Genomic DNA, 72,089 nt, shown 5'->3' with positions numbered 1-72,089 from the left:
CATTGAGGATATGCTATAGGTCTAATGAATCCGACATCCAATAATTTTTTTAGTTCTGCCTTGACTAGAAGAGCGATATGCGGATGCATTTTCCTTAACTTTTGTTTGACTGGTTTATCTCTTGGATTAACATTCAAGTGATGCATAATAAGCTCTGGATCTAACCCTGGCATGTCTGCATATGACCAGGCAAAATTGATTTGTCATCGTTTGAAGAATTCCACATATTGTTTCATTTCTTTCTCAAATAAAGAAGTTGCTGGATGAAGAATCTTTGGTTGCTCTTTTGTGCCAATGTTAACTGCCTCTGTTGGTTCAATCAGAATGGATGACCTTTCTTGATAGTGTTCAGGTAAAGTGTCAAATCTCCCATCTTTTGGTGCCTCAAGGAGGTTTTCACCATTGGATGCGTCCTTTGTTTTTACTTTTTCTTGATCTAATGTTGCCAATAAATGGTTTTCAGCATTAGACCTGATGCTAATTTTTTTATTTTCATTTTTGCGACTAGGAGATTTGGCACCCACTTGACTGGAAGATGCATTGCTGAAATTCTTGGTGAGAGTTGTTACGGGTTTGATTGCATTAAGATATACAGATATGGCATGGTCATTTGGAAAGGTATCAATGGTGGTATGTCCTTCATTTTCCCAATCAATAAGCTCAGGATGTAGTAGAGGTAAGGGATCATTAGGTTGAGATGTTTCAAGGGTATTAAGGGTCATGATATATGTGTCAAAGTTTTCAGTATGTAGGTTCATGTCTAGAATAGTACTCTCATCAGAATGACCTTGTATAAGAAAATCCCGATCATCCTTGATTAAGTCCAAGTTAGTCAAATGTGGTTCTAATTCAAGTGAACTATTTCCTGATGTTTGCCCTGCATACGTGTGAACTATATCAACTTCTACATCTCCTTCAAAGCAACTTTCTTCAGCAGAGTCTTTAGAATGATAGGAATCCCATTCCCACTCATTAGAATCTGTCTCATTGACAGCTTGTAATCTATAGATTTTATCATACAACATTTCTTCTGTTATTCTTAATATATCTTGTCTTCTTTCATGTTCAGCTTCTTCAGGACTGAGATTGAGTTCTATCAACCTTGTTATGAGCTCTCCTAGATTTGTACTAGGATCATGCTTGTTTTGATCAAGATTTAATGCTGCTTGAGAGGTACTTTTGGTTTGTTTTTCTTGTTGATCTGAAGCTTGCTGCTTTTCCCATTTCATTGTTTGTGCATGTTGCTCCCTTTCAATAACAAGTTGTTCTTGTTTATTCTCATATTCCTCTTGTTGTTGACTAAAAAGTGTATCTTTTGGTAAATTAGCTTGTCCATACCCTATGCCTGATTTGTCTATAGCTTGCTGAGTATAAGGTTGGATAGGTTCTGAGATACCTTCTTTTCTCTTCCCTATAGGACCGGTTCCTGTGTATCCCATCTTTTTGAGGATGCTAAATCCTTTTCCATATTTTTCTGTAGGTATACGAACATTGTTGATCTTTTGTTGGACCTCTTCATCCTTGTATAGCCACTGTAGTACATCTTTGTCTTCTATTTCCTCTAATAAGGTCCCAACACTAATAAATGCTCCATTAAATACTGGAAGATGTTTTACAACTAGTCGTTGTGTAGAGTTTGATGGTTTTCCCAAGGATTTAGCAGAGAGTGGTATTTGTGATATCGAATATTCTCCATTTCCTCGATCTTTTAGCTGCATTTGTTTTTCCCTACTTGATAGAATAGAAGAAAATGATTGTTCCTTGGATTGTGTGTTTGAAGATGATGCCTCCCTATTATGAGGAACGGTGACTTCTTGAGCTATTTTGAGATTGTTGCAATATTGAAAAGGATTTGAATCTGCAGAGATAGTGATTTCCTCTCCATTGTATGGAAATTTTACACATTGATGGTATGTTGATGGGATAGCTTGCAAGTCATGGATCCATGGTCTCCCTAGGAGTATATTATATGATAGATCCAAGTCTAGAACTTGGCATGCTGTGTCTTTCTACAAAGGTCCCACTCTGATGGGTAACATCACAATTCCTTTGGAGGAATGCTCTTCTTCATCATAGGCTTTTATAGTGATCCTTTTCCAAGCATCAACTGCATCTTCTGAATATCCTAAAGCATGAACAAGACTTAATGAACAAATATTTAGACCATCTCCTTCATCTATTAGGACACATTTAACGCACGTTTTATGAAAGATGACTTTGATATGCAAGGGAGCATTGTGGGGATGTTGCAAGGACATGTCATCTTGTTCAGTGAATGATAAGCAGTGAGGGGTTGTGAGGTGTCCCACCATGGTTTGGAATTGATCAATATCAAGATCTTTGGATACGGTGGTATCTACTAATGCTCATTCAAAAATTTCCTTGTGTGCGGGTGAAAGTTTCAAAATCTCCAAGATGGATATCTGTGCAGGTGTTTTTTGTAATTGTTCCACTAAATTGTATTGTTTTGTTGTGGATGATGCGTTTGTTGTAGGACTTGGCAAAATAACTTTGGCTTTGCTTCTTGTTATAGCTTGAGCATGTTCTTGATCTTGTTTTTCTTTAACTACAATCACATTTACCACATTATCATATGTATGAGCATAATTTACCTTTGATTTACCCTTACCATTGTTTATTGTTGATGATTCACCTTTCTCATAGTTGGGAAGCGGAGTTTTAAAAGTTGTATGAGATTCATTTGTTGTATGTCCATCCACCATTATTACTCCTTTGTCAATCAAATCTTGTATAACATGTCTTAACTTTTGACAATTATCTGTGAGATGTCCTTTGTTTCGATGAAAATCGCAATATTGATGATCATTCCACTAGTGTGGTTTTATTTGAGGTTCATAGTTCCTTTCTTCTGGCAAAGAAATCAATTTGTTAGTGATAAGTGTTTTTAATGCTGACCCTAGGGGTTCACCAATGTCTGTAAATTGTCTTTGAAAGAATGTTTTGATAGTTGCTCTTTGGTGATTATTATTTTGTTGTGTTGCTGCCGAGTGAGTAGATAAATTGAAAAACGGTTGTTTTGGTTTTACATTATTATTATCTACTATTCCATCATTGACGACATTTCGATTTCTATTCCAAAACTTTGGTTTATCATTGTGATTGTTGTTATTGTTGTTAGGTGGATGGACTCCTTCTTTGTATATTTTCAACTCACCTTTCTTTATCATAGCTTCCTCCATTCTGATTCCATTATCAACCATTTTTCCAAAGTTTTGATTTCCTTGCATTTTTAAGTAATAACTCATTTGATCATTTAAGTTGTCAATGAATATGTCCATTTTTTCATACTCTAGCAATGTGCGAGGATACCGTGATGCTAGGCATCTCCATTGTTGTAAGAATGTCATGAAGGGTTCTCCACTTTTTTTTTTAGTGTTACAGAGGTCTAGCATGGTCACTTCATGTTGTATATTGTAGTAATATTGTGAAATAAATTTATCTACCAACTCTAAAAATAATATTATTCCAGGTGCAAGTTTGGAAAACCAGTCCATAGCTAGTCCAGTTAAGCTTTTTGGAAATAGTCTCATTAAGTAGGTATCCTCATGTGCAAACTCCATACTCATGCTACAAAATTCTCTTATATGATCTTGAGGGTTAGAGATTCCATCATATTTTTCATATCTTAGAGTTTCAAAACCTATTGGAAATGGTATCATGTTTAGATTTCTGTCGAATGGATAAGGACAGATTTCTTGAAGTGAATATCGTCTAACATTTCCTCTTTGCATCTCTTGGATTTGTGTTTGCACTGATTGTAGTTGTTGTGTGAGAGTCATGATAGGATTATCGACATGATTTGTTCTTGCATGACCATGATTGTGTGTTCTAGTAGGATCTGGATCTGGTCTTGTTTCATCCCTAGTCCTTCTTGTATTCTCATCGAATTGAATGTTATTCAAAATTTCTACTTCATCTCTTTTGGGGATGTAAGTATCTTCATTGTTTTTGGTGTCAATAGGGATTGACATGTTATTCATTTTGATACCAAAGATGTCCTCATGTTGTTCGTTATTAGGGGGAGGGTCACTTTTCTTTTGTGTCAGTTTATCCACATCAAAATCTTGGGGAAGTGTAGCACCAGATTTGGCTAACATTAGAAAATATTTTTCTTTTTCTTCCTCCAACAATTTTTGCATAAATTTGTCGAATTGAGGTTCCTTTTCGATGTCTTTGATGTTTTGTTTTGTTATTTCTACTTCCCCTTGTATTTCATCTTCATGTTCCATGATTCTAGTTGTTTCTAATGTTTCAATTTCGGTCTCTACAATTTTTCATCTTTGAGATCTAGTTAGGATGGGCATACATGTGACGATTTAAGCACAAAATAATAGACACTGGGTGTTGATGTTTACTGCAATTTGACAAGACAAAAATGACAACTCTGAAATAGGTATGTAAGACTCAGTTCTGGACTGACAAATGCAGAGTTTCGTATGACATACTTCACAACATAGGACGACAAGAGATACAAGACAGAACGACAGACTAGTGACTTCATGTGAACAACAGTTTTTCATACGATCCTAGCCACCTTTGAGAAGTCATCTATGGTCAAATATTTTGTTATCTGAATGAATTGTATTATTTCTTGAAAGATCTTTGTCATACCTGCAGTCGCCTCAATTGTCTTAGCATCATCTTTCATGAGCTGGATGTCAATGCACTTGAGATCCTTCTGCATTGTATCAATCAAGCTTGTCAATCCTTTGAGCAATTTGGTGGACTCTTTGTGACCTTGTCTAATGATCAAGTTACGCCACTCCACATTCTTCTTTGATACATACAATACATTATCATCCAGATTTTCTATTCGTTTTTCGGCTAAGAACTTCATCACTCCATATTTTTGTATATCATTCATTTGCACAAGGACCGCCACCCATTTGATCCTTTCTTTCTCCCAAGCCACCATCTCCAGCTCTAATTCCTTGCTCATAGTCTCGACATCTTTATAAACCTTCACAAATTGACGATGTAGTATAATCCCTGGTGCATTGTAAGATCCAACCATTTATTGAACATCTCTATAACTATTTTGTTCCTTTGAACTTGGTCCAACATCTTCTGATTGGCCGGAGATTTAGGATCAAATGATACTGGTATCTGTGACAAAGGTTGGGGGTTTGGATTATGGATGGTGTAGATCAGTAAATTGAAAATCATCAAACCAATAGCAATTAGGACAACCACAAAACCTAAAGCTACTATGAAAGAAATCCCAATCCAATCAATGAAGACACAAAGACAAGATATTCAAATCAAATGAAATCGGAACAAACTGACGCAGATATCTCCTTCATGTGGTTCCATTGTTCTTCTTTCACCTTCAAATTTGATGTGGATCTCACCTACAAGTGCAAAATGCAAGTGGAAAGCAAGTTGTTGAGAGATGAAATTCGTAGCATAAGGTTACTCGAAAATGTGATTGATTCTCCCTCATTGAAGAAAATCATCCAATTTATAGACAAATTGGAGAGAGGACAAGATTAGCATGAAGAGATTTGAAAGGAAATTCAAATCAAGAATGACAAAATTATGACAAATGTATGACAAGATTGAAATGCCATTCCCATGACAAAAGGGAAGAGAGAAAATAGCCTCCATGATTGCATCAAATGGAAGCATAAACATAGGAGAAAATGAGGGAATGAAATTAGGGGAAATATTAGAAAAATTAAAGAAAATAGGAGAAATAGAAATTAGGTGAATTAATTAATAGGTTTTCATCCATTAATTAATTCATGAAAGAGACCTAGGACTAAATAAATAGATTTTATTAACCCACAAAGAAGAAGAAAAGGATTAAATGAACAAATCATAAAACCCTAGAAATAAGAGGACAAGGAATAAGGTCAAGACAACAAGAAATTAATGTAGGTTTGATCATGATTCTGATTGGCAAAGGACCAATGTTGATAAATGATTGAGATTGGCTGACAAAAATCAATGACAAATTGACCAAGATTGACAAGGAGATCAAATTGATAGGCGCCAATTGACGAGGAACAATGACTAATTGATCCAAATTGACATGATTGAAGAGGACAAGGATCGATGATGAATCGATCACAAAATGACAAGATTGACAAGGACAAGGATCGATGACGAATCGATCGCAAAATGACGAGATTGACAAGGACAAGGATCGATGATGAATCGATCGCAAAATGATGAGATTGACAAGTTGATAATCACAAATGATTACTAACAAGCTAAAGATGATTGAAAGATTGACAAGAGGACAAAACCCTAATTCTATCATCGATTAGGATTGACGATGTCCAAAATGATGATAAATGAGCACGCACCATGATGCGACAGGATAAGATCGACCAAAATCATGACTGAAGATTGCTATCAACAAGACCTAATTCAAAAGTGATAAAAATGAGGAATGCAGAAGAAGGACTTGATGCTTGCAAATGATAAACACCAAGTGCGCAACATAGAAGAAATGTTAATGCGATGTAAGAACCCTAAAATAAGGCAATGCGCAAATGTTAAAGTATGACTCCACAAGCGTTGACCATTTTTAGATGTCTACATTTTTCCCCTCTTTGAGACAATGCGATTCTAAGCATTGTTTCAAAGAACAATAATGAAAATTCCCCAGACAATAACAATAACATATGCATGCCCCCTCGAGGAATTGGCTGGAAAAATCCAGAAAAGAGGCCAAATGGTCGATAAGAATGAGAGAAGATGATAGGTTCGAATGGATCAAAAATCAAAGGTTGGATGCACAAAGGACAAGCAGTGGAAGGCGCAAAAGACCACGACCATCATAAGATGGAGAGCATGTACGTCCATCTAGGTACTGACAAAGATCTATATAGGAGACAAGGAGAAGGAAAAGAGTTCATTTGCACTGGCCAAAGTGGAGGAGTTGTTGCTTAGGAAAAAGGACCCTTGTAGAGAGATGGCGAACATTCCAATGGCAGATTACCTTGGGGAACATGTACACACCTATAGACGACCGAACAACGCGAGAGCAGCGGTATGTAGCTCAAAAACCCATATGTTCAATTTCATGAATTTTGCTTGATTGTGGGACATTGCGCGGCCCACAGGGGAGGGGAAAATGCAGATTTGCGCTTGTGTGGGCGCACTCTGCGCCTGTGTAATGATGTTTTACACCTGTGTAAGGTACACAGGTGCAACTTGATGCTGCACAAGTGCAAGATAGTGTGCACAAGCGCAATTGTGCACTTATGACTCTAGTTTGACTAAAAGCAGTGTGGAGATGATCCTAAAAAGAGGAATAAGGGTAGGATAGGTCAAAAATAGATAAGAAAAACCTGATTGGTGCATGAAACAAGGAAATGCAGCCCTTAGGAGAAAACCCTAAAACTGACAAATTGTGCCTCAATTGTGATGTAGAGTCGACAATATCCATTGATCACATGGGAGAACTGACGAAAGAAATGTTAGTAAGTAGAAATTAGACAGAGGACAGTTAGAGATGAAGGAAAACTTGCTTTCACAAATGCACATAAGTAGGTGAGAACCTTTATTTAATGTAGCAAAGCAGATGCAGAGCATCATGGCATTGAAGGCCAGAGCTGGAATGCAACCCCTTTTGCAAAAGACAGACACATCACACACAAGGAATGAGTGAAGCATCCTAGGGTGCATACATCAAGGGTCGAGGTATGTGCGACATTCACAAAGCGAACGTACTTATCACAGACACCCAATGATATAGTTGCCCCAGTTTGTGACAAACATTCCACAAACAGCAAACACAACAAAAAAAGGAAAGGGACCATGAACCATCCCGATCATGCTATATCACTCAGTGACATCATCAAGCAACATAGGAACATGATCGAAGCCAAAGATAAATCAGTAAAAAGATAAGACGCACAAATTCAACCAAGTCAAACAAACAGTCTGATCGTCATTGTCAAAAGTGGAAAACAAGAATGATCATGTTGTCTGGTTTCAGGGAATGCGGTACCCCATCGAAGATAGGACACAGTCTGGTTTCGAGTATACCACACCCTGTATAAGACCCATGATAATGTTGACAAGGACCAATGGTAATGTTGATGCTATTTTGATTGATGTGACAACTGTGATCAGGTTGAATGCTTTCTTGGTCAAACAGTTCATCTATTAATGCGTGATTTCAATAAAGCACAATGTTTGATTGATTGTCATTGGATGTATGCTCAGCGATCTATCTATGCACAAAGGGGACCATTTATTGACAAAATGCAAAATGCCAAAGAAATTGTTTTTGGATTTTGATTTTTTTCACTTTGTAGGAATTTCGAGTATTTTACAATTTTTTTGTTCGTTTTTCAGGACTTTATTTGACTTTTTAGGGATTTTTTTAGGACATTATTTGATTTTTAGGGATTTTTTCAGGACATTATATGATTTTTAGGGATTTTGACATTTTAGCTGAAAATGAACACATGATTTTTTTTGATGTTTTTGAATGTTTTTAGGATATTTTCAATTTTTTTGATTATTTGAAGACATTTTTCAGTTTTTATGATTTTGCCCCCAGTGTCTAGCAAGGCAAGGAATATGACAGGTGAATAAATAGGATTTATGAAATGTTCGTGGATAGAGGGAAGACAAAGGCCTTTTATCATGGAGACAATATGGATGCAATTTTCAAGGGCTATTGCATAATGGGACAAGAGACTGGATATGACAATGTAAAGCAGGAACATGGCATGAGGGACATGTCAAGAGGTTTTTGAAACCATGTTTAAATTTTGCGTCCTTATGTCAAACCAAGATCAAGGAATGAAAAAGAGTGTATGGATAGTGATAAGATATGGATAGAATAAGCAAGACCAAGAATGGATAAGGGACATGGACTGAAGGTCGGGATAGGCTAAGGGATAGTGGCAGAAAGTTGCAATAAGACAGGGAATATGGATGAAAGGTTGTAATAATCAAATGGATAAATACCAAAAGCTATGATAGACTAAAAGATGAAAACAAGATGCATGATGCTCATAACGATCCTCAACCTTGTCAAGATCAAAGGTGGAAAGGGAAACTGGACATGAGGGACAACAGGATATGAAGGGTAATGACAGGGGTTTGATAGGATAATGGAACAATGAAGGACAAAAGGATATGATAGGATAAAACCTATCCCCAAGTGTGGTGTGCAAGAAGTTCATAAATTATGCATGATGCCTGTTTGCCAGGTTTTCATCACGGTACTTGCCCAAGGTGCCTGTTTGCCAAGTTTTCACTAGTGGACGAATTATTTTTGCTTAACTTTTTTTTTTCTTTTTCTTTTTTTCTCACTTTTTTTTTTTTGGATTTTAACATTTTCAATAGAAGTTGGACACATGATAGGGGATGGAAGAAGGACTCAAGCATATTATTGTTTGGATAGTAACCTTGAAATAAATGGACCATGACCTTTAAAAGCATGCTCAAAGACGTTGGTAGGATAAGGAGATGGAATATGAGATGGAACTAAGGAAAGGATTTATGCAAAGGATTGGACCAAAGGGATCAAAGGATGGAAAATATGCATTGGATAATGGATAGGGTATTGGAAGAATTGGGCTTGAGTGGATGGAAATGAAGGCAAGATCAACATTGGCACACACCTTGATGGGTGGTGGATTAATGGAGGAAGAGTGGGTTTTGGATATGGAGATTTTGATGAAGGAATAGCTAGAGATTTGTGGACATAAGGACCCAAAATGGAAGAAGGAGGTGATGGAGGAATAGCAACTTTGGATGCCAATTTGGATGTTTCTTTAGGCTTTTGTGCTTCAAGGAGCCGCTTAGGGATCCACATGGTTTTTGATTTTTCATGTTTTTGTGGTTCCTTGGAGTGCATTGCCAACACAAGGGATTTAGGAACCCATATAGATTTTAACTTTTGTTTTTGAGCAATGGGCCTTTGTGACCTTTTGGATTTTTCCTTTTCTTTTTGGATCATATTTTTCTTTGCTTTGACATGTTGATTAGATTGGACATGTTGATCCTTGAATACATGTGGATTTCTAGACTTATGACTTTTATACTTGACATCCAAATTGCTTGGAGGGGGAAAGGAATGCATGGATGGATATGAATGAAATGGAGATCTTTTGGATGGATGAAATTTACTCAAGGATTTGTGCCTTTTCTAACCTTGCATAGAGGATGAAGGAATAGAAGGACCTAAGATGGATGGAAAGTATGATGGGGAAGGGATATGTTTGGATTTTGAAGGGATGTTGGATTTAGTAGGGGTACCCACGTCTTGAGGAATTTCACTGAGGCCATGACCCTTAATATTTTCTTTAACATGAAGGGATTCTTTCTTATGGAGATCTACTCCTTTGCCTTTATGAATATCTTGACTTGTAGGATACTTTTCTTTGGGAAGAAGACACGAGTCCATTATCAGGTGGATATGATATGAGAGAAATAATGAGATCTTGAAGTGGATTGGATTGCACCAAAGTGGAAGAACCCATTATGCATGTTGAGGGTTCATGAACATCTTGCATTGACACGTTAGAATCATGAGGGGGATTAGGATCATGAGGGGGACTAGGATTGTGTAGTGGACATTGTTCAATGACAGGCTCTTTAAGAGATGGAATGGGAGAAATAATGGGATCATCAAAATAAATGCAATCTTGGAGTGTATATGGAGCATTAAGACAAGGAGATGGAGGAACAAAAGGATCTTGTGGAGGATTTAAAGGAATAATTTGATCTTGACAAGGAGGAAGAACATTGGAATCCTCTTTAAAGGTGCTTTGCTCTTGACTTTCAATGGGATCATCGGAAAGGATGGAAGGGATATCTTGATCTTTCTTAGGAAGTGGAATGCCAATGGGATTTGAAAGGACATTTTTTTCATGAAATGGAAGGGGATCATTTGGGATTGGATGGACTGGGATATCTTGATCTTCCTCAGGGAATGGAGTGTCAATAGGATTTTGGATAGGATGGACAAGAATAGGGGAATCATTGTGAGTGTCTGGGAACATGGGGTCCTGGTCAACAATTGGATGGGATGATAAGGTTTCGGGATCTTGATCTTGATCTTTTTTAAGACATGTTTCTTCATGCTCTAAATTATCCTCTTGACATGGGGTTGGACTTTGGATATGCATGGGGAATTCTGACAAGGGATCAATGTTTTGGCTTGAAGGAAATGCACTTTGAACATTTGTGATGGATTCTGGCAAGGAATCAATGCTTGAACATGAGGAAGAGGGACTTTGAATGGGGTCCTCTAAAACAGGTAATGGCAATAAAGTGCATGGTGGCATTGGGTCTTGTATTTCTGAAACATGACAAGGATGTGCATCATGAATTGGATTATCTTGGCAATCAATTATGGATAGCCCTTGGATAATTTCATCCTTGGGTGTATTGTTTGATGAGGACAATATAGAAGGTTCTTGTGAAACTTCTAAAGGTGTAGGGATAGATGCTATTAGAGAGTCGATTTGTTTGTGGGGGGATGAGGCATTGCTAGACATAAGTGTATTATCTTGATCTTCCTCAAAGAACTCACTTGGTAATTTCCATAAGATCCTTGCAATAAGGCCACCTTTCTTTCGCGGTTTTGACATAGTTGTATCTGGAATTTGAACTTGTTTGGAAAGGAGTTGGTTCTAGTCTGATGTCATGTTTTGATTTTGAACTAGATGTTGATCAAATTGGTTTGACATGTTCAAAATTTGGCTTGGTGCATGTTGCAAGTTTTGGTTTTGAATTTGTGATTTTAGTTGTTGATATTGAGTTTGTTGTCGATAATTAACAGTTGGTTGGACATATTGTTGAAATTGGACCATTGGTTGTGTTGGTTGTATATGTTGGACCATTGGTTGTGTCTGTTGGAGATGTTGGAACTGTTGAACAATTGGTTGTGATGGTTGAAAATGTGATTGATAGTAAACACCTTCTTGTTCTTGTTGTGGAGGCACATAATGTTGTTGTCTCTTTTCTTGAAATTGTTTCATCATCTCTATTTGTGAGAGGAGAGCTGGTATGTTTGATTGTTCAATAAGAGATCTTACATCAATTGGATCAAAGTTTGGGTTTGGACCTTGAAATTTTTTAAATGTTTTGGACATTTGGGATCTAATCTTCTCACTATTTTTCACCTTTTGTTCAATGATCTTTATTTCTCGAGCTAGTTTCTCCTCTAGTATTTGTATTTGGAGACTTGTTTCATCATAAAAAGTTTGAGTTTGAATTTCATGTTGCAGGTTCAGTTGTTTCCAGTCAAAAGGTGCATTTTCCCTTGGCATTCGTGGAACACTCCCATATCCCGGTTTCGTGGGTACAAACACTGGCTCATATAATGGAGGTGGTCCAAGTTGAACCATTCCATATTGTGGTAATGATGTGTTTGATGAACCTTCAATTTGTAATGTTTGACTAGGTTGAAGCTGTGAGTTTGATACGTTGTCAACGGGTTGATATGTTGGTTCACCCATCTTCTTAGATTTTGACCTTGTTTCAACAGGCATGTCACTATGCAAGTGCAATATTTTTGGGATTTTTTTGATTTTAAAAGGATGATGTATGATATGCAACTAAATGAAACCTAAATAGATGAAAATGTAATCTATGACAAGAATGCAACCTATATTTTTGTTGTTTTGCAAGGTTTGGACAAACTTTTTGGAATGCAAACCTAAAGACTCATCCTTGGGAAGTTGAAATGAAGCCAAGACCTTAAAGGACAAAGGACCAAATGACAATAGGAAAAATTGACAATGTCTCACCTATATGCTTGGATACTAAGCTAGGTTTGACAAAAATGATATTAATGAAAGGACAAATTTTAGACAAGGTCAAGACTCCCTAACAACAACTTAGGGTATCATCCAAAGTTTTGATTTTTCAAGTTTGACAAACCAAAATTTTGAGACTAAATCCAAGAAGGCAATGATTATGACAATGACTTAGGATATGAAATGAAAATGATATAAGGATATGATATGACAAGATGACAATACACTGATAAGGATATGTGAAGACCAATGACTTGGAATATGCAAAATGCAACCTAGGCAAGACCTAATTTTAGCATGACAAGGATAATGAACGAATGTCACCTAAATGGAAATCTAGCTTGGATATGACAATGAAATGCAAGGGAAATAATTTTGAACCTAAGTGCAAAATGAGGACGCTTGCAATGAAAAGGACTAAAATGAAGGGAGATGACAATATGTCCTAGGACCTAAGTTGGACTATGCAAAACCTAGCCTAAAGTGACATGAATTTTGAAACAAAGATATTCAATGTCTTGACAAGCCATGTTCAAATGTTGGATGAGTACTTGGACAAATTTGGACATTTGTTTGGATTTTGTTTTGAATTGAAGGTTGTTGATTTTGAAAACCCAAGTTGATTATGAGCACTTTTGAAAGTTTGTTTTTGATTTAACTTTTGACAATCATGAAAGACAAAATGTTTGTTTGACTTTGACTGAAGACAATCAAGCACATTCACAACAAATCCTATGGCTGGCAAGGGCAATATCTGTTGAATCCTCTAACCATAAAATACAACACTCAGTCGGATAGCTAGACGCTTGGTAGCACTGGCTCCCCCTTACATTGCACTCACTTCTCGGGCATACCAAGCTTTGAGTTCAAGGGGAATCACTTCCAAAGAACTTGCTATCTCTAACTGAGGAGTGTATGAGAGGTGTCTTTGGCATGCGTGTATCACAATGCTTGAGCCAATAGATAGAAGGATTTTGGCATCTAAAAACAAGAGATTCTAGTAAGGACATCCGTTTGGGTGGGTATTGATTTGGCGAATAAATCATCACAATACCATTCCAGCACCCGTTGTCTACAACTTTCATTGCATCCACAGTTATTTAGAGTGGTTCAAAAGAGCTTGGCTTTAGCCTGTCACCACTTTGGGTCGTTCCCTCTCACCAATGCCTATGCAAAGTGCCAGGCAAATCGAGAGGTAGGCCCAGTTCTAAGGGTTAAAACATGCAATCAAATTAAAAATAGACAAAGCATGCATGGTGTTCATTAACCTTTAAGAAATGAAATGTGCAACTACTTTAAAAATTGCAAGCAAGATGTTTTAATGAGAGCCTTTGACCACGTCCTACATAAGATTCATTAGTAGTTGCATTTTTAGTCTTTGTCACATGTAATGCCAAGATGCTACACAGAGAATTAGTACTAAAGAAAAACCAGAATGCAAGAAACAAAATGAAAACAAACAAATTTGCGAGTAAAAACAACTGATTTCACCTCTGTTTGTGGCCTTGCATAGGCATAGAATGCCTCAACACAGGCGCATAACCAATCAACACAGGCGCATAAAACTTCAACACAGGCAAAAAAAACTCAAACACATGCATAGAAAACTCAAACATAGGTGCATAAAACGTCAACACAGGCGCAGAAGTGTCCAGAAAGCTCTGAGTCACCCTGTTTCTTGAGTTTTTCACCTGCAAACAACTTAAAAGCACTCAAAACATGGTTAAGGGGTTAGTTCACGTCGGGTTCACCAGAAATGTAGATCAAGAAATTGAAATTCATCAAAACAATAGCAATTAGGACAACCACAAAACCTAAAGCTACTATGAAAGCAATCCCAATCCAATCAATGAAGACACAAAGACAAGATATTCAAATCAAATGAAATCGAAACAAACTGACGTAGATATCTCCTTCATGTGGCTCCATTGTTCTTATTTCACCTTCAAATTTGATGTGGATCTCACCTACAAGTGCAAAATGCAAGTGGAAAGCAAGTTGTTGAGAGATGAAATTCATAGCATAAGGTTACTCGAAAATGTGATTGATTCTCCCTCATTGAATAAAATCATCCAATTTATAGACAAATTAGAGAGAGGACAAGATTAGCATGAAGAGATTTGAAAGGAAATTCAAATCAAGAATGGAAAAATTATGACAAATGTATGACAAGATTGAAATGCCATTCCCATGACAAAAGGGAAGAGAGAAAATAGCCTCCATGATTGCAACAAATGGAAGCATAAACATAGGAGAAAATGAGGGAATGAAATTAGGGGAAATATTAGAAAAATTAAAGAAAATAGGAGAAATAGAAATTAGGTGAATTAATTAATAGGTTTTCATCCATTAATTAATTCATGAAAGAGACCTAGGACTAAATAAATAGATTTAATTAACCCACAAAGAAGAAGAAAACGATTAAATGAACAAATCATAAAACCCTAGAAATAAGAGGACAAGGAATTAGGTCAAGACAATAAGAAATTAATGTAGGTTCAATCATGATTCTGATTGGCAAAGGACCAATGTTGATAAATGATTGAGATTGGTTGACAAAAATCAATGACAAATTGACCAAGATTGACAAGGAGATCAAATTGATAGGCGCCAATTGACGAGGAACAATGACTAATCAATCCAAATTGACATGATTGAAGAGGACAAGGATCGATGATGAATCGATCACAAAATGACAAGATTGACAAGGACAAGGATCGATGACAAATCGATCACAAAATGATGAGATTGACAAGGACAAGGATAGATGACGAATCGATCACAAAATGACGAGATTGACAAGTTGATAATCGCAAATGATTACTAACAAGCTAAAGATGATTGAAATATTGACAAGAGGAAAAAACCCTAATTCTATCATCGATTAGGTTTGACGATGTCCAAAATGATGATAAATGAGCACGCACCATGATGCGACAGGATAAGACCGACCAAAATCATGACTAAAGATTGCTATCGACAAGACCTAATTCGAAAGTGATAAAAATGAGGAATGCAGAAGGAGGACTCATTGCTCGCAAATGATAAAGACCAAGTATGCAACATAGAAGAAATATTAATGCGACACAAGAACCCTAAAATAAGGCAATGCGCAAATGTTAAAGTATGACTCCACAAGCGTTGACCATTTTTAGATGTCTATAGATGGTAATGATATACTCAACCATTTGAGTAATGACTTGCTTCAATTCCTTTTTATTTTTTTCATCCTTTTATGTTCTTGGAATTATCCTTTTTATGGATGACTCCAAATGCTTAACATCTACGACACATGAAGCAACTCCCAAGTCTATCTTTTCAACTATAAATTCCTCCTCAGTAGCTTTGTCTACATCTCTCCCTGGAATTGGTTTGGCCATCTCAGTCGTCCAGTGACCTGTTGCTTCATCCACTTCAAACATTGTCCGCGACTTGAGTTTTTTTGGCTTTGATGCCTTTCCCAAACATTTGCTGACCATGTTTTCCATAGGGATTGTAATCGGCACTACACTCTATTTCTTTCCAACAGCAGCTTCGAACCATCATGATGTGTTCCCAGGCTCTTTGGTTGCAGGAGTTGTCTGTATATTGGGTGAAGTGACAATGACCAAGGTGTTGATGGGGTCTTGTTTACTTTCAACTTCTTTACCCATGTCCATTTCCTGCATTGCAGGTTCATCCAAATCTTCTTGATCCATTGTTACATCTAACTCTTCACTAGGGTCTAGGTCTAAAACAATCTATTTTAAAATGGGCTCACTACTCTTCTTCTTACTTTATGACTAAGTTAATCAAGCGGTTGTGGAACCTGATGGTGACCTCTTTGATCTCCTAGGTTGGATCTTCTCAAAATAAGCCTTGAAACACCTGCAACATTAACAATTTCATTAGCGGAAGAAATGGGAGATTGAGTCACAATGTGTGAATCAACTCTTAGTTCATGTGAGGACATGTGAGATCCCTCCTTAAACTTTTAATTTCTTAGCCATCTCTCTATTCGTCTTATAACATTAAAAGTTCTGGCTTGAACACTGCCATCCTCTTTTCTATCCCAATCAATCTCTGGAATTGGCTTTCCTTGAACCTCTGTATTGAACTCAGGGTCTAAGATATCTTCCCCTGTATCTTCTTGTACTCTAGATATATTGATTGGAAGCTTCATGGTAATTATTTGTTGCAAAGTGAACCTCGACCACAGTTTTTTCCTTAACTCAAATTCGTCACTGCAATTCTCCCAGTAATCCTCCAACTGCGGTTCATGACAAAAATGGTTGTCCACATTTAGATTTTCAATAGCATAACCTCTACTATCAAACTTACATCTTGCCACATATGGCTTCAGGTTCATCCTTTTGAATTCCAATTCTAGGTTTAGAGTATCAGATATAGATTTGCAGCTATAGTATCCAAGTTCAACAGGGAATACAACTCCAGACTCGCCCTTTGTTCCCAATCTCTTATCAATGTAAGCTAACTGCCTGCTCACCTCTATAAGTAGATAACTGTCGAAGGCATACCTAGGTAGCTTGAATGGTTGACCATCAAAACCACCTACCCATAGGTAAGTGAACCTGGGAAATTGAATAAAGAAGCTACCATATATGCTTATGAACTCCATTGCTTCAACAAACATTCTCCTATTCACATCCCCTTGGAGCTCAAAAGGAAGTTTTCCCGCGAAGACACCATTCCATCTATCAATTTTCTCAACATGTCTTTGCTGCTATAACAGGGGATAATAATTATACACCCTCATCCCATCTACCCAAGGTTCATTAAGCAACCAGGCCAATCCCTTGTACAAGCTAGTATGTAGAAAAGATAAGAAGACATATAAAAACCTGACATTCCCACAAAATTTCTCAATCCTTCATGAAGTCTTTCCGCAATTACCTGAGACCAATCAAGATACCTGTCACCAGATAACAACACCTGGATGAAAAAGTACATCCAATCTTCCCAGTAGAAAGAATGTGAGTTTCCCTTCACCTTGTTCAGAAGTATCACAATATCCTGCACTTCTGTGATGAAATTCTCTCTAGTCAGGGGCTTTGATAGTCATGACCCTCCTTTTCGAACTTTCAGAAGCCAATTCCGAACAATCACACTCTTGTACTTACTTTTCTTCTCTGAGAAATAGGCATACGAGTTCCCAATGGTGCAATCCTCATATTCGTCCTTGAGAAAAATTCCCATTGCCTCCATTACTGTTTCTCTATTGATACTGACTAGCAGCTCACCATTACTAGTTCTGATGCATCTATTCTCTGTATCATACCTATTCATGTAAGAAATCACCAAATCTAGACATGGTGCGACAAGCAGAAATGCAGTAGCTTCAACAAGACCACTTTTCACTATTTTCTCCATCATTGAACCAATTTGAGGGTTCTTAGCTCTCTCTAAGAAATCTCCTAAATCAACATGAACCAAGGAAGTATCTTCTAGCTCTAGTAATAGGCTCACTAGACACGAGGTCAGACCAAGCTTCGACAATATTGGTCTCATACTTGCCTATCTATACTTCTAACCAAGAAATTCTTAAAATAAGGTAGAATTTTACTCCAGCAATATAGAGATTTTCTTCCTATACTGATAAATCTTCATAACTAAAAGAAACACAGCTTAGGAGGAGTCATTTGAACTTACCCATTACCACCATGAAAACTAGAAACTTTCTCAGGAAATCAGAGCTGGTTTTACCTTTGACGCCTCCAATTTGCTCAAGTATAGCAGCTGCAACCCATACAAACTATGGAAATAAATTCATACATTCCTTTTGAAAAGATGAGAAAATATCTATAAATCCACACACGCTTCATAATAATTCATTCAAGCATGCAAAGTAACAGTGAAATGACTAAAATCTGACACCTTCTTAATTATCCATCACTTCCGCACAAGTAGTTGATGCACTCATGATTACTTTCAATATTTAGAAATTAAACTGCTGAATTCTGGGAATATTCCTTCTTTCCACACTTTCATTACCATCAAGAGCCTTAGAATTAGTTTTGAAGTGAACTTATGAACCTTGAACCATTTCACAAAGAGTTCAATGGTTCAAATTCATTTAGGAAATACAACAATGAACAAGCGGCACACAACAAAACCGAGAACGAGCAACAACAAAGATTATTAAGTAGAATCCTTGAACCATTTGAACCACTTGAAAATTGGTTCAAAGTTCAAGTTCAGAAACTAACTTAAAACATATAGACATCTGCTCGTTATACAATAATACATTGCTGCAACTTACAAAAGACATTTTGAACCTTGAACAAATTTGGTTCTGTAGCATCAGAATTAGGAATCATCAAAGCAATAGAAACATATTCATCATTATTAGCTCAATCACACATTGCAATGATCTAATCCTAAGCACACTCAATAGAGACATAAAAACAAAGCATTCAAAAATGAAAGATTATGCAAACCAAATGCAGACTTGAATGCTCCTTCCATGCGGCTCCATTGTTCTTCTTTCTTCTCCCAATAGGTTTGTTGTGGATCTCACCTTCAAGTGCATATACCTAATTATGAAAGCAAGATTGATATTCAAGAATACTCGAAGCGTAATTTCAATAATCTGATCAAGGATTAGCCTTGATTGATGAAGATCATCCAATTTATAGAGAAATTGGAGAAATGAACAAATTAGCATGATAGTGATTCGAATGGAAATTCAAATCAAGAATAGCAAAATTATGACATATCTATGACAAATTGCTATGCAAGGCTTATGACAATTCTATGACAAATTTCTATGTCAAGAATTTATGACAATTTATGACAAATTCTATGACAAATTTCTATGTCAAGAATTTATGACAATTTATGACAAATTTCTATGTCATTTCCATAAATTTAGGAGAGAAATAGGAGGAAATTGAATTTAAGAATTAAGAAATTAGAAAAATAGAGAAAAGAGGAATTAAGAAATTAGAAATTAAGTAAATTAATTAATAATCTTTCATTTATTAATTAATTCACAAAAGAGGAATAATTAGCCAATTAAATGAATATTTAATTGTGATGAGAATACTTAGGATAAATAAGTAATTTGTTAATCCTAAAGGAAGAAAATGATAAGCAAGGTTAAATGACTAAATCATGAAACCCTAGAAGGCGAATTAGGTCTTGATGAAAGATAATTGACTTGATCATGATTTGATTTTGGATTGATAAATGACCAATGTGATAAATGATTTGACTGATAAATGCGCCAATTGACGAGGAACAATGACAAATTGATCCAAATTGACACAATTGAGACAGATAACAATCAATTACAAATCGGTCACAAAATGACAAGATTGACAAAAAAGACAAGAATCGATGACAAATAGATCGCAAAACGACAGGATTGAAAATGACCATGATCGATGATAAATCGATCGCAAATGACAAGATCGAACATGACAACGATCGATGACAAATCGATCATAAAACGACAAGATTGATAAACCGATCGCCAGATGATAAGATTGAAAAGAGGACAAAACTCTAATTATGATTGACGATGTCCAAAATGATAAGATTGATGATAAGATTGATAAGAGAGCAATGATTGATGACAAATTGATCGCAAGATTGACAGGAGGACAAAACCCTAATTAGGATTGACGATGTCCAAAATGATGACAAATTAGCACGCACATTGATGCAACAGGATAAAATCGATCAAAATCATGACTAGATAGTGTTGTCGACAAGACCAAATTTGAGGACGAGATGACTGAAGAATGCAGAAGAATGACTCAATGCTCACAAATGATAAAGATCAAGTGCGAATCATAGGAGAAATGTTAATGCGACGCAAAAACCTAAAATGAGGCAATGCGCAAATGTTAAAGTATGACCTCGCAAGCGTTTGACCATTTTTAGGTGTCTACATTTTGCCCCTCTTTGAGACAATGCGATTTTAAGCGTTGTTTCAAAGAATAATAATGAAAATGCCCCAGACAATAATAATGACATATGCATGCCCCCTCGAGGAATTGGCCGGAAACATGCAGAAAAGAGGCCAATTGATTGATAAAAATGATAGGATCGAATGGACTGACAATCGGAGATCGGATGCAGGAAGGACAAGCAAGTTAAGGTGCACAAGACCGCGATCAACATAAGATGGAGAGGACACATGTCCATCTATGCACTAACAAAGATCTATAAATGGGACCAAGAGAGTGAAAATTGTTCATTTGCACTAGCTAAAGAGGAGGATTTGTTGCTCTGGACAAGGACACTTGCAGATAGATGGCGAACATTCCAATGGTAGATCACCTTGGAAAACATGTACGCACATTCAGATGACCGGACGACGCAGAAGCAGCGGTATGGATCTCAAAAACCCATGTTTTCAATTTCATGAATTTTGATTGCTTTCAGGACATTGTGGGGCCCACGGGGGATGCAAAAGGGGACATCTGCGCTTGTGTTGGGAGTTCTGCGCTTGTGTAGGAAAACACAAGCACAAGTTACCTGACATAGGCGCAGGTTCTCTGACATAGGCGCAATTGTGCAGTGAAAACCTTAGTTTTGGTCAAAATGACATGCAAATGATCGGAAAAGGGGGGGTAAGGGTAGGATAGGTCAATTTAGATGAAAAACACCCTGATTGGACATGAAAATGAGGAAATGCAACCCGTAGGAGCAAACCCTAAAACTGACAAAAATGTGCCCCGATTGTGATGCAGAGTCGACAGTATCTGTTGATCACGCGGGAGAATCGACCTGACTGCTTCATGCTACGTCATAGACTCAGGAGCACAGAGAGAGACACATTAGCAGGACTGGGGATATATTACATCACATACATGCCTGAGATTAGGGCAAACATAGGATTGCTTACCGCATTGGCAGAGCGATGGCATTCGGAGACCTCCTCTTTCCATTTGGCGACTGGCGAGGCGACAGTGACTCGAGAGGATGTATGGTGCATCCTCTGCATTCCGATACATGGGGAGATGATAGAGTATGACCCAGTGATAGGTAGAGATGCATTGTGCAGGCTATTTGAGTGCGACGCAGATGATCTGGACATTGTCGAGAGGGAGATCGGCTGGGAGAGCATGGCTGCCGAGTATGACCGACGATATGTGGTGATAGCAGTTGTGATAGCATGTCTTTTAGCAGGGGATAGATGAGGACATGGATTCCCTATTGGCTGGGGAAGAGTACTAGAGAGGATGGCGATAGAGGGGACAGTGTACGCGTGGGGACCATGTGTACTTGCTATGTTGTATTTCCAGCTACATCAGATAGCATATCAGGGAGTGCAGACTTTGAGCTGTGGAGTCACATTGCTTCAGGTATGGGCATTTGAGCACATAGCCATATGTCGACCGATTACAAATAGATAGATTGTACCACACCAACCATATGTGTATTGCTATGGTGGAGCACTGAGACAGGGTCCTTTTGGATACATACTATATTGGCGACATGAGCTAGACAGATTGAGAGAATTCATATGGAGGCCATATCGTGATTGCCCCGGATGGTCAGATGATAGTGAGGAGCTACCCTATTGTAGACAGGAGAGATACTTGATTGGGCGACCAGTGAACCGCCAGAGAGTGATTGAGTTGTACCTGCCAGAGAGAGTCAGACAACAGTTTGGAGAGAGGCAGGATGTACCTAGGAGGACTGCACACTTCGCCTGATCTCACAGAGAGACGAGTCAGTGGGGGAGTATGATTCAGCCACACATAGCCTATGCCGACTTTGCACAGCTACAGCCGAGATAGTGGGAGTGGAGATCAGATGTGGTGGATGCTGGGATGATAGAGGAGTATGAGACATGGTTTGCACAACGACGGTCAGTGCCTTTGACTGATCCTAATATTCCAGTACCTAGGAGATAGGAGGACTTCCCACTCACAGGAGAGGAGGGAGATGATGAGGATGAGGAGGATGACGAGGGTGATGATGAGATTGATGGGGATGATGGTGGGGAGAATGATGACGGAGATGATGATGGGGAGGATGAGCCAGACTCAGCTGATCAGGAGACATTGCAGGATATTCCTATAGAGCCGGGGACAGCTAGGACAAAGGAGATGGATACGTGCAGGGCTACCATAGCGAGTCAGCAGGATTATATTGGGACATTGGAGAGACAGAATGCCATTTTGAGGACAGAACGAGATACAACAATAGCTCAGGCACAGCGAGAGGGATAGAGAGTCACTGAGTTCATTGGATCGATTAGGGATGCCAGTGCACGGGAGATGGCACAGATGCTGGTAGAGACCGGAGAGGAGAGACTGTATTGGAGGACACTATATGAGAGTGTAGTTCCACCGGAGCAGAGAGCACCTTCATATCGGGCACGATCGAGGACAGAGAGCAGGTCACGCTCTCGGAGGTCATTGAGTAGCATGGGGGTGAGTGGACCTATGAGACCACCACAGCCAGGACCAGGAGGGACATCATCCGCAAGACATGGCAGGGATGAGGAGGACAGAGGGAGCACCCAGTGACAAAGGCAGGTGCTCCTTAGACAGACAGTGGACATTATGTAGTTTGACATGTTGTAGTCAGCCTGCGGGCCATACTTAGGACAGACAATCCGATTTTGTACTCCGATATTATTATGACATATGATATGATATGCATCGATATGATGGGATGCAATGTGTTATGATTTGTAGTTATTTTGCTATGTATGGATGACTTATGTACATGTTTATGAACATGTATGGATGGATTTTTATGTATTTTTGATGTATTTATGAAATGAAATGGATAAAATGCTTGATGTGGTGCAAATGTAATGCAAATGTACTAACCAAATGGATGCAGGATGCAGCATATGTGTCCGGGGAAATCGGAGCACTAAACCGAACTGACTATCCGAACTGACGGAAGATATGTTAGTAAAAATGAGATAGAAGATAGTTAAAGATGAAGAAAACTTGCTTTCAGTAATGCACTTTGTAGGTGAGAACCTTTATTTTTATGTAGCAAAATGGATGCGTAGCATCATGGCATTGAAGGCCAGAGCTGAAATGCAACCCTTTTTGCAAAAGATAGTCACATCACAGACAAACGACAATCACAATCAAAAAAGAAAAAGACCATGAGCCATCCCGGTCACTCTAAATCACTCAGTGACATCATCGAGCAACATAGGAACATGATCGAAGCCAAAGATAAATCAATAAAAAGATAAGACTCACAAATTCAAGCAAATCAGACAAACATCTTGATCTTCATTGTCAAAAGTTGAAAGTACTGATAGGATGATCATGCTGTCTGGTTTCAGGAAATGCGGTACCCTGTCTAAGATAGGACATAGTCTGGTTTTGAGTATACCACACCCTGTATAAGACCCATGATAGCAGTAACAAGGACAAATGATTTTGATGTTGATATTTGATTGATAAGACAATTCGGATCAGTTTGAATGTCTGGTTTGAGTGAAAAAGTTCATCTGTTAATGCGTGATTTCATTTAAAGCACAGCGTTTGATTGCGAGTTGTTGGATGTATACTCAGTGTTTTGCCTTATTCAAAAAGGGATGATTTATTGCAGAATGCTTGTTTTTTTGGATTTTAATGTTTTGAAATGTTTTTGCGTTCATTTTTTTCAGGACGTTATTTGATTTTTAGGGATTTTCATTTTTTCAATTTTTTTGATTTTTTTCAGGACTTTATTTGATTTTTTATTTTTTTTTGAAGATTTTATTTTTTTTCAGGACATTTTGCAATTTTTTTGAATTTTTTCAGGACATTATTCGATTTTTTTGAAGATTTTATTTTTTCAGGACATTATTCGATGTTTATGCTCCAGTGATTGGTCATGACAAGGGGAAGGCACCCAATGCGCACTTGAAAGACACATAGACCAGGACCAAAACATATGTTCAAGAAACTGGAATAGGCAAGGCAGTGATGTTGACCAATAACAGGCTTGGAATAGAACATTGGGTCGAGACAAAGATAGGCATGATAAACCGGCTGAGAGAAAGCATATCTAGAAGTCATGATAGATGACGGAGCAATAATCTCATTACTCATGGCGCCTGATTACCAGGTTTTCACCATGGTACTTGCCCAAAGCGCCCGTTTGCCAGGTTTTCACTAGAGGGCGAAGCATTTTTCTTCTCTTTACTTTTTTTTTTGCTCTTTTCCTTTTTTCTCTTTTTTTTCATTTTTTTCATTTTTTCATTTTTTTTTGTATTTTTTTTTTTCAGAATCATATTTGAATAAGTACCAATAGATAATTATGCCCATTACTTGCAAAGATGCATGCTGTTGATAGGATTGGACAGAGGTTCACCTTCCGAGGTAGCGAGCTGATATGCCCCCAAGCCATATGCTGCAGTTACTATGAAAGGACCAACCCAATTAGGTTCAAACTTGCCCTTGATGATGTCAGTAGACTGTGCATTCTTGGGATTTGCCTTTAAAACTAGGTCTCCCACTTCGAAGTGTCGCCCTTTGATTTTCTTATTATAAGAGCGACAGAGATGGTTTTGATATGCTTGCAAATGTGTCAGAGCTGTCTGACGCTTTTCATCTAACATCTCAAGCTGATGCAGCCGAGAGACTCTGTATGTCTCATCATCAATCAGGTGTTGCAAGGAAACCCGCAAGGAAGGAATCTCGACCTCCAAAGGTAAAATGGCTTCTGCACCATACACCAAGGAATAAGGTGTTGCGCCAGTAGGTGTGCAGATAGAAGTGCGATAGGCCCATAGTGCTAGATTTAACTGTATGTGCCAATCTCGACCAGCGTCATTGACAACTTTCTTCAGGATCTTGATAATAGTTTTATTTGACACTTCAGCTTGCCCATTACCTTGTGGATAATACGGACTGGAAAAACGATGTTGAATATGAAACTTGTCACAGAGTTCTTTGACATCTTTATTCTTAAAAGGTCGACCATTATCTGTGACTATGGCAAGGGGTACCCCATATCTGCATATGATATAGTTCAGCAAGAATTTTGAAATTTGGACACCAGTGATATAAGTCATGGGGATCGCTTCGATCCACTTGGTAAAATACTCTGTAGCTGTAATGATGAACTTGTGTCCATTTGCAGATGTTGGGTGAATCTTGCCAATAAGATCCAATCCCCACTGAGAAAAGGGCCACGGAGATATAACAGAATGAAGCTCTTGAGCTGGTGCATGAATATAATTTCCATGAATCTGGCATTTATAGCATTTCTTAACAAACTCATGAACATCTTTTTCCGGAGTAGGCCAATAATACCCAGCACGAATCAACTTTTTGGCTAAGCTAAGACCATTGAAATGGCCCCCACATATACCATCGTGAACCTCGTGTAAAGCCGTTTGTGCTTCGTCAGAATCCAAACACCTGAGGAGGGTATGGTCAAAGGAACGACGGTAAAGAGTGTCGGCGATGATGACATATTTGGCTGTCTGTCAGATAAAGGCTCGGCATTGGTTAGCGAAAAGGTTAGGTGGTAAGGTTTGGGACTTCAAATAGTGATATGTGTCATTGTACCATGGGGAGTTGGGACCAACAAGAACGCACATCACATCAGCTGTCGGAATGTCAAAAGAGGGGATCAGCAATTGTTCGACCAAGAATTCACACTTGTCCATATTATGAGGCATATTCAACATGGAAGCGATTGTAGCCATTGCATCTGCCGACTTGTTTTGCATTCTTGGCACTTGACTGAAATGGATAGCTGTGAATTTTTTCTTGAAGAAGTCTACCATGTGCTTATAAGGAATAAGCTTTTCATCTTTTGTTTCGTAGTCATCATTCACTTGTCGGATGACTAATTGAGAATCCCCATAGACTTGCAAATGCTTTACATTCCAGTGGACTGCTACTCGGAGTCCTGTGACCAGTGCTTCATACTCTGCAATGTTATTGGTACAATGGAAAGTTATTCTGTAGGACTTTGGAATAGCGTCACCTTGAGGGGTGACAAACAGAATACCAGCTCCGGACTCGAACTTGGTATGGGATCCATCAAAGTATAACTTCCATTCATTAGATGGTGTGAGAGCAAAGACTGATTCATCTGGAAAATCGGTCAACATGGGATGGTCGTCAGAAATAGGAGCGTCTGCAAGTTGATCTGCTATGATTTGTCCCTTTATCGCCTTTCGCTCCATATACTCAATATCAAATTCACTGAGGATCATGACCCACTTTGCTAGGTGACCTGTCAAAGCTGCTCGGCTAAGCAAATATTTTAAGGGATCAATTTTTGCAACCAGCAATGTTTGGTGGCTTAGCATATAATGTCGGAGCTTTTGTGTTGCAAATACCACTGCTAAGCATGCCCTCTCAATAGTTGAATAATTTAATTCATAACCAACCAGTGTCCGGCTGATATAATAAATAGCTCTTTCTTTGCCATTCTCATCTTGTTGAGCCAAGAGAACTCCTAATGTTGTTTCAGTTGCAGAGATATATAATAAAAAGGGTTTTCCTTCTATAGGAGGCATTAGAATAGGTGGTGACAACAAATAGTCTTTGAGAGCTTGAAAGGCTGATTGACATTGCTCAGTCCATTTAAAAGCGACACCTTTGTGCAGTAGATGTTGGAATGGATGACATTTATCGGCCAACTGAGCTATGAAGTGATGAATTGACTGGAGCTTTCCTTGCAGACTTCTTAATTGCCGGAGATTTGAAGGTGGAGGCATACCCATTATTACTTTGACCTTGGCGGGGTCGACCTCAATGCCTCGGTGAGAAACAATGTATCCGAGTAATTTGCCAGCTGTAACACCAAAGACACACTTTTTTGGATTGAGCCTGAGTTTGTAGGTCTCCATTCTGTCAAAGATTGGGCCCAAGATGGCTAGATGACTATCTCTAGTAACAGATTTGCATAACAAGTCATCAACATAATCCTCCATCAAAGTATGCATGAAATCATGAAAAATTGTCGTCATTGCTCTTTGATATGTTGCACCGGCATTTTTGAGACCGAAGGGCATCACATTCCAGCAATAGGTGCCCCAAGCACAGGTGAATGTTGTCTTATGCTGATCTTCAGGTGCAATGCGGATTTGATTGTAGCCGGAGAAACCATGCATTAGTGAAAGCATCTCATATCCCGCCGTCATGTCCACTCTGATGTCTATGTTTGGCAATTGAAAATCATCCTTAGGGCATGCTTTATTCAGGTCCCTGAAATCTGTGCAGATTCTAATGCCCCCAGTTACTTTGCTAACTGGCACTAGATTTGAAATCCAGTCTACATAATCAATGGGTCAGATGAAGCCCACATCTAGCAATTTTTTTAGCTCCACTTTAACCAAAAGAGCCACCTGAGGATGCATCTTTCTAAGCTTTTGTTTGACGGGCTTAACAGCTGTTTTCAATGGCAAATGATGAAGGACTAACTTTGGATCGAGGCCAGGCATATCTGCATAAGACCACGCAAAGATGATTTTCTTCTCTAGAAAGAAATTGACAAAATCTATCTTCTCTTGTTTTGTCAAAGAGGCAGCAAAGTGAATGAGCTTAGGGTTGTCAGGTGTACCCAAATTGATTTCCTCGGTCATCTCAACAAGCAATGTTGATTTGTCTTGAATTGATAGGGGTACGTCCACTCTTCCACCTTTGGGCGCCTCAGAAAGGTTTTCACCCGCAGGTACGTCTTTTATTTTTACTTTTGTATGATCAGAGAGTGCCTTACGGTTTTCACTCAAAGATCTATTCTTTTGATTTTTTTCTTTTTTCTTTTATTTTTCATGACTGGAAGAGGGAGTTGACTCCCCGAAATATGCTGTGGAATCCAGGTCAATAGAAAATCCTGCCTTATGATCGCCCTGTGGTATGCCTTCCCGTAGTCCCAGGAATTCTACAATTACTTCGTCATTTTGAAAACAGTCCAATGTGAGCGGTTCTTGTTGGTCATATTGGATAAGTTGGGGATATATGAGGGGCATGTCATCATCAGTTGTAAGGATAGAGAGGGCTGATATGGTAAAAATGTGAACATCTGTGGTGTCACTGTCCAAACTGCGTGTATCGGATTCGGAGCTTGGATCCCAAAATGACTCTATCCAAGCATGAGGACATGTTTTAGGAAGAGGAGTTATTTCATGTTTGTCCTCCATAGGCAAATTATCAGGGTCAATGAAGATATTGTCCAGGGCATAGGAGCTAGAAGAAAAAGAACTCCACTCCCATTCATTAGAGTCAGTCTTAGGTCGAGTATCCTCAGGTGTTATTTCATCGTCAGAATCATGCCCTTTTCGACACGTGGACATTTTGATAGATGTGGATCCAATTTGTAATGGTACAAAACCTAACCCTAAAGTTGGGGGTCGCCTTGTGGGTATGACAGGTTCTAGCCTTCCATTGTTGTTCAGGCCTAAGCCACTGCAGCCATCATATCCTTTCTTTTGCAGCATAGTAAATCCTTTGCCATACAATTCCACTGGCAACTTGACAGGTGGGGTTTCAGTTGGATCCTTATAGAGCCAATCTATGACATCATCATCTACAGTTTCTTTGTCAAGTTCTCCCCACCTTGCAAATGTAGTGGGAGGCTGATATTGAATAATGACCTTGGGTTCCTTTTGCAATAAATGCGGTTTTCCATATGATTTCGGAGATATTGGCAAATTCCCGATGAGAAAATTGAATTTAAGAATTAGGAATCATCAAAGAAATAGAAACATATTCATCATTATTAGCTCAATCACACATTGCAATGATCTAATCCTAAGCACACTCAATAGAGACATAAAAACAAAGCATTCAAAAATGAAAGATTATGCAAACCAAATGCAGACTTGAATGCTCCTTCCATGCGGCTCCATTGTTCTTCTTTCTTCTCCCAATAGGTTTGTTGTGGATCTCACCTTCAAGTGCATATACCTAATTATGAAAGCAAGATTGATATTCAAGAATACTCGAAGCGTAATTTCAATAATCTGATCAGGGATTAGCCTTGATTGATGAAGATCATCCAATTTATAGAGAAATTGGAGAAATGAACAAATTAGCATGATAGTGATTCGAATGGAAATTCAAATCAAGAATAGAAAAATTATGACATATCTATGACAAATTGCTATGCAAGGCTTATGACAATTCTATGACAAATTTCTATGTCAAGAATTTATGACAATTTATGACAATTTATGACAAATTTCTATGTCATTTCCATAAATTTAGGAGAGAAATAGGAGGAAATTGAATTTAAGAATTAAGAAATTAGAAAAATAGAGAAAAGAGGAATTAAGAAATTAGAAATTAAGTAAATTAATTAATAATCTTTCATTTATTAATTAATTCACAAAAGAGGAATAATTAGCCAATTAAATGAATATTTAATTGTGATGAGAATACTTAGGATAAATAAGTAATTTATTAATCCTAAAGGAAGAAAATGATAAGCAAGGTTAAATGACTAAATCATGAAACCCTAGAAGGCGAATTAGGTCTTGATGAAAGATAATTGACTTGATCATGATTTGATTTTGGATTGATAAATGACCAATGTGATAAATGATTTGACTGATAAATGCGCCAATTGACGAGGAACAATGACAAATTGATCCAAATTGACACAATTGAGACAGATAACAATCGATTACAAATCGGTCACAAAATGACAAGATTGACAAAAAAGACAAGAATCGATGACAAATAGATCGCAAAACGACAAGATTGAAAATGACCACGATTGATGATAAATCGATCGCAAATGACAAGATCAAACATGACAACGATCGATGACAAATCGATCGTAAAACGACAAGATTGATAAACCGATCGCCAGATGATAAGATTGAAAAGAGGACAAAACCCTAATTAGGATTGACGATGTCCAAAATGATAAGATTGATGATAAGATTGATAAGAGAGCAATGATTGATGACAAATTGATCGCAAGATTGACAGGAGGACAAAACCCTAATTAGGATTGACGATGTCCAAAATGATGACAAATTAGCACGCACATTGATGCAACAGGATAAAATCGATCAAAATCATGACTAGATAGTGTTGTCGACAAGATCAAATTTGAGGACGAGATGACTGAAGAATGCAGAAGAATGACTCAATGCTCGCAAATGATAAAGATCAAGTGCGAATCATAGGAGAAATGTTAATGCGATGCAAAAACCTAAAATGAGGCAATGTGCAAATGTTAAAGTATGACCTCGCAAGCGTTTGACCATTTTTAGGTGTCTACAGGTTCATGGGTTCAAAGTTCAAAACGTATAACAATAATGCGCTTGCTTTCGTGAAGACAAAGACCGCTAATGACTTCTTCTTCTTTTTTTTCCTTTTTCAAAAACACACTTTGAACCTTGAACCTATTGAACTTTTTAGAAAGAGTTCAATGGTTCAAGTAAGAAGGAGAAAAAAAGGACCCAACAGAAATAAAGGCACAATAAGGTAACCCGCAAGTATGAATATTCAAAATGGAAAGTTGTAGGGGAGGCTAGCATCGGTTCTGACTGGGGACCAGGACTGAGAAGGAACTAGAAATGAGCTCCAAAATCTCTGTTTTCACAAGAAGACTTTATTTAAAGACCCAAACATAAGGAAAAATAGAAAAGACACACAACTACTAATCAAACCAAAACACTATATACAAAACCACGAGGGACTCTCATTTACAATTGGTATAAGTTCAAATCCTAGCCATTATAGGTAAGGGGAAGAGTAGTACCATCCTAATATGCAATTTTGAAAGAGTTAGGACCTTTTACCTCATGAATCACAAACGGTCCCTTCCACAATGATTCGAATTTCATATGTGCCCCTTTTGGCTCCCTTCTTCTGTCCCAAAGAAGTACCTGATCACCTAGCATGAATTTATGTGGCCTGGCCCTCTTATCAAATATCTTCTTCACCCTCATCTGATGCTCTATTATCTGATCTACTAATTTATTTCTCTCTTCATCAATCCTCATCAGATGCATAATTCGTTTTTCAAGAGAATCTTGAAAAATAAGCTTCCTCAATGACAGTCTGTAACTTGGTTGCTGCAAGTTCCAGAGGAAACACTACCTAAGCCCCTACACCATATACTAGTTCAAAAGGTGACATCCCAATAGCCCTCTTTGGTGATGTACGATCAACCCAAAGAGCTTCATACAATTTTTTATGCCAATCTTTGAAGTTTTTGCTCACTAATTTCTTCATGATATTTATAAGGTTTTTATTGTTGGATTCAACTTAACCATTTCCTTGAGGATAATAATCAGAAGAATGGGCGAGGGATATCCCATGATCATAGTAGAATAATGAAATCTTAGCAAAAGAAAAATTAGTGGCATTATCAGCCACAAGTTTTAGCGGAACTCCGAATCGAACCAAGATATTCTCCTTGATAAAGTTACAAATAACCTCAGAAGATGTCTTTCGTACTAGAATGGCTTCCACCCATTTAGTAAAATAGTTTGTAGCTATCAGTATATGTGTATGCCCCACACTTGAATTCAGCATCAAAGGACCTATAAAATAGAAACCCCATTGTTTGAAGGGTTCATCCACAGTCACGGGTCGTAGCGGTAATGTTGCGAGTTGCGGCTTTCTTGTGAACAACTTACACTTCTCACACCTAGCTACCCATGCATACACATCTTTGAACATCCCTGGCCAATAATATAAATTCCTCAAAATCTTGTAAGCAGTTACTGTGGATGAAAAATGGCCACCACAGGCTTCATCATGAAACGTTTTCAATAGAGAATCTTGAAGAGATTTATCTACACAACGCAAGAAGGTTCCATCTAATCCCCTTTTATATAAGACATCATTAAAAATGATGTATTTGGAAAATTTTAATCTCAAGTTCCTCTTCTCTCTTGAAGAAATATGTACTGGGCAATCTCCATATGTCAAGTAATAAGCAACATCTGCAAACCAAGAATCTTGGAGGCCAATAAACAAGACTAAGGGCAATTCCTCTGTCATCTCCTCCTTACTCTCACCAATTAATTTGCACAAAACCTGTCCTCTTACCAATTTTGTGGGCTTAATGTCTAAATTGAACTCTTGAATTTTTGACACCTAGGAGGCTTTATTATTCATTCCTATATCTTGTTGTGTCAATATGCTCTTGACTGCAGAATGAGGCACATAAACAATGGCATGGGAATGGAGAATATAGTACCTGAATTGCTTTACGACCTTCACAACCGCATATGCTTGTTTTTCCATTAGTGAATATTTCAATTCATTCTTTTTCAACAGTACACTCATGAATGATATTGGGACTTGTTTGTTACCCTCTATCTTTTGTAGCAAAATTCCTAACATAGTATGCTCCGAGGCATAACAATAAATTAGAAAGTATTTCTTAAAATCAGGATTAACCAAAATAGGTGCATGACCAATTGCATTTTTTATTGATTCGAATTCTTTCTTCCCTTCATCATTCCATTTAAAAGATTGTTTTTCACTCATCAAATTAACAATATACCTAGTAGTCTTTGCAAAATCCGGGATGAACCTCATTAGAAAATTTACCTGTCCAAAGAAGGATCTAATGACATTTATATTTGATGGTAGACTTAGTTGTTGAATCGCTTTTTCCCTTTTAGGGTCTATTCTCACTTCCTCCTTAGAAACAATATGACCTAGAAACTTACCCTTTTTCACCCCAAATACTGACTTCTTTGGGTTTAAGGACACTCCATGCTCATGGCATCTCTGTAATGCTTGTCTCAGATCTCTCAGGTGATGTTTCCTTCTTTTTGAGAAAACTGTTAAATCATCTAGATACACAACAATTATATTATCCTTCAAATGTCCAAAGGACAAATCCATAGCACACTGAAATGTCGCTCGTGCATTGATCAAACCAAATGGAATTTGCTTATAAGAAAACGTACCTCAGGGAGTAATAAAGGCAGTCTTATGTTTATCAACTTCCTGAACACTGATCTGATTGTAACCCAAAAACCCATCAAGAATGGACATCATCTCTGAACCTGAAATTGTTTGTAAAATGTGGTCCATGGCTGGTAATGGATAATTGTCTTTTAGGCTAGCTTGATTCAGATTTCTAAAATCTACACTGATCCTTATTTCTCCATTTTTCTTCCTAACAGGAACAATATTAGCTATCCATGTATAATTATGAATGGGGTATATAATTCTAGCCTTTAACATTTTATCTACTTCCTTAAATATGGCCTCAGCTACTTTGGGATTGAAACTTCTAAGCTTTTGTCAAAAAGGACTTACTCCAGGTTTCAGAGGAATTTGATGCTAGAATTTTCCCTCTCTAAAGTTCTTTAGATCATCATAGCACCAAGCGAACACATCTTTGAACTCTAGCAAGAGATTAATGAACCTCTCTTTTTCTGCAGGCATACAAAATTTTCCCAGATTGATATATTTAGGTTCATCCTCAGTACTGATGTTAATCCTTTCATAACCTCCAACCTCTTGAACCTCAGGGGATCTGTCACCTTTGTTTTTCTTGTAGGCATCATGATGATCGAACATAAGTTCTAATGAAACCAACCCTTTAGGGATCTTGTTACCCTTTAATTGCATAACTCCTTTAGTCAACTCCTTGGCTCGTTCTGGTGAAAATTCTTTACACTCTGCATCCAAAACTTCAAAATATGTAGCAGCAAATGTTTCTACACTTTGCATTAAATTATTAATTTGTTTGTCATTTTCAAATACCTACCAGAACTCAGAGTTATCTAGGACACTAGGCCAATACACTAACTCTAGTCTGTAAATATCATTGACAAACTCAAGATATGGAACCAGTAAAGAGGCTAACATGACTAACGAATCTGCTTTTGAATTCAGTTCTCTGGGTATGGCCTCAATGAAAAATGCATCAAAATCTTTGATTTCGTCCTAGACTCTATTCTGATAGTGTTTCAACCTTTCATTTTTTACATTAAACAACCCTCTGACCTATTTTACAATCAGTTCGGCATCTCCTTTGACTCGCAGGAGTTTTACTCCTAGTCTCTTATCTTCAGCCAAACCTAACAACAAAGCCTCATACTCAGCCATATTGTTGGTGTTTTTGAATTCCAACTTAAAAGAAAAAGGAATATGATTACCGAAAGGTGAAATAAACACTACCCATGCACCTGATCCTAACACCACACAAATACCATAAAACTCCATTAACCACGGGCTTTCCTCTCCCTTGGGCCGTGATGGATCTCCCACTACCTCATTATTAGATAAAATCACATAGTTTCCAAATTGACATTCATGATACAAAATTTGAGCTCTTGGGTCATAAGAAGGGAAAACAGTGAATTTAGACTTTGGTTCAAGCTACAGAATGACTCGATGTTTTCCAACCGGAATTGTGGCTTGAGACCAATCCATTTTAATTTCACCTCCTAAATCCCTACAGAATGTATGACATAGCAACATACCATAGCTAGCTGGGATGTTAGCTATCAGAATAGTCAACTTAATTCTTTTGTTCAGGTGGGCGGCAAGAACTACTTGAGCATCCTTAATTTGTCCTAACAGAGGAATTTGTTTTGAATCCATAGAATAACATCTGCGAAATGTTTTTGTCAAGGACAACCCTAATGTTTTAGCTACTACAGAAGGCATTATATTATCAGATGAATCTGAATCTATAATAAAATTATTTAACTTATGACCATTTATGAACAATGATATGTAAAAGGGTTCAGGTTTTGACTCTAGAGTAGACAAAGAATCATATGTTTGGAGAGCAATTATTTCAAGCACCTTTTCATGAACAACAGGGTGAACTGACTCATCACTACGTGAGGGCAACGTGGCATTTACTGACTATTGTGTTCCATTAGCTTGTAGTACATTACTTCCTTTTATGATCTGAACAAGCCTATCTATCTCTTTGGGGTTTAGCTTGAGGTACTCGGTAGGTGTAATTTGGATTTGAGAAGATTTGCAAAACTCTACAATATCAAATGAACTTTCTTTTTCAATAGACCTTAAAAATGGAGACTCTTGCAGTTTTTTATCATTGTTATGAAATTTTGAAACAATCTCCTTACCTTTGAAATTCATAGCAGAAGATGAAGAAGCACCCCGAGGTTTTACATTTTGTTCATTTCTTGTGAGTACAGCACAGGAAGGATCTTCTAAAGTAACCAAAATATCACTCCCTCTTTCTGAGTCTGACTCGTACTCTAGGAAGTGGATTTTAGAGTCGCCAGGTTGCTTTAAAGATTCTTCTCCACTCCACTCATTTGGGGTATCTTTATAATTCATCAATTGTGCATAACACACCATTTCAGGACAAGAACTACCCTCATGTTCATCGGTTAGATGAAAAACACACATACTCCCTTTAGGTGGCGGTGCCTCAATCGCTAATCTCTGTTGAGCAGGGGGTAATTGCAAAGCATTATTCCCAAAGCCCAAAAACTAATTTGTATTTCTCCTAGGTATATCTTGATAGGGAGATCAGTATGAGGTACTGGCTTTAGGTAATTGTCTTTTAAGGGTAATCACATCATTCATCAATCTCTAGATCATAGGATCAGAAGAAGTTGAAGGTTGTGTAGAGGAAGTATGTACTTCTCTTTTCCATTTACCTTTCATGATAAGATCATCTTCCAACTCAATGGCAAGGGTTTTGGCAACACTTAAATCTACAACTCTTTGGCTACGGATCAAGAAACCTATTTCTGAAGGCATAGAATTTATAAAGAAACACTTCAAATTATCATCTGAGGGCTTTTGATTGACCAGAATTTTATGCATAATTTTATCAAATTTCGCTACAAAGTCCCTCATAGACTCTAGAATCTCTTTCTTTAGTTGGGCCAATTGAGCCAAGAGAGAGTGTTCATCTTCAACTACTTTGAATCTTGCCTCAAACCTTGTTTTCAAATCCTGCCAATTTGTTATCACACTGTTCGATAAGTGATAGAACCAATCTGCTGCTACTCCAATTAGTCTTTGAACAAACAATCTTACAGCAACATCCTCATGTTGAACAACTATTATCCCACAAGCTACATTGAATGCATTCAGGTGCTCATCAACAGTGATTTTCCCATCCCCACTAAACTTTGGCAAGTGATCTCTAGCACCTTTGGGTAAGGGGTTCAAATTTAATCCTAAATTCAATGGACCTACAACAACCCCCCAAGGATTATTTACTATCATTGGAAAGATGATATTGAGCGGAGTTGGGTTGATTATATCTGGTAAAGTAATACCATGTAGGGTCAGAGCTTGACACACTAAGGACACATGAGATGATGGAGACGGGGAAGGAGGCCTACTTCTTGCTTGTCTTTGAGATGAAAAAGGGGTTGAAATTTGAGGTTTTGTAACTCTTGAAAGACAGAATCAACTATCCCCTCCCTTCTTTGGGACCTAGTATTTTTCTTTGACTCCAGTCTTGCAACTAGGCAACCAGTCTTATAATTCGATTCCCCAGCAGAGTCACCAAAAATCTATTGGTAAATAGACTTGTCCCTTTCAAGAAATTTATTTATTCTCTCTCAACAGAAATGTAACTCTTGTAAGCCCCATTATGAAAGTAAACAAATTACCAACAGTTGGATGAATTAATTAAAATTCAACCTCAGTATTAGAGGGCAACTCCTCGTATGATTCCCAATGAATTTAATACACAAATGAAATGTTGACACTTTTTACTAGAAAGTGTGGAAAGGCTTTAGCATTCATCCATCAACACAAAAGAATGCTTGCAAACTGAAACAAAGAAAATATTCTGAAGATTCAATTGAGCTCATAGACTCTGATTCACACACATGTTCACTTAATAAATTCAGAGCATAGCAAATGCACATTAGTTTGATGTCTAATTGATTCTCTCTCATGCATCATAGGACAAGGGGGATTAGCACAACTCAATCCACAATGAATCTTCTAACAAGTAATGGTAACCATGAATTCAGAAAAAACATAGAAATAACTGATCATAAAATGATATCATGCCCATAGCAGATTTCTCAAGAAAGATTACTAATCTTCAAACACACAGATTCAAAGAATACACATCATATCATAGTTTTCCAGGCCTTAACAAAAACAAGCTTTCCATATTAAGTAGCCTCTAGGCTCATAGTTTTTACATGACAAATTTAAACTTTAGTTTAACCAAAGGTTAAAGAAACCATTTGCTAAAACAAGAAAGAAAAACTAAAACAACAGCCACTGCAAAACTGGTAGCTCATTTTTGGATTAATTATGCTTCCATTGTGGCAGAGGAAGTTACTGATATGTCTTGCTTTGTCATAGAACCACGCCATTCTAGGTGTGCCACCAAGAAGCTCAAGATGACCTAAAAATAAGGAAGACCAATGTGTTGAATCCTTTTCTTCCACACCTCCTTATCCATGTTCGCTTGTGCCACTCTTATCTTGTGTACCTCCAAATGATCGGAACAAACCGTGAGCATCGATTTGATCCTAGCCACCTTTGAGAAGTCATCTGTGGTCAAAGATTTCATCATCTGAATGAATTGTATTATTTCTTGAAAGATCTTGGTCATATATGTGGCTGCCTTAATTATCGCATCATCTTTCATGAGCTGGATGTCAATGCACTTGAGATCCTTTTGCATTGTATCAATCAAGTCTATCAATCCTCTAAGCAATTTGGTGGACTCTTTGTGACCTTGTTTAATGATCAAGTTACGCTACTCCACATTCTTCTTTGATACATATAATACATTATCATCCATATTTTCTACTGGTTTTTCGGGTAAGAACTTCATCACTCCATTCTTTTATATATCATTCATTTGCGCAAGGACCACCACCTATTTGATCCTTTCTTTCTCCCAAGCCACTGTCTCCAGCTCTAATTCCTTTCTCACAGTCTTGACATCTTTATAAGCCTTCACTAGATTGATGATGTAGTCTGATCCCTATTGCATTATAAGATCCAACCATTTATTGAACATCTCTGTAACTATTTTGTTCCTTTGAACTTGGTCCAACATCTTCTGATTGGATGGAGATTTGGGATCAAATGATACTGGATCTGTGACAAAGGCTGGGGGTTTGGATTATGGATATCATTGATATACTCAACCATCTAAGTAACAACGTGCTTCAATTCCCTTTTATCTTTTTCATCTTTCCATGTTCTTGAAATTATCCTTTTTGTGGATGACTCCAAATTCTTACCATCTACGACATGCGAAGCAACTCCCAAGTCTATCTTTTCAACTATAAAGTCCTCCTTAGTAGCTTTGTCTGCATCTCACCCTGGAATTGGTTTGGCTATCTCAATCATCCAGTGACCTATTGCTTCATCCACTTCAAGCATTGTCCGCATCTTGAGTTTTTTCAGCTTTGATGCCTTTCCCAAACATTTGCTGACCATGTTTTCCATAGGGATTGTAATTGGCACTACACTCCATTTCTTTCCAATAGCAGCTTCCAACCATCGTGGTGTGTTCGCGAGCTCTTTGGGTGGAGGATTTGTCTGTATATTGGGTGAAGTGACAATGACTAGGGTGTTCATAGGGTCTTGTTTACTTTCCACTTCTTTACCCATGTCCATTTCCTGCATCGCAAGTTCATCCAAATCTTGTTGATCCATTGTTACTTCTAACTCTTCACTAGGGTCTAGGTCTACAACAACCTATTTTAAAATGGGCTCCCTACTCTTCTTCATACTTCTTGACCGAGTTACTCGAGCAGTTGTGGAACCTGATGGTGACCTCTTTGATCTCCTAGGTTGGATTTTATCAACAATAGGCCTTGAAACACCTGTAGCATTAACAATTTCATTAGTGGAAGAAATGGGAGATTGAGTCACAATGTGTGAATCAACTCTTAGTTCATGTGAGGACATGTGAGATCCCTCCTTAAGCTTTTGATTTATTAGCCATCTCTCTATTTGTCTTATAACATTAAAAGTTATGGCTTGAACACTGTCATCCTCCTTTCTATCCCAATAAATCTCTGGAATTGGCTTTCCTTGAACCTCTATGTCGAACCCAGGGTCTAAGATATCTTCCCTTGTATCTTCTTGTACTCCAGATATATTGATTGGAAGCTTCATGGTAATTATTTGTTGTAAAGTGAACCTTGACCACAATCTTTTCCTTACCTCAAATTCATCACTACAATTCTCCCAGTAATCCTCCAACTGCAGTTCATGAAAAAAATGGTTGTCCACATTTAGATTTTCAATGGCATAACCTCTACTATCAAACTTATGTCATGCCACATATGGCTGCAGGTTCATCCTTTTGAATTCCAATTCCAGGTTCAGGGCGTTAGATACAAATTTGCAACTATAGTATCTAAGTTCAACAGGGAATACAACTCTAGACTCGCCCTTTGTTCCCAATCTCTTATCAATGTAAGCTAGCTACCTGCTCACCTCTATAAGTAGATAACTATCGAAGGCATACCTAGGCAGCTTGAATGGTTGACCCTCAAAACCACATACCCGTAGGTAAGTGAACCTAGGAAATTGAATAAAGAAGCTACCATATATGCTTATGAACTCCATTGCTTCAACAGACATTCTCCTATTCACATCCCCCTAGAGCTCAAAAGCATGTTTTCCTATGAAGACACCATTCCATCTATCAATTTTCTCAACATGTCTTTGCTGTTGTAACAAGGGATAATAATTATACATCCTCATCCCAGCTACCCAAGGTTCATTAAGAAAACTAGGCCAATCCCTTGTACAAGCTAGTATGTAGAAAAGATAAGAAGACATATAAAAACCTGACATTCCCACAAAATTACTCAACCCTTCATGAAGTCTTTCTGCAATTACCTGAGACCAATCAAGATACTTGTCACCAGATAACAGCACCAAGATGAAAAAGTACATCCAATCTTCCCAGTAGAAAGAATCTGAGTTTCCCTTGACCTGTTCAAAAGTATCACAATATCCCGCACTTCTGTGATGAAATGCTCTCTAGTCAGGGGCTTTGGAAATCGTGACCCTCCTTTCTGATCTTTCATGAGCCAATTCTTAGCAATCACTCTCCTATACTTACTTTTTATTTTTGAGAAATAGGCATACGATTTCCCAATGGTCTAATCCTCATATTTGCCCTTGTGTAGAATTCCCATTGATGCCAAAATTGTTCCTCTGTTGATATTGACTAGCAACTCACCATTACTAGTTCTGATGCATCTGTTCTTTGTATCATACCTATTCATGCAAGCAATCACCAAATCCGGACATGGTGCGACAAGCGGGAATGCATCAGCTTCAACAAGACTGCTTTTTCACTATTTTCTCCATCATTGAACCAGTTTGAGGGTTCTTGGCTCTCTCTAAGAAATCTCTTAAATCAACATGAACCAAGGAAGTATCTTCTAGCTCTGGTAATATGCTCACTAGACACGAGGTCCGACCAAGCTTCAACAATATTGGTCTCATACATGCCTATCTATACTTCTAACCAAGAAATTCTTAAAACAAGGCAGAATTTTACTCCAGCAATTTAGAAATTTTCTTCCTATAATGATAAATCTTTAGAACTAAAAGAAACACATCTTAGGAGGAGTCATTTGAACTTACCCGTTACCACCATGAAAACTGGAAACTTTCTCAAGAAATCAAAGCTGGTTTTACCTTCGGCGCCTTCAATTTGCTCAAGTATAATAATTCACTCACCGTGCAAAGTAACAGTGAAATGACTAAAATCTGACACCTTCTTAATTATCCATCACTTCCGCACAAGTAGTTGATGCACTCATGATTACTTTCCATATTTAGAATTTTAAACTGCTGAATGCTGGGAATATTCCCTCTTGCCGTGCCACTTTCATTATCATCAAGAGCCTTAGAATTGGTTTTGAAGTGAACTTATGAACCTCGAACCAACTCACAAAGAGTTCAATAGTTCAAATTCATTTAGGGAGTACAACAATGAACAAGCGGCACACAACAATACCGAGAATGAGAAACAATAAAGATTATTAAGCAGAATCCTTAAACCATTTGAACCACTTGAACCCTTTGAACTGCTTGAAAATTTGTTCAAAGTTCAAGTTCAGAAACTAACTTAAAACATATAGACATCCACTCGTTATACAACAATACATTGTCGCGACTTACAAAAAACATTTTAAACCTTGAACCAATTTGTTTCACAAGTTCAAAGTTCAAAACTTATAATAATAATTCGCTTTCTTTCATGAAGACAAAGATCGCTAATGAATTCTTCTTCTTTTTTTTCCTTTTTCAAAAACGCGCTTTGAACCTTGAACCTATTGAACTTTTTAGAAAGAGTTCAACGGTTCAAGTATGAAGGAGAAAAAAAGGACCCAACAGAAATAAAGGCACAATAAGGTAACCCACAAGTATGAATATTCAAAATGGAAAGTTGTAGGGGAGGCTAACACATCTCAATTGCACCACCATATACTAATATCATGAAGTATAGCTATTTTGCAAGTCATTATCCTATTGTATCAAGCATCTTGCGAAACAACAACAAAGGAAATGAAAATGATAAAGTTGTCATTGTTTCAAAATAATATATCTCACTATATGAAGTTGCTCACAAAATGGCGACAACAAAAACAAAGGTCATAAAGTATCGCTATTTTGTAGCACTCGTATTCTATTATATAAAGTAGCTTGTGAAATAGCGATAGAAGAAAGTAAAGTCACAAAGGTATTTCTATTTCGCAAGATCCATATCTACAATATTAAGCGATCTACAAAGTAATGACAAGAAGAGCTAAGCCCATAGGTTGTAGCCATATCTCAAGGGAAGATTAATGTTTAGAAAAGGGCACTGTGATATAGCGGTAACAAAATAACTTAAAGTATTACTGGAGTATCGCAAAAAGGAACAAGTAAAGAGATCATAAGAATGTGATATAGCGATGGTCCAATAAAATATCACTAGATCACAAGGTGGACATAATTAATAAAAGGTGAAGTTGCAATATAGCAATAACAATTAGATTACATGCCACCATATCACAGGGAGCTAAAATGAAGGGGAAACAAACATTTGAATATAGCGATAACTACTGTCTCTATTTCACAACAATGAAACAAAACTAAGGAGGAGGGTTTGCGATATTGAAAATAGGGTGAGCTGAGGCAAGTTGAGAATGTCATCAACATGTCATAATAAATTTTTTGAAAAGGTGGTTGAGCTATTAATGGTATGCATGAATAAAATGAAGAAAAGACCCTCAAGTGCCACCATTAATAGTTGATTTTTTCTTAAATTTTTTTATTCTAAGATAAAAAATTATATGGAGTGAGTTCTGTGACAAGGAGGATAGGCCAAAATCACTTGCGATAGATTACAAGTACTCTATTTCTCCTAAGGTGCAAAATTTATAGAATTTAGTTGAATTTCCAATAAGAAGCATAAAGTCAAGATGCCTAGAAAGAAGGAAGAATCTAAAATTGGTGAAGGGTCAAAAGGAGCTCACAGATCTGAGAAGAAACTTAAGTCATTTAACCCTATGAAGAGACCCATGCAAAAAACACTGCTAGATGTATTACCCAGGTCAACAGACATAGGGGCTAATAATGTGTTCAAAAATAGGTTAAAGGGTTGTCAGGATGTTGCAATTCCAATAGCAGGGAAGGATTTGTTTTGGTACTTTTAAAAAAGTAGAGATGGGAAGATCCCTATATTGAATCCCTGGACCCTTGATGTTGAAAAGTTAATAGTACCTAATGTTTTTATTAATGTTGAATTAATTCAAGTCTTAGCAAATAAATATCACCCAATAACTAGAATTGTTAGAATTCCTAGTGAAAACCCTTTGCTGGTGGTCACAAAATTAGGCATTCGACTATTTTATGCTAAACAAATAGGCTCTCACTAGAGTTGAACAAAAGCAGTTTGATATAGATTATCCCAGATTAAGAAAAACCTTCAGGAAGGATGAGCTTTTGTAGTACCAAAGAAGGGGCATGAACAATAAACTTGTGGTGGTCTCAGACAATGTACCCTTTCTTGTGGAGGATTTCCTTGTGTACTTCTAAAAGACATACTTTAATTTATGTCAAGTGTTACGAGAGGATGCCAGGGCTAAAATGCCAATATCACTAATGTACATGGTCATGAGAATACACAATTTTGAATTGAACCTTGAATTTAACTTTGCATCTAAACTACAAAAGAAAATTCATGATCAGCTTGTGATGTGGAAAGAGAAGAAGAGTTGTAATGTCCGCCAAAATACCCTAGAGAAACTAAACATCTAACATGTAAATGGAGATAATTGTTTTTTTAATTTAACACCTAATAAGAATTAATGCAACACACATCATCTCCATCTAATTACATTCATTAACCTTTTAAACCAAAATGAACATACATCATTACACATTTCATTAATTAATGCAACGGAAATAACATAACGTCATTAATCCTTCCCTAGGGTACTTCAACATCATTACTTAATTGACTACCATCATAACATCCTACTCACATGATAAGCATATTACATTTTGATTTAATCTATCGTACTTAATTTCCAATTCATAAGATATGCAACCTACTACATTATTCATCCATCGGGATATGCATGCCATATATCATTCTACTAACATAATAGATACCTATTTTAAAATACAAGACAATCTCATATCCTACATTCATTTTAAGCACCAAAGCCAAATGTGTATTTAATCCAACATTTCCTATCTACATTCTCTTTTCCTTTTTATGACAATGCAATCCTAATGCATAGATATAATCCATCCTCACTAGATCTAATTAACATCTTCTAACTTATTCATTTCTTACTCTATAAACATTCCTCTTCTAAGGTTACTTTACATTCTATCTTGATTTCTAAACATTCCATAGAATAATACAACTAAACCATAATGCAAATCCATTTCTATTCCAATTGTAATCCACTTTATTTCGAAGATACGCAAGATCACATCTCTACAATAATAAAATTACATCCCTAATGTTTCATTACAAATTATGACATAATTCTAATTTCCATATACCATCCATCTTATAATTACAAGTACATTAAATACATTATGAGCATGGTTCTTTCTACTACAAGACTCCAACCACTACATATAAGAATATTACATTGCATGTATTCCATCTTATCCATTACATAAATCTACTACAAGGTACATCCATAATCATCATGAAGAAGAGTCCACATCCACGCAAGAAGAATCCAAGAGAACATCCCAATGGCTAAAAAGCACCAACCTCCGAACCATGTGGAACCAAAGGAACCACCCCTCATGCTAGGAGATGACACAAGGTTCCAACACACACTCTACATCTAGGCTAACACTTAACCAAGGGACAAGATTACAACAAGGACTCACACACATGGACCAAACTCAACTTCCATAAACAAGAAACTCCCAAAGGCATTAACAACAAGGCAAGCTACACAGGACATAAAAAAGGATCTCATGTAGGGAAGAAGTGTCATCACATGCCATCCATAAACATAAACAAGGGTCCCAAACCTGATGAACATGTGGAGCCATCTCAACCTATGAGAGTCTAAGGGAGATTAGCTTGCCATCGCAATGGCTTCTCATGCTTATCCTAAAACATCCTCCCTAGGATCAAGTCATGAGGCTCATATCAATTGTTATCTTGATTAATTAGTCTAACTACCCATCCCAAGCTCATTTTTAATGTTATCACTTGTTAAAGCAAAGGAAAACTCCCATGTGCCCTAGTTATCTAGACGAAAGGGATATCAACTTAACTGCCCAACTCTCATGATCTCAGTCATCACAAGGAAGCCCACTCCCCCTAACATGGATCAAATACAACTAAGCTATGCCCAAGAGGTCCAACATGAAAGTAATTATAATCTAGAATAAACATACAACAAGTTGATCATACATACAACATCTGAATCACATAATTACATGACATGAAATAAAGCCTACTCAAGGAAGGAAGGATAACAATATGACCTCTTGGAAAGAAAATCAAAGCAAGATAAACTATCAAGCATCAATGAGGCCGCTATTAAAATAATAGTAAAATCACAACAAGGACCACTTCACATGAGAGGCAACATAACAATAGGAAAATACTCAAACTTAAATAAGATCATCTCAACAAAAAGCTGAGCAATATCATTTAAAACATTAAGTAACAACATATTACAGCCTCTGGTACAAGCAAATGATTGAGAGAAACAAATTAAAATAAGCAAGTAAAATACTAGAAAACTCCAAATACATAGTCATAGTGTTTTAGTCATAACTTAAAAACCTAGATTGAAAATTTTACTATTTTTATAGGGAATTTATAAGACTTCAAGGCAAAAAAACCCAATAAATTTCTTGGAAACCCAATTGATAGTTTTTGAAAAACATTAAATAGAAAGTTGTAGATCTGTACCTACAAACAACAAATACAACGCAAACATAAAATACAGGTTGTGACACAGAAGACTTTGTGGATAAGAAAATAAATCCAACACTTGAAAGAAATGTACAAACTAGGTATTGATGGGGTTGCCCAAGCAAGAGGAACAATTAGAAATAAAAAGATTTAACTAGAATTGAGTGAAACATTCACAAGTAAAACACACACATAGGAAACCATTATTGTGAATGGCATTTGCAAACACAAATCAAAATGAATAAATTAAAATACATAATCTATAGTTTGACTATAATCATTTTCCCAATTTTCATTTTAAACTATTGAATGCAGAAAATATTTCAAATACAATTCATTCTCAGCCCCAAACACACAAAAAAAAAACACAGAGAAGCCATGAAAGATGATAATAAGAAAACAAGATATTAAGCTCCAACATGTGGCCAAATCCGAAGGCAATATGGAATCCGACAAAGCGCTCCAGCACTTCCCCAAGATCCAGTAATGAAATCCAAAACTAGAAGTTGAAAGAAAATTGCAGAAGAAAATTTCCTCAAGAAGCCCACACACTCTAGCAACCTCCAACAACAAAATCCCCAAATCCAAAATGCCAAAAAAAAATCATGCAGAGAAAGCCCAAAGAGATGAACTCATAAACAAACATAGGCTTGAAAATAAAAAGCCGTGAAAAACCAAAAACCCTAGCCATATTCTTGACCAATCAAAATATTCCATTTTGGAATATATTTTACCTACCCATCTTAGATTATAATTTTATTCCTCATTTCAAATTCAACCAATGAGGATAAATGGTAGATGGGATAAAATATAAAACATATTTACAAATGTATAAGTGGGATATGACATTATTTTATTCTAAGGTATTTATTCACCCCATACAAATAATAGACAAACTATATAAATAATCAACCATAGGTTATAATTAATAAATTAAATAATCAAAGGGAAGGCTAATAATTAAATAAACCAAAGCACATAAAATAATTAAATATCTAAATAAAATATTAAACATAGAACAAATAATTAAACTTTAATCAACAACACATAAATAAATAAATAATCATCAAATCAATATTAAATATCCAATAGCCGAAATGCCATAAATTAAATAATTAAATAACCAAATCGCTAATAATCAAATAATTAAAATATACATTGTTAACTATTAAATCAATGATTAATCAAATAATTAATCTCAACATATAAATAATCACACAAAATGAATAAACATAAAATATCAAATGATTAAATACTCAAGGTAAATAAATTAAATACGTTAAAAAAAACATTACTAAATATAAAACACACATCAAGATCCACATAATTACTCTAAATATACTCAAGTAAATCAACCATCACTAAACATACTCACAATACTAAAAAGACCAACTTACTAACTGATGTGGTGAATTACGCCAAGACGTTGCCGACTCATGGTGAACAACCTAGACCTAGAGTATGTGAAGGGAACTCATGTCATCTTTGAACCACATAAGCCATTAGAATTAAAGACACGCTCAGACCTGTGAAGCTAGGTGGAGTCGATATCTGGTCCCTGCAAAGTCCTACAACCACAAAATGATAATACAATATATACATATTCATATGTAGAACAAGCAAGTGATAGAGAATCATGATGACACATCCCACTCGCAATTAGTGATGTGGAATCATCTCTATCACAAAGGCAGTCAAATAATAGTCAAACACATCTCATAAACTTCTCATCAAATGTAATCATGAAATAGGGTTAGCGTAATCATAATCGTCATCAAAACCATGATAAATCCAATCTATCAATAATCCATCACATAGTAAGCATATGGAATCCATCGAGCACATATATCCTCAAATCACATAATCAATAATAATAGTATCAGCATCCATATAGATCATCAAAATAGTATATGCCTAATAGTGTCTAACATCAATAATAAGTAACTGAAGCACATGAGCAGTCATCATCCAAATCATCAAATATAGTCTAGATAAGTCTATCAAGCATAATATAAGAGTCAACTCTAGTCAAAATAGGTCAAATCAAGGGTGGACACTACAAGAGTTGTGACTTTTGTCATTATTCTCTATTGTGCTATTTAATTTTGTATCAGAACAACAAGGCCTTTCGCCAATGGCTAAAACTAGGGATGGTGGATGATAATGGAAATAAGCTACCTATGTAGTTATGGTGCTATTCATGGGATAGAAGGTGTATGGATTGTGATTACAAAATTTTTCATGGTTCATTTGTTATTTTGATTTTTGGTTCCCTCATCCATTAGGTTGAAATATTGTCACTAAATTTGAGAAGGGTGTTGATACCACTTGCCTTTGATCCTGAAAAGGGTCATAAGTTCATAATTTTGTTGATTGGTTCTACATGGGAGAACACACCATCATCAGAGTATATGGGTGCCCTCAGGACCCTCACTTGTTACCCATATTTAGATCAAATAGGCTTGCATTTTTGGAATTTATGTGGTGGATGTTATGGCTTGAAAAGGAAGTGATAGAGAAAATAAAGAAGGGGACATTCTTGCCCCATGTCACTAATGTGCATATTTTTATATTGGATCAGATATGTTGGTGAAATTGCAGGGCTATCTAAAGACAAATTATTCTTTGAAATCCGATCAGGAGAGAATATGTGATTCTGAATGTCATATCAGTTCTTTTGTTAAAACATTTTCACTTGATGTGATAATGGAAGAAGATTTGATTAGAAATTGTATATTATTTCAAGATATTGTGTAGAAAAGAAAAAAGTGGCATGTTCTATTGGGACTAGAAGAGGAAAAGAAGAAAAAGGACCCTAATTTCCCTCAATTTTTTAATGAAGAAACTAGTAATTAAAAATAATTGATTTGTGTTTAAATAACTTTGAATGAATTTATGGAAAATCAACAAGTGGTGGATCTTCACCAAAGAAAGGCCACAATTCCACCAAACAAACCCCATAGGGTTATTATTCATAATTTATTTGATGATGAATCTATACAGGAGACTTCACTTACTTCACCCCCACCTAAAAAATAAAAGATAGATGACCTAGATCCCCTTGTGTCCTATGAAGAATTAGAAGGAGAAGGCGACACTGATGAGGCCATCAATGCATTAAGAGTTCTAAAGGGTGATGAAGGGGTGGAACAATCACAAATGGATTTTCATAGATATGAAGAGGAGACACATTGCTATGAAGCTTAAATGGAAAAAGGAACAAAGCCAGTAAATCATGTTGATGAAAGGGTGGCTATGTAAATGAGGTTCATAGATGATGATGAATTCATCCATTCTCTCGAGTTCAATTTTTTTTGGATGAAAATAAAATGGAGTTTGAGGAAAGAAAACAAATGAACCTCATGGGTGTGGATGAATCCAAGAATGAGGAAGTAAAAGCCCGAACCTTCAAGGAAATAAAGTTTGATGATATACATAGTACTCCAGCAGAGGCAAGTGAAATAGTCATGAAGAGTAATATGTTAATTGTTCCAGGAATGACACTAAAACAAATGTTCTTATTAGATCAAGTAAGGAAGCAAGAAGACTCCATGCTAGTAGCAGAGTTTGATTCTCAAGAAGGGGTAAGTGGTACAAGGTACACCCCAAAAATTGAAATGCTTGCTTCTTAGGTGAATTTTAAAAGAACTAGCAAGACAAAGCTAGTAGATATGGTGAAAGAGACACATGGAATAGCTATTCTAAAAACCATGAAAGATACCTCCCCATTGGAGGTGGCCACACTAACCATGCACTCTCTATGTTTCGCAAGGATGCACTTAATCACATGCAACAAAAAATAATTAAACTTGAAAAGGGGCACAAGGATATAAATGATGAAGTTAATAGGTTATATATTGAAAATGCCAAGTTGAAAGAAAAAACAAAAGGACAACCTGGCAATCAAAGTAAAGCTATCATTCTGCACAAGCATGCTACCCCTACACCGACAGATAGTACTAAGGATAATAAAGGATGGGATGAAGAGAAGAAAAAATATGAGAAGGAATTCAAGGAATTAAGATCAACCAATGAAGAAGCCTTGCAAAAAATACCATAGCAAATCCTTAATAGCTTTGAACAAATATTGGCACATAGAGTAAAACTCATTATTGATAGGTTGGATGAGGTGTATAAGGGCTATGATTCCCTATTGAGGATTCCAGATATGTTTAAAGAAAACAAACCTTAGTTGGAAGCTTTGGCAAAAAGATGGCGACCAACATATCACACTCTAGTCACCTTGTGCAATGTAACACAAAGGGATCCCAATGCTCCCCCTGCAATAAAAGAGACTGAGAAAACAATAAGTGCAATCATTGAAGAGCTTAGATATGTTTCCAGTGAAGAGAAAAGGTGAGAACCAAAATTGACTCTTTTCATACATTCCAACACTGGACCATACCTCATATCACTGATAAGGATAAGCACATGAGGGATTTTAGTGATTGGAAATTTGACTTCTATCAAATGGTGCTAATAATTATAACACACATGAAGGAGGAAAGGGACATGAGCATTCAAAATTTCAATTTGTTTCAGGATAGGGTCATAACATTAGATTCTAGTTATTCAAAGGTTGTTACAGAGGTGAGGGCAGTGACAGACAAAAAATGGAGGTATCACCTTGTGAACATACCTATCATCCAAGGCTTAAAATGGTTGAGTGACTACAAGGTATACTAGTGGGAGATGACATACTTGAAGACCTCAGGAGATTGAGTGCTCGAAAGACTAGCCGGTGGATGTGGAGCACACCCAACTTAAAGTGGAATCTAGAGAGACCCAAGGGTCATAGGTTGCTATTCAAAGTATCATGATAAGGGGATTACCCACATTCAGCAACTATTTTATTCTCATTATTGTGTTTTATTTTAATGCATGTTATAAAGACTTTGTTAAAGACTTCAAAAGTTTTAATTAAGTTCTCTTTTAATTATGCACTTATATCTTTACTTATGAAAAGTTGCAATGTAACGGTCTGAAGCTTGTTGATTCTCCTATTTTGATATATAAAGGAGAAACCAAGATTGAATGAGAAAAAAGATATAATATATAGAGATATAAGAAGTAGTAGTAGCAAGAATTTTTTTTACTTTCTTATAGCGGTGAATTAAAATACAAGAATCCAGATTTCCTACTCTTAGTTATTTGTTGATTGTGAATGATAAGATTTTATATGGTTGTCTTCAATTTATTTATTTCTTATTTGTTTAATTAAAATTATGAAGCATAAATTATCATTTATGAAAGCAACTTTCTCTACTTTGTGTGATTTGATTAATTGGTTTCTATAAGGTAGAATTAAATTCCATTTAATTAAGTTACAACAATTTGGAAAAAAATAGTTGGATTAAAAAGATAATGATGATATCACATTTATGCATGTTTACATAAAGTATAAACAGACTTATATGCCAAGTAAATTGAATTCAAACCAAGAATTGGGAACATTTGACTTTGTAGCCCTGAAGGAAAGGCACTTATCTAAAATCTAAAAAAAATAAAAAAATTTGATTAGATATTCAATTTTTGTTTATTTTAGAGAAGTAGGTAGAATTAGGATTAATAAGGTAAAAAACATACACTTCAAGTATATGTGCCATGCTAAGTGGATATGAATTGAGGAATTAGTATAAAATTATAAATTTACTATATTTATCAAAGGTATACCTGCCAAGGTTTTGCACAACCTAAAGAGTAGAAGATATCTTCTTTTAGAAGATTCTTGTTTGTTGACCAAGTTACTTGCTAATCTTGACTATAGAACTTGGAAAATTATTATGATTTTTCAATCTGTTGATTTGGAAACCAACACTGCTTTCGACTATCAAGGGGATGGAGATGTATGCGATGATGATGTCTTTTGAATGTGCTCACTATTCCTCCTATCTAGACTTCTCTGTAGATCCAACTGATACAATCAAAAGTAAGACATCAATGTATAATATATATAAAAAATAAATTGTAGAATAACATATAATAGAATAATTACTTACCACAAACATATAATCATGTTGTTCATCTACAACAGGGGCACATTCATGCTCAAGAGTGACAAGGCCCTACAACATGTGGTAAGATAGCTATTAAACTACAATACGAGTATCATCATAATTTTCAATAATAGACCATTAAAAGAAAAATTGAAATTTACTAATCTGTCTCATACCTTTGTCAAAGCTTTCAAACTTACTACTTCTGCAGCAACACCATGATCCAATGTAGCACAAACATCAGGAGGAGTATCTGATGTCAACAACTAAAAATGAAACAAATATTATTCAATTATCAAAACTACCTAAAATTGTTTTAAAAAATCAATAATGAATAAATGTTGCCTCTGTGTAATTTCCTCGATGAACTCCAGTGCGAGGTGTCGATGTCAAAGGTCCAACACCAAACTATTTGACATCCAAGTGACTTATGAGAAAATCATTCATATAATTTTGACTATTCACATGTAATAATTGAATCATTCACTACATACATACTTGATCACTAGGTGGTGTCATGTAAAACATGGTTGGGGGAATGTCACAGGAAGTATGGACACTCTGACCCTACATTTTTATCACAACCATTGTACTAATTTAGTTTTTCTACCACTTCAAAATAATATTTAATAAAAATTAAATTAAATGAACTTGTGATAATTTACTTGTGTATCAATGCCAAATGTCTCATTCAACAAACACTTTTTCATGACCATATCCTTTGTAGCAGATGGTTGTTGTGTAGGTATATACTGACTACTATTATAATCATAAGTGCAAAGAGTCCCGCATGACTGATAGTAGTGAGATAGAACTTAAGGCTTGTAAGATTCACCCCCATCACCATGTACTAGAGGCTCGACATACTATATGAGGGTTTGATTCAGTGATCTAATGGACTCTAAGGTATCCACCTTGACAATGTTCTTTACAATGGAAGGATTGGTCACATGCTCCACCATAGGTCTACCCAAGGGTCTTGGTACAACATTTGGGTCATGTTGTGCCCCTTCTCTATTGTGTGAGGATCCCCCACCCCTACCTTGGAAATTTAGGTAGTCAAAATAGTTAGGGATCTCGCAGTATCATAATAAGGGGCTTACTCACATTCACTAGCTATTCTATTCTCATTATTGTGTTTCATTTTAATGCATGTTATAAAAACTTTGTTAAAGACTTCAAAAGTTTTAATTAAGTTCTCTTTTAACTATGCACTTATATGTTTAGTTATGAAAAGTTGCAATGTAACAGTCTGAATCTTGTTACTTCTCCTAATTTTGATATATAAAGGAGAAACCAGAACCGAATGAAGACAAAGATAGAATATATAGAGATATAATAAATAGTGGAAGCAAGAAAATTTTGTACTTTCTTACAATGGTGAGTTATAATTAATACAAGAATCCAGATTTCCTGCTCTTAGTTATTTGTTGATTATGGATGATAAGATATTATATGGTTGTCTTCAATTTATTTCTTTCTTATTTGTTTAATTCAGATTATCAAGGGTAATCTTTGATTTATTAAAGCATCTTTCTCTGCTCTATGTGATTTGATTAATTGGTTTCTGTAAGACAAAATTAAATTCCATTTAATTAAGTTACAACAATTTGGAAAAAAAATAGTTGGATTAACAAGAAGAACCCGATAATATCACATTTATGCATGTTTATATAAAGTATAAACACACTTATATGCCAAGTAACTTGAATTCAAATTTAGAATTGGGAACATTTAACTATGTAGCCATGAAGGAAAGGCACTGATCTACAATCTAAAGAAAAACGTAATTTTCATTGGATATTCAATTTTTGTTTATTTCAAAGAAGTAGGTAGAAGTAGGAGTAATAAGGTATAGAACATCCACTTCAAGTATATGTTCCCTGATAAGTGGATATGAATTGAAGAATCAATATAAAATTATAAATCTGCTCTATTTTGACCTATCCACCACCTACCCCAAAAGTTATTCCTTATCCTTTCATGGTGGCACCAATGGATAAGGAACCTCCTACATCCAAGTTGTAAAGGTTAATTCATTCGAGGGTTCGTGAAAAGTGCACACAGGTCAACTTTTTATATTTTCTTTTTCTTTACTACACCATATGATAACTTGTTTGCATAAAAATGTTTTTGTTCTCTTTTGTTGGACCACATATTAATTTTACCTCTCACTGAACCTACATGAGCTACAATAGATTTCAATGACTCAGCAAGGCTTTTCCTATGAGAGGTTGTTGAATTGGGATCTTTAAGCCTATTTATCAACTCCTCAAATAGTTTTTGGTTGTTTTCAATTTGTCCTAATATGTTTTCTTGTGTGCTTGGGGGATGTCTAGGAATTGGGGGAGGGGTTGGTTGTGCCTCTTCTTCAAAAGGCTCTTGATGAGGAGGTGGTGATAGGTTTTCAATATTTTCATATGGGTTTTGAATTCTTGAAATTTAGAACAAATTTTGATTTAAAAACCTAATTTAATCCATAGTTTAAACAAACTTTGAGAGTAAAGGAATATAAATGCATAATTCTTCAACCTCCTCAACATCGTGGTGCCATTTTGATGAAGATCTCACACCTCTAGGAGTAAAATAAATGTTTCTATTTCACGTGTGCAGTCTAGAAGTTGAAAAATGCAACTAAACCCGCGGGCTTGACAAAAAAAATGACAATGAAATTTGAATTTTTTTTTTTTGGTTTCACTATTTAGCATCTAGCAAATAGGGCACATGCCTTATTTGGTGCATGCCATAAGGCTTGATGGGGGCCAAAAAAAAATTTGTCACTTTTTTGGTCCCCCATCTTTGTGCACTCACCCATATCCTTCTTCAAATATTTCCACAATAATCATACCTCATCACAACCCAAAATCATAATAATAATGATAATAATAATATTAACAACCCCTCACAAAAATCAAGAGGAAAAAAAAAAAAAGAACCTCCAACTACAACTCCCAAAAGACCAATCATAAAAATGGGTAAGTAAATTAATGAACAAATAAATAAATAATTAAATAACCAAATGCACAAATAAGCATTAATTCTCAACTAATATAACTCCACCAAATAAACATTAATTTATTATAATCTCCAATATTTAACCATCATAATAATTAATCACAAATGAACTATATATAATAATTAATTTATAACCATAACTCAATAAAATTAACCCAGCATAAAATAAATAGAATACCACATAACACCTGACAAGGCAACTCTAGTTAAAACATTAGAATTGACAAGACACCTACTGTGCCTAGAGTGTGATAAGACCTCATTTCACCTTGGATCAACTTGTCATTGGGATTAGAGACACACTTAGACCTATGAAGCTAGGTGGAGTTGATGTCTAATTCTTGTGTTTTGCATAACACCAAACATCTATACAACAACATATACATTTGCATATTACATAGAATAATCAAATAGGTGAAAGAGAATTGCCACATCACACCCTACTCATAAATGAGTGGCATGACATTGTCCCTTCCACATCCACAACAATAAGGCAATCATGGCAACACAACATCATCATAAACATATATAAACCACAACATGCATATAACGAGTATGCATAGATAGCCAAACACATATTCCATCATCATAATAGTCCTAAGTATATCATCATCCACATAGAAACATAATGTATCAATTGCCAGTATGTAATGTCTAACATCAAACTAAAAGCATAAAAAAATATAAATAGAGTCATAATTATCTATCAAGAGTATCATAAAAGAGTGTGATATGGAAGGGCACTACATCCTCCCCCTAGGTCTAGGCTTACTCCTGGAAGCTTGAGAACAAATAGGGAAAGAGATCTCTCTGTTGGCAAAAACAATGAAGGAAAATTGAGAGGGGGGACATTGAATCAATTTTCATCGGATCTACAAACTTAATCACAAATACCAATTTGATAAACTACAACAATAACAAAGATAAGAAAATAGATAGCACAACACACAACACCAAGATTTTGACGTGGAAAAATCAGTTAAGGGAAAAACCACGGTGGGAACCTATCCACAATAAGATGATACTTTGTAGTAGTATGTGTAAATATTACAATGGGGAATGCACATGCATCTAGTCACACTTCCTAGAGCCCACTACTCAAAATATAATGACCCAAAAGGCTACAACCCTCAAGGAAGTCTCACTAAATGACAACAAGATTCAAACTACAATCTGAAAGGAATGAACTACAATAATTGCATCTCCAAAGGCCTAATGACAGTTCCGGTTAAGCACAATTGTTTGCTCTGCAACACCAATCTTTGTTCAATCACAATGTTGAAAGATGAATCCTTGTTCATACATATACCACTCTCTGATAATGTAGACACACCCTTGATACCAAAATTACATGACAATATCACCTATTTATACAATTCATCAACCTTGATAACAAGGTCGGCTAAACCCTGAACTCACAATTACAAAATTACATCACACCATACAAAGATCAACCATCAGACAAATATAATGATATACATGACATAACATGGACCTAAATCAAATCTCTAAACATGCAACACCACTGAAAATCATATCAAGATCAACCACAACACACTACACCACCAAGAAACCGTATAACACAAAGAACATCACCAGTTTAGCAAAATCACCAACAACTTGCACAACAATTAATATGAATCATCAAAACAAATAGGACACAACTAGGAAAATCCAACGAGCACATTAGAATCATCAATAACAGCTGCACCAATACCACTTATCAAATCTTTATTTGTCAACGTTTGAAACTCAAGAACACTCAAATAATAGCAACTATCATGAAGAAAGATAACTTGTAGAGAACCAAATCATGAACCATCTGAAATGAATATACACAAGACCATCCCAAACAATCTCCCAAAGAATCAGATCAAGATCTGATCACAATGGAACATACTAGAGGATATACCTAACTCTACAAAGCACTAGTCAGAAAAATAAACTACGAAACTGGATCATATGATATGATCAATTAAGCTTCCCGGATCACAAAGACCAATACAGAAGAATATAATAATATTATGAATACTCCATACAACAAACCATAATCCCAATAAACCAATCTGCAATCACCAGAAGAGGAATATGTTGACATCACTCACGACATATCCTAGCAGCGGCAATGTCCAACAATTCCCCCCTTTGGCATTAATGACAACATGTGAATGTGAAAAACAATCAATGCAAAGAAGTAAAATGTCTCCAACAGATTCCCCCTAAGATCAAGCAGATAAAACAATTTTTCACATGCTTCTCTCCCCCTTTGACAGTAATGCCAAAGATCTCAAAATAGAAAATCAAACTCTCCCCCTTAGAATATAAAACATGAATCTCTCCCTCTTAAAACACATAACTAGACTACTCCACTAGAGGAGCAACACCAACTCATCAATCTAGATAAAAGGAATAAGGTTGGGAAGTCCACCGGATTGATGCAACTCAATGCAGCTAGTTCTCATTAGGAGGGGTGGATAGCCCTAACTTATCTCTCAAATAGGCAAATGTATTAATAGGAAAAGGCTTAGTGAAAATATCAACAATCTATTCCTTTGTAGACACATAATCCAACTTCACTTCCTATTCATTGAGTTTTTCTCTCAAGTAATGATACTTGATTGACACATGTTTAGTCTTTGAATATTGTACCAAATTATTTGACATATGAATAACACTGAATTATCACAGTATATGATAGTAGGCTCATCATAGATAACTCTGATATCCTTCAACATTTTCTTCATCCAAACCACCTGAGTGCAGCTACCAACATCAGCAATGTACTCAACTTCAGTAGTAGATAAGGACATTGAATCTTGTTTCTTACTAGCCCATGAAACCAATTTTTTACCCAAAAAGAAAGCACCACTGGATGTACTCTTCTGGTCATCAACATCACCAGCCCAATCAACATCAGTGTAAGCACATAACATGAAATCATCATTCCTTGGATACCACAAACCATAATCCATAGTTCCCTTCAAGTATCTGAGTATTCTCTTTACAAAAGTGACATGACTCTCTTTCAGATCAACTTGATATCTAGCAGCCATGCACACAACATGTATAATGTTTGACCTAGTTTGAGTAAGATATAGCACTCCACCAACCATAGATTTATACAAGCTCTGATTAGCTTTAGTAGATTTATCACTCTTAGACAATTTGCATCCAGTCACCATAGGTGTTCCAACTGGTTTGGAGTCATCTATGTTAGAGTAATTGGGTCTTTACTCGATTAATTAAACAAAATTTGTTTAATTATTTAAGTTCCCTTTATCTCTTTTTACACTTAAGCTAACATTAGGTTCATAATAATTAATTCTTTTATGAATTATTATGTGCAAGCCTAGGTTTTCCCTTTTTAGGGTTTCTTGACCTATTAGAGGTTAATTTTCTTTTCTTTGTATTATTATCAAATTACACATTTTGTGAATATTGAGCTCTCATCTTTTTGAGCATATTTTATGTGTATTTGTTTTTCTGTTGTTGCTTCCTCGCTTCTCCTTATAATAGGTTTATTTAAGCTTGCATAGATCTTTTGGGCTCATGTGGTGTTGTATTTCTCAACTCTCACATGGTATCAAAGCTTTAGATCTGCAGCTATCTATTTTTGTTTTAAGATTTTTGCCTTGAAAGCAGATCTGGAGTTTTTCAGAATTTTTTTATGCACCTAGGGATAGGCCTTTTTTCTGAGCACTTTGGGCCTAAACGGACCTCACCATTATGCTCAGAAGGCCCAAAAACCCATATGGTCATATAAAAATTGACCATTTTTTACTCCTGAGCCTCTGGCGGTATTTTTTCTTCAGTACCAAGTCGTATGGCCCTAGCACGCAGTTCGAGAAAAAATTCAAATTTTTTTTTTTGCCCTTTTTACAGCATACAAGCCGAAAATTGATTTTTTACAAAAAAATCACAAAAAATTCAAAAGGCAAAGTTTTTTAAAAAAAAAAATTTTTTTTTAAAAAGTTTGTTTTAGGGGTTTCACAAGTCCCCGTACCCTTGACAAACTGGCCGCTGACTATCAGTCTGACCGCCAGCTCTGTCAACGCCGACCCCCATCGACAGTCTCCCTGCTCGTTGACGCCTTCCCGCCTGCTGTCCACTGTAGCACCGCCTGCTAGCCTCTGTCGCCGCCCTCCTCCGCTGCTCCACCACTGGAGCACCGCCCACGGGCCACCTCCGCCCGGACCGGCCACCAGACCGCCTCCCTCTTGCCTTTGAAGGGGGGGTTGGTTTTTTCTTCATAACTTGAGCATACAGAGTCATTTTTTTGAAAATGAATAGGTGTCAGAAAGTTGGTTCCGAGCCGGACCTTGTAGTGTTGAATTTTTTTTCCAAATTTTCTATTTGACTATACTTTTTTCCAGTCAAATTGGGGTCTCTTTTCTGCACTTTCGGGGCTGTAGAATGGGCAAATGGACTCCATTTTTTGAAAACGAATAGGCGTCAGAAATCTCTCAGCATGCTCTATTCAGATATGGGATCTTGTTTCTCATATTTTTCATCAGGTACATGAGATTTTAGTTTGAAGTTTTTTTTTCTTATGCACTACTTCCTTCTCATTAGTATGTACTAGGGTTTGGGTTTATCTATTGTGGGGGGTGTGTTTTTCTCACTTTCTATCATTTATATCAGAAATCTAGAACACCAAAACTCTCAAAATAAATAAACCCTTTTGCATCTTTTGTCTATTCTAAAAGATCACATAATAAAAAAAACCACAAGCAGGTGCAGAGTTTTCATGGTAGATCCTTTAGTTGAGTTGTTGACATCACACAACTATCACACTTGGAATCCTCACATCATGAGGCTTCTCCGAACATGAGGGTTGTGGTCTTGTTTGGATGAGGTTTAGCCTCTATTGCAGCGTCCTTATGAGCTTCTTAAGCACAGAAACAAGATGGATGAAGCCATGGGTTTTCTCTCTTTGCATGTCTCTGACAGTCTTTTGTTTCACCTTGATGAGTTGCTCACTCCTCACGCTATGTGGTTGAAGTTTGAGTCTTTCTTCAAGAGGGTTAATGAGATTCAGGCATTATAGATTGAGGCAGAGTTGGTTTCCTTGTCACCCGATTCCTTTCCCACCATTGAGAATTTTTTTAACAAGTTCAAGACTACTAGATCTGTTCTCCAGGGATGTGGCAAGATCAAGATAGACATAGAGTGCATTCACTTGATTCTTTCGAAGCTTCGGGGTCATTTTTAGTTTTTTCCCTCTACTTTTTACTCCACCATGGATGGCTTGGGTTCTCATTTCACCATGCCTACCTTTGATGTGTTTTGTGAGCATTTGTCTCATGAGCAATCTCACCTTTCTTAGTTGGACATGCTCTTAGGGTCCAAAAACAAAGCATTGGTTGCTCAGTCCTCTGAGGAGAAGCAAAAGCAAAAACTGAAGCCAAAGAAGAATTATGCAGGCAGTGAGAATTCCTCCGAGCCACCTCCTAAGTCTGATTCTAAACCACCATTTCCTCTGAAACATGGGAAATATTCACAGTCTGGTGAGTCTTCCTTCAAGACTAAGAAGAAATCAGGCGACACTTGTAGTTTTTGTGGCAAGGAAGGACATCCAATTTCCAGGTGTTGGAAATGCTTAGAGGCTTTAGAGGAAGCCATGTAGCAGCATCACATCTCCTCACCTTAGGCGTCTTCTCCTTCCATAGGGAAAGGTCATTCTCTCACTGCTCGAGCTTCGACCTATGGGTCCACTTGGATATTAGATTCTAGTGCTTCTCACCATATGACTCACACTCAGTAGTTGGTTACTTCTCTTGCCTCTTGTGGCACTTCACAGATTGTAGTGGGCGACTCAGTGCAGCTTTCAATCTTGGGTTCAGGTTCTGTCTCTTTGGATGGGGGTACTCTGCAGGATGTTCTGGTTGTCCCTGACATCTTGACGAACCTCCTTTCCATTTATCAAATTTGTCATTCTGGCTCTAGTAAGATAGTTGAGTTCTCACCACATGATGTGGTTATTCGGGACCTCTATGACTCTAATTTGGTTGTGGCTACTAGGAGTGTTGATACTGCATCTCATCTTTATAGATTTGATGGATTTGAGCCCTCTGCGGGTGCAGGTTCATCTCTTATAGCACATGTAAATTCAGTGAATAAGCTTTGATGTGAGTGCTTGGGCCATGTCAATTACAAATATCTTCAAAAGATGAGTACGCAGACACTTGTTCTTGGGCTCCCACAAATTTCTTGCACTAATGGTGTTTGTCATGGTTGTGTACTTGACAAGCATCATAGGGATCCCTTTCTAAAGGGAAGATCCCCTCATGCTTTGGCACCCTTGGAGTTAATTCACAATGATCTCATGTTATTTCCTACTCCTTTTTTTTTTTTCTGGGGCCAAGTATGTACTCACTTTTATTGATGACTTCTCCAAACACATGGGTATACTTTCTTAAGTACAAGTCTGATATCTTTGATTCATTTTGAATCTTCAAGACATTTGTATAGAAGTAGTTTGGTTGTTTTATTTGGTGGATACGTACAGATAATGGGGGGGAGTATGTGAATCAGACTTTGAGAGATTTTTGCATTGAGCATAGTTTGCAGCATCAGCTTACTATTCCCTACACCCCTCAGCAGAATGGTGTCGCTAAGCGCAAGAACAAAACTTTACGAGAGATGGTGAATTGTATGATTCAGTCCAGGTCCATGGATTTGTGTTTTTGGGTTGAGGTAGTCAATTGTGCCAACTATATTCACAATCGGATGTCTCACAAGGCGATTTGACATATGACTCCTGAGGAGGCTTGGTCTCATGACAAGCCTGATGTTTCTTTTTTCTAAGTGTTTGGCAATGAGGTATGGACTTTTATTCCTGATGCTCAAAGGAAAGCAATGGAGCGGAAGAGCTGACCCCTCATTTTTGTTGGCTACTGTGAGGATGTTAAGGCATACAGGTTGTTTGATCCTGATTTCAGAGAGGTCTTGTTTCGATGGGATGTTCAGTTTGATGAGCTCCTTCCCATAGTGGATACCCTGTCTCCAGTGTATTACTCCTCTGCCTACTTCTCCCATTGCATCTCTTCAGGATTATTTTGAGGATGATTTTGATTATGTTGCAGATGATCCTCCATCCCCACCTCCACCTGCTCCACCTCAGATGCCCAAGTGGGCTCGCTTTACTGTTGAGGTGACATGATCTATGGCTAGTGATCCTTCAGATACTCATCACACCCGTTCTCATACTGTGGGTTCTAGTCTTTTGAGTCATGCCATTTCAGATGATCCTTAGAAGTTTTCAGAGGCTACAGGACACCCTAAGTGGGATTGTTCTATCGAGGAGGAGTATTCTTCTTTGATGAGGAATAATACTTGGGATCTTTGTCCTCTTCCTAAGGGCAGAAAGATGGTTAGGTGCCGTTGTGTAGAGCCCCACCTCGATCAAGCTCTTGTTAACTTAGTTGACCATGGTTGACTATATTATTAAATGTTATAATTCAATAAGATGGGCTATGATAAATGGGTAGATTAGTGGGAAAAGTAATTGAACCAGGTTATGGTATCATTTTACCTTGCGGTGCATATTTTGATGTATTATGGATTTAGATCCTATATGATCCACTGATTGGATAATATTGATATAACGTATGCTAGCTATCATTGAATTTGCAGTACTTCGTTATGATATTAGAAAACATGGATGCATGTCATATTAATGATTGAGTTTCATGAGGATTATGATGATGCCATTTAGTAGACTATTTTATATGGATGTTATTAGATAATTGGAAACTTGATTTTTATAAATGAAATTGTATGCGATGTCTGAATTGCATTCTTTTCATATGATAATATTATATGTGATTTTTGGAATTACTAATGTGCAAGTGAGATGTGCAGGAAAATTATTCCATGTGACCATGGAAACTATTCAGAGAATCAAGCCTAGACCTATGTGCGATTGTGAAGCCAATGGTTGTCTATTTGGAGAGACAATACCTCATTTGTAAATGTGTTTTAATTTGTAAATGCTATGTTTGGATGTGTGTTTAATTTGGAAATTGTTTAATTTATAAATTCCAAAAAATAGACATTTGCCATGTGTAATTTAGTGATGTGTAATTCTTTTTGTAGTGTCATTTGACACGTGTTGTAGGATGAGTTGGCATTGACATGTCTCTTTTGAGGAAAATTGTTTTACCAATGCATATTTTTTAATTATCCTAGAATGGTCCCAAGAAAGTCTTGGATAGGGAGCCATTAGAAAGGTCAACTCAGGGTTGACCCGTAGGTAAACTTTGGGTGGACTTCTAGAGGGTTAAACTAACTCCTAGGGTCAAGTTAGGGGCATTTTTAGTGGGCCATATGATGTACCTATGAATGAAGGCCAAATTTAGCCATGTGTCCACTCCCTAGGGCCTGTTTAGCCTCCCAAAAAATTGAGTTTCCCAAGTTGGCCGAATTTCATCTTTAGAAGAGTCTTCCTAGGCTAGATAACCATCTTCATGAGTGGCATTGCTCTTCCCCATTCCTTTTACCTTTTTTGAAGAGTCTTAGCTAGAAAGTCTGTAAGGTATTGGGAAGATCAACCAATGAACATCCTTCACCCTTCCCAAGTGGGTTAGAAAGAGTGAGGAGTGTTTTCATAGGGAATAGTTAGGGAGGGAGAAGTTTGATCACCCACTCTCCATTTTGGAGACTTAGATTTTTGAGCAATTTTTGTAAGTTTTTTGGAAGATTTTAGCTAAGTCTTGAGAGGAAAAGGTTGTGGATTTGGGCAGCTCTCCTACAACTTCTTTTCACCCTTTAGGCAGATTTAAGGTTGGTTGAACTCATATCTCATGTACGTTGTTGTTTTTGAAAAGATTGTTGTTGTGTTTGTCTTTCCATTGTTTTTTTTTTATATGTGTAGGAAGATGTTGAGTTCTTCCTTATGTGTTTTTGGTTGATTTTTTATGTTTTTTCTTTGGGAGTTTTCAAGGCGTAACTCACCCTTGGGAGGGTTGAGTGGCCTTGGGGTGAAGGGTTGTTTGATAGCCTATGAGTGAGAGGCTCTCTTTGGAAGAGAGTGTTTCACAAGGGATTTTGTGACCCTTGTTACATAGTGATTTGTTTATGTAATGGGGGTCATAAGGGGAGTTTTGTTGGCTTGTATGACTTGGGGGACATAAGGGATTATAGGGACAAGTTTGGAACTTGTGGATGTGTTTATTTGTAGCCTTGCTATGGCATTATATTCTCTACTTGCAGAATTATCCTCGAGGTACTTAGTCCACCTTCACTCCACTTGAAAAGTCACATAAGTGACATTGTTTAATCCTTGGGTTGGGAGTGTCTTTTGTTGTTATGATTTTTCTGCTTGTATGTGTTTGAATGTGTGTTTCCTATCTAGCCTTGATTCTCCTAGCTCAGGGGTGGTTTCTAGTAAGCCTAGGTTGGGAGGTGAGCCTCCATGGTCACAACCTACAAGTTTTATTGCAGGTTGCTTGGGAAAAGATTGGAAAGGAAGCTTTGGACTAATCCTATTGCTTATTGTATTTTAGTTGCAAAAAAGAAAAAGAGTTTATTATTGTATTTTAGTTGCAAAAAAGAAAAAGATTTCTTATTGTATTTAAGTTGCAGAAAAGAAAATGTAATTATTTGACTAAGTATTATCATGAAACAAGATGTATTCTTTTATTAGATTTTGATCTTGCAAAGAAAGAATAAAATTTGAAGTTATATTTCTATAGATATTTGAGCCATTCTTCATTGGTATTTTCTTCTTGAAATAAATTAGAAATGAAATCATCTAAATGTTATAGTGCAGTTTTAAATAAAAAGAGAAGAATATTTATTTCTATCTATAGATAAACACAAAATTTAATAGGCAACTTAGTAATGTTTTTTTAAAATCTTACATTGCATCTTGTTGTTATAAATCAATGGATTCTAGAAAGATTTATAGTGTAGCTATAAATAAATTAATTTATGCTAATTTTTCTATTTTGTAAATGCATGTTAAGTAGGAAATAAATAGATTAGAAAGGTTAATTTGCAGTTGCAAAAATAAATCATTTATGCTAAAGCTATAATTCTGGAAATGCATATATAATGGTAATATAGATCTAGCTATTCTAATTTCAAAAAAAAAAAAACTTCATGTTATTAGAAGAAATTAAAATACAATCCATTATGTTTTATTAAATAAAACCTGTTCTAGATTATGAAAAATGCAGATATATATATATATATATATATATATATATATATTTGGTTATTTAATAATTCTAGTTTATTTATCATTTATGCATGTCTGCATATATATATATATATATATATATATATATATATATATATATATATATATATATATATATATATATAATTATTTAAATGTGAAACAAAAAATTTAATAGCAAATAAAAAAAAAAGATAGTCTCCCATGCCTCGGAGCCAAAGCTCCCTGCGAGCTGCCTTTGGGTGGCTCGGTCCCCTCTGTGGGTCGCAACCCACAAGGGCGACCTTGGCCACCACTGTGGGTCATGTCCCATAGGGGCACCCATGGCATCACTGTGGGCCATGTCCCACAGGGATTTCATGGCGCCACTGTCGGCCATGATCCCCAATGGTGGCCTCGACCGCCACTGTGGTTGGCCACTCACAGCGGCCACTGCCGCATCCCCTGTGTGTCCCCGCCAACCCAATCCCCCGTGACCCATCTCCTTCGATCTTCTGGTTCGGTTCTCCTCTACTTTGCTCAGTCGCCATGGCTACCACCTGCATACACACACAGAAAAGACAAAGATAAACAAGCAACCCTAACCCAATTTCGGGTTAGGGTTAGCTTGACAATAAGAAAGAAAAAAAAAGGTTTAAACAAGAAACCCTAACCCGATGGGTTAGGGTTAGTAATGAGAAAAGAAGGAAAATGTTTAAGATATAAGAAATAATCAACCCTAGATAGGGTTTGTAATAAAATATTAAATAAAATTAAATGAGGTGGAAATTATTTTCAAAATTTGAAAAGAATTACCCCCATTTATCTATAGTCAATATGTAGGATTAATTAACCCCTAATATTGACTAGGGTAAAATTGGTTCTTAATGTAGACTTTTTTTAGGATTTATAATTGAAATTGGGAATTAATCTTTATATAGCGATATTATTCTCATAATTGATTAAATTTTATTATCAAGGTTTATTAATGATAATTTTATATAGTTATTTTTCATATTTAATTAAATATGGATGTTTGGGTTAGAATTCCTTTGGGGGATTTTATTAATGGAATTTATTACATGTATAATGTAAAATTTTAGCCTATGAGGTCATTGTTGGCCGAATATTTAATAGTTGAAATTTAAATGTCTTAGGGGATTTATTTTTGACTTTAATATAAGATGAATTTATTAGTCGGATGTTCTATTTGATTTGGTTAATTTTATTAATTTAATTTAAAGGCATTTTCCCATTTGCTCAATTAGATATTTTTAATATGAGTTAGCATTATTTTTATTTAGCCTTGAGTATTTTAAATACTATTGAGATAATTAATATCTCTCAATTCTTGTTGGAGAATTTTAATTAGGGGAAATTATTTAGTTTAATTAGATTAATTAATTAAGTTGTGACAACCCTGTTTAGGGAATAATTACTATACTCTAAAGATTAACACTATAATGATAGAGTTGAATTAAATCAACTTAGTAAACCATTCCATTTAACTGAGAGTTAACCCTTAGTTAAGACAAAACTTATTTTTTCCATTTTAAATGTAGATTATTTAATGTATTTCTGTTGTTTAAAAAAAAAATTGTTGTTCCATTTTTTGCCCAAAAGTTTGGGCATGACACGCTGGTTATATCGCACTAAGTATGATGTTGATGGTTTGATTGATAAGTACAAAGCACGTCTTGTTGCGAAGGGTTTCTTACAAGTTGAGGGTATTGATTACTCAGAGACATTTTCCCTTGTTGCCAAGATGAACTCTATTCACTTTGTACTATCTCATGCAGCTTCTCAGGGATGGCCCATTTTTTAGATGGATGTGAAGAGTGCTTTCTTGCATGGGGACCTTCAGGAGGAAATCTATATGAAGCAGCCTCAGGGATTTGTGCAAGATAGTTCTTTGGTTTGCAGACTTCGACGTTCATTGTATGGTCTCAAACAAGCCCCTCGGGCTTGGTATGAGACGATGAACTCTTTCTTTCTCTCCACTGGTTTCACCCGCAATAATTCCAATCACACAGTGTACATTCAGCTTCTTGAGGGTGAGATCTTGATTCTTGTGCTATATGTTGATGATCTCCTCATCATAGGTAGCTTATCCTCTATGATTCAGCATATTCAATGAGCTTTGATGGACTAGTTTGAGATGACAAATCTTGATCTTCTGCACTATTTTCTTGGTCTTCAGGTGATTCGGTCTTCTGATGGGATCTACATTTATCAGCAGAATTATTCTCTTGACATGCTTTGGTGCTTTGGCATACTTGATTGCAAGCCTGCTCCCACTCTTTTTCAGTTAGGGGTTGTTTTGATTACTACTTGTCCCACTCCTTCAGTAGATTCTACACTTTACCAGCAGTTGGTTGGCAACTTGTTGTACCTAACACACACTCATCCTGATCTTTCCTTTGTGGTTGGCCTTGTCTCTCAATTCTCCCATGATCCTCATGAGAGTCATTGGCAAGCTGCCAAACGTATTTTACGGTACATTCAGGGCTCTATTTCTCATGGCATTCATTACACATCAGGGTAACCTCACATTGTTGGCTACACTAACTCGGATTGGGCTGGTGATGTCACTGATCGGAAGTATACTTCTGGCTTTTTTTTTTGTCTTAGCTCTGGTCCTATCACATGGTCTTGCAAGAAGTAGACTGCTCATGCATTATCATCTACAAAGGTTGAGTGCCAAGCTGTTGTGCTTGCCAGTCAGGAGATCTTATGGCTTTGACAATTGATGACAGAGTTTGGTTTTCCTCCTGATAGTCCCATTGTTCTTTGGTGTGACAATCAGAGTGCTATTCATATTTCTTGCAACCCGGTAGAGCATCAACGGATGAAGCACATTGAGATTCACATGCATTTTATCCGCCAATTGATTTAGGATGGTTCTCTCATTCTGGAGTACATTCCCACTATCGAGCAGGTTGTAGACATCTTCACAAAACCTTTTGCATCACCGTGCTATCTTCAGTTGCGCTCTATGCTTTGGGTGAAGGAATTTGTCCTTGGGGGGTCTTTATGAGGCCTTCTTTCCTTCTTGTTTCTTTCAGCATGTTCTTTTATCTCTTTTTGGAGGAGTTTTTTCCCACTGGGTTTTCTCCCTTTTCTCCGTTTCATAGAGATTTCACTATATTTGGGTACCTGATCAGGCCCTGTTGTTGAGACCCATCTTTCATGCTTTCAGTATCTATTCTAGGTTTTAGCTTCTCCCTAAGTCTAGCTTAAGGGGGAGTGTTAGAGTAATTGGGTCTTTACTTGATTAATTAAACAACATTTGTTTAATAATTTAAGTTCCCTTTATCTCTTTTTACACTTAAGCTAACATTAGGTGCATAATAATTAATTCTTTTATTAATTATTATGTGCAAGCCTAGGTTTTCCCTTTTTAGGGTTTCTTGACCTATTAGAGGTTAATTTACTTTCCTTTGTATTATTATCACATTACACATTTTGTGAATATTGAGCTCTCATATTTTTAAGAATATTTTCTATGTATTTGTTTTTGTTGTTGTTGCTTCCTTGCTTCTCCTTGTAACAGGTTTATTTCAGCTTGCAGAGATCTTTTGGGCTCCTGTGGTGTTGTATTTCTCAACTCTAACAATCTAACCTAAACTTCTTCAACAATTCCTTCACATATTTAGTTTGAGATAAAAGTACCTTTTTCGGTCTGTGAAATCTGCAAACCTAAGAAAAATTTCATCTTTCCTACCATAGACATCTCAAATTATTTCTACATATCATCGACAAACTTCATGCTCAAGTCATCATCTCCTCCAAAGATAATATCATCAACAAAGACTTCAACAATAAAAATGTTATCATTCTCAATCTTGAAATACAAATTACTATCAACAGTCCCTTTACTAAATTCTAATTTCAACAAATACTTATCCAATCTAGCATAATAGGCTCTAGAGGCTTGTTTCAATCCATAAAGAGATTTATTCAATTTACATACCATGTCTCCATCATCTGATAATGAAAATCCATTAGGTTTCTCAATGTAGACTTCTTCCTCAAGATCACCATTCAGAAAAGTTGAGTTGGTGTCCATCTAATACACTTTAAAATATTTATAGGCAGCATATGCAAGCAACAATCTAACAACTTCAAGTCTGGATACCAGAGCAAAAGTCTCCTCATAATCAATCCCTTCTTTTTGTGAATAACCTTTGCATACTAGTCTTTCTTTATATCCGACAACTTCATCAGCTTCATTCAATGTATTCCTAAACACCCATTTAGTACCAATCACATTCTTATATTTAGGTCTAGGCACAAGCTCCCATGTGTTATTCTTTTCAATCTGATCTAATTCTTCTTCCATATCTCTCATCTAGTTTTCATCTTTGCAAGCATCAACAACATCTTTAGGTTGAACTTTAGAAATCAAACATACCTCTTAAGCAACTAGCCTTCTTCAACTCATCACACCTTTATTTTTATCACCAATAATATGTTTTTCTGAATGATTCAATCTTACATACCTTAGAGTCTTTTGATTATTCTGATTTTCAGGTTCCTGCACCTCTCCACCGACAATATCAACATCCAGATTAACTGTCTCTACCGGATCATTCTGCTTTGATTCTTTAGTGTGAATAGGATTTAGAACAATGTGCTGACCATCATCATATCCACAAGCTCTGATCACTTTTCCAAGGTTCTCATCCACCTTCACATTGGCACTTTCCAATATCTTTCTCAGTCTCTTATTGTAGCAGTTGTAGGCTTTTCTCTTTGTTGAATATCCCAAGAAAATTCCTTCATCACTTCTTGCATCAAACTTTCCTATGTCGTCATCTCTCTTGATATAACATTTGCTACCAAATAATCTAAAATATCTCATAGTAGGAACATGAGAAAACCATATCTCATAAGGAGTCTTACCGGTATTACTTTTAATATGAGTTTGGTTGAATATGTAAACAATAATGCTAATAGATTCTCTCCAATAGATCTTGACAAAATTCCCTTCAATCAGTATAGTCCTTGCAGCGTCCAAGACAATCCTGTTCTTCCTTTCAAAAACTCCATTTTGCTGAGGGGTTCTAAGAGGAGATAACTGTCTTCTAATCCCATGCTTCTCATAGAATGAATCAAACACCGGAACAAATTTCACCACCTTTATCAGATATCAAACATTTCACCTTTAATCCTGACTCAATCTCAACCTTTGCTTTGAATATCTTGAATTTGTCTAATGCTTCATATTTCTCCTTCAAAAAGACAACCCACATCATCCTAGAATAATCATCAATTAGCAACATAAAATATTTATCACCCTACACACTTCTAATATTTGTAGGTCCACATAGGTTAGTATGCACAATATCTAAAAAATCCATCAGATGTATACTCTTTTATCTTGAAAGAAAATCATGTTTGCTTACCCAATTGGCATTCCTTATAAACTAGATTAGCAGGCTTAACAATCTTAGGCAGATCTCTAATAGCTTGAATAGAACTAATCTTAGTCATAGAGTCAAAATTAACATGACACATTCTCCTATGCCACAACCGAATTTCATCAATCTGAGCAATCAAGCAACTTTTCTCACCAGCATTCAAGTGAAAAATATGAACTTCAATCTTAGTTCCAAATGCAATCTCTGCACCAGAGGCATTTAGGATCTTGCATTTACCATTCTTGAATTGTAAATCATAACCTTTGTTAACCATCTGTCCAACACTCAAAATATTATGCTTCAAACCTTCAACATACAAAACTTCATTAGTATTATGCTTACCAGATCAAAAGAAATAAAACCTCTACCACGGATCACACAGGTTTTGTCATCTCCAAATCTCACTATTCTTCCATCATACCTTTCCATACAAATTTTATTTTATCATCGGTCATATGATGTGAACAACCACTGTCAATCACCCATTCATCTTTTTCTTCAACTTTAGAAACCAACGTTTTCTCCTCAATAGTGCAGCTAGTGGGATCAACAGGTACTAGTCCATATTCTTTAATGGCAAGAAACACAACTTCATGTCCTTCTTATTCTTCATTTGTAACACCTTCATCAGTAGCATAATAATAGTTCTTTTGATTCTTATACTTCTAGTTAGAGTTGTAAGGCTTATCATACTTCTCATGCCTCTCATATCTATCATTCTTATCATGCTTATCAAATTTATCATCCCTATCATACTTAGCCATTCTCTCCGGGCACCTAGAAGAAAAATGTCCTACCTTATTACAAGAGAAACATTTTAAGGGCAATTTTCCATCATACTTACCGGCTCCTTTAGGAAATCTCCAAGCAATCAATGCTTCAAGTTCATCCAATTCTCTTTCTTTCTCTTCCATCTCTCTCCTTCCCCTTTCATATTTGGATATTATGTGTTCTTCAGGATCATACTTCTTTCCAGATATAGAGCTCTAAATGCTATCTTAGACTTTCCATGTGATTCAGCAAATTTGCTCAGCTCAAATGCAACAATCTTTCCAACCAACATATCTCTTGTTACTGTAGTCACACTCTGGATTTCATCAATAACAACTACCTTATGTTTATAAGGAGGCAAAGATCTCAGCACCTTAGCAAAAATTTCATTTTTCTCAAGGGTTCCACCAACACATCTATACCTAGGACAAGGTCATTCATCTTAGCCATAAAGGTATTTATGTTCTCATCTGCTCCTATCTTCAGCATCTCATATTTCCCTTTCAAACTCTGCAACTTAGTAACTTTCACTTTTTTATCTCCTTCATATAGAGTTTCAAGCTTCTCCCAGATCTCATGTGTGGTTTGTAGTCCCATTACATTTGTCATCTCTGAATCAGTCAGGGCGCTCAATAATGCTTCCTTCGCTCTAATGTTATATTCAACTTCCTTGATCTCATTAGTAGTAACCGGTCCATTC

This window comes from Cryptomeria japonica, chromosome 3 (assembly GCF_030272615.1).
Source record: "Cryptomeria japonica chromosome 3, Sugi_1.0, whole genome shotgun sequence".
NCBI lineage: Eukaryota > Viridiplantae > Streptophyta > Pinopsida > Cupressales > Cupressaceae > Cryptomeria > Cryptomeria japonica.
Note: the sequence above shows the minus strand (reverse complement) of the source record.